The following is a 72089-nucleotide window of genomic DNA, read 5'->3' on the forward strand; positions in this document are numbered from 1 at the left end:
AGTCAATTATGGATTGTTAGAAAATGAGAATAGTATCTCACAAGGGAAAAGTTCCTCCTTATTAAGAAAACTAGTTATGTGAGGCCCGTCTTATGGCATTACCAAACTCAAGACATATAAAAGTAGATATTTTAACTAAAGAAATATAATTTGTGTTAGTACAAGTGTACAACAACAACAACAACCACCATATACCCATCAGCCCCAAGTGGGTAGTTATATGAAAGCAAAATTTTCATTCCACTCCTTTAATATTTTAACTTCCATTTTGATGAAATTATTTAATTCAAATCAAATTTGGAACTAGAATTTGACATTATAACTTATGTATCCTAATTTTTCAAGTTATTTAGTTCTAAATAAATAATCTATACATAGTTAATGAACTTTTAAGACAAATACATAATTTAACTTGTACAGAGATGGAGTCGCTCCTCTCTTAATCGTGATTAGGGGTTCGAACATGGATATGGAAAAAAATCTTTGGAGGAAGCGCTCCCCCGAATAGGCGCGATGCAAGTGCGAATTATCGAATTAATTGGGCTCAAATGCGGATATCGAGCATCAATCGAAAAATCAAAGAACGTGAAAAATGAGGTAGGAGGTTCGATAGCTTTTGAAAAGTAGACTTTAAAAACAAAAACAAAAAAATTGACTTAAATAAATAAGATTAGGACCTAAAAGTAATTAATTAAAAAGTTTTAAAAAAATTTGAAAATTATTGTGAGGACTACAAAAGTCCCGAAAGTTCGATAGCTTTTGAAAAGTAGGACTTTAAAAACAAAAAAAAAAAAAAATTGACTTAAATAAATAAGATTAGGACATAAAAGTAATTAATTAAAAAGTTTTTAAAAAATTGAGAAATTATTGTGAGGACTACAAAAGTCCTCACATTTGCTCTTATATAATATAGTAATATCCAAATTCATCTTCTTGCTATTATATATACCATGTTATAATATAAATGAACAAGTATTCCAAATTTCTAGCTGTTTCCATATTTATGAGAATTATTTAGTCGATAAAACATTTTGATTCACTTTACCCCCTTTCTAGCTTGGTGGATTTAATTCATTAGAAGTTATTCTTCGTTGTTGTTGTTTATACTCCTCGTTTATATTAGAAAACTAAATTTTGGAGGGTTCGCCTACGCTAATGAAGACTCTTAAGGACAATGTTCTGGACACGCTTTAAGCTATAAGATTTTTAACTCTTTTTTTTAACATTTTTTGTTATTAATGGAACAAAAAATTCGACACCTCGACCCCTACCTATTATCTATTCTCAAAAAAAGATTAATTTTATTAAATAAAAAGATAGAATCTTAAAATTTCTCTCAATTTTGGCTTCATATTAAAACTTAAAACTAACATCGCTTATGATTTACGATATTTCACTTACTTCTATTATTTTTACTTTTACTAACAATTATTTTAATATATTAATAAATATATAAATTTGACCAATTACTCTTTCTACCACTCTTTTGTTATACCCAATTTACCCTTCCTAATCTACACTTCTCTTGTAATTTGACTAGTTGTAAAATTCTGTGTTGTGCACGAGCCCAAACAGGGGTGAAAATATTAAAATTGATGGATAATTTTTTTTTTTTTTTTTGAATTGGTAATTCTTAATTTTTTTATAAATAATAAAGATATCATGGAAGATTCTTAATCTAATTCTCTAACTATGCAAATTAACTTAAACAAACTGTAATAGGAAAATTAAATAAATTGGCCAGTAAATTAAGTACAGGATGAGCATGAGAAAATTGGACCCCAAAATCACAAGCAAATTTTCACAGTTATATATAATCACGTGGCTAACACTGTAGCCAAATAAGTCACTCGGTGAATGAAAAACTTAAACGGGCCTATGATGAAGCACACATGTCGACGACCAGGTGTGTGCTTCTAGTCTCTTATGTACTAGACGTCCTAGGCCCGTGCTGCGGGCCTAACACTTTAAATTATAGTACATCTATGTGTATGTAATTGTCTTTGAATAAGTGATTATATATATATATATATATATATATATATATATATATATATATATTATGTTCAAAACACGATTAATATAACATTGTAATTTGTTCGTATCTAAAATTTTATTATATTAATGTTTGCTACGAATACAAAAAAGGCAAATTTATTAATATTTTTAAAAAGAAGACTTGTTTAAGGAAACTATTTTCCTCTCTTTGAAATAAAATAATAGCAATATTTAAAGATCGTTGATATTTTCAATTTTAATTCGATTAATTTAAAGGTGTAAAATACTTATTATTTTTTATCAAATTTTGATTTGGATAATTCTAATTCAAATTATTAAATTAATTTTACATGTTTAAAACGAAACAAAATAAAAATTGATTTTCTATTTAAATGATGAAATACTATTTTTTAATTTTTGGTAAATATTCTCGGTTTAGCTCATTTTACTTGTCATGTTGTCTTTTGCATGATTTTTTAAGAAAACGTCGATTAGAATTATAATTTGACTAATTTACTTTATTCATTATTTGATCTCTATTTGATTTTTTTTTTTTACAACATTAATCTCTTTTCACATTATTCTATCTTATTTTAAAATATAAATATTTTAAGTATATTTATTTTAGTGAACATAACGTATAAATGACATGGCGGAATAGCAAATACAACATTTAATATTTAGATTAGATCTCGGTGCTAATATAAAAAAATAAGAAAAGCGTATGGTTTGACTGCTTAACTTTTTGTTTCAAAATGGATTGATACGCACGTGGCAATGAATCCATTATTATTGACATTTGGAAATTAGTGTTTACTACTAATACAAAGTCCTTTTTGTTTTTTGGACATTATTTTTTTAGGGAAAAGTGTTACGCACGAAATTGCTATAACACACTCCAGAAAACTATGATACAATCCATTTTTTTGTTATTATTGAGGGTATTATTGGTGACGTAGGCCTCAATAATACCCAATATTGAAATTAGTGTTTACAATAATACTAATAATACACAAAAAAATAGTCCTTTTGTGTTTTTTGGACATTATTTTTTTTTAATATGGGGTTCACTTTTTTTTTTTTTGATATTCTTGATTTTGTTAATATGAGTCCATTTTTTTATATTGCTTGGTGTTGTTTAGTATAGGGCCCACCTTTTTGGACATTATTAGTTTGCACTATTTTTATGCATATATATATATATATATATATATATATATATATATATATATATACTATGTTCAAAACACGATTAATATAACATTGTAATTTATGCTCCGTATCTAAAACTTTATTATATTAGTGTTTGCTACGAATACAAAGTCCGTACGTTTTTTTACATTGTTTGTTATTTTAATATGGGATTCACTTTTTTTTTTTTTTTTATATTGCTTGATTTTATTAATAGGATCCACTTTTTTTCCCCGTGAGTTTGGAGATGGTGGGTTTCACTTTTTTTACTTTATTTTTTTTAATGTTCAAAACACAATTAATATAACATTGTAGTTTGTGCTCCGTATATAAAACTTTATTATATTAGTGTTTGTTACGAATACAAAATTTGCACCTTTTTTTCTTGACATTGTTTGTTTTTTAATATGGGATTCACTTTTTTTTTATATTGCTTGATTTTGTTAATATGGGGTCCACTTTTTTTTTGCCCGTGAGTTTGGAGATGGTGGGTTGCACTTTTTTTACCTATTTTTTTTTTTTTTTAATATTGGTTGGTTTGTGTTTAATATGTGGGCTCACAACTAACATTGTAGTTTATGTTCCGTATCTAAAACTTTATTATATTAGTGTTTGCTACGAATATAAAATACGCACATTTTTTTTTGACATTGTTTATTTTTTAATATTGGTTGATTTGTGTTTAATATGGGACCCAATTTTATTTTTTTTAATATTAGTTGATTTGTGTTTAATAATATGTGGGCCCAAAATTTTTTTGGAGGCCCACAGACGGACGACGAAGGTGCTCTTAAACTCGCTCTTCTAAAGGATAGAAAAATATGTATATATATAGATAGGTATGTATGTGTAACGACTTGTTCCGTGAGGCCCGTGCTAATTCCGGGCTCAAACTCAAGATATAAAAATATTTTTTTTATTAAAGAAATATAATCTTTGTTAGTAATAATTACATTTCAAATAAGTATAATTTTAATATATAAAAGAAAAACTTTCATTTCACTCCCTTAATAATTACATTTCAAATAAGTATAATTTTAATATATAAAAGAAAAACTTTCATTTCACTCCCTTAATATCTTAACTTTCATTTTGATGATATGTAGAATCAGAATTTGAATTTTATGAGTTCTGGATCCTAATTTTTTTAAGTTATTTAGTTTTAAATTAATAATCTATACATATTTAATGAACTTTTAAGACAAATACAGAATTTGAACCAAAGCGCTACCGAATCTGATCAACCCCGTAGCTGATACTCTAACTCCGTCCTGCTTCAAACTCATTTTGTGTTTGAAAGACTAATTTTGGTTAACCAAATAAGAGATGTTAAAGATAACTCAATCTTGACAAATAACATTATCTTTATTTTCACCACTATATGGCATCATTTAATAATTTTTAAACTATCCGAAAATCATTTTAGTACAAATCTTTGTAAATGCATTCTCCATTATGAGCATTAAAGTATAAATATAAATAAAGTAAAAGAAATGTCTATATGTAAGTAAAAGAATTTCAAAAATTCTCAAATTTCATAATACAAATATAAAGTTAAAGAAATGCTTACATGTAAAAGTTTATAATAAAAAACAAACAAAAGAGGAGAAAATGAGAGAGCAACAAGAAGCAAAAATATCTAGCGAAGAAATGACAATTTTTAAGGTTAATAAATAAGATCAATATAAGAAAGTAACATCAGAAATTAAAGTAGGGTGGATGGGCTTCTCCTCCCTTAACCAGGGGTCTCGGGTTCAAGCCTGGGTATGAAAAAATACTTGATAAGGAGGGCTTCCTCCGCTGGGCCCTACGCGACACAAATTCAGATTAGTCGAGCTCTAATTCTGGTACTGGACACCTGATAGAAAACAAGTAAAAAGGATAAATAAGGCAGGAGGTTCGACAACTTTTGAAAAGTAGACCATAAGAATAAAAAGTATTGTGACCTTAAAAATAAGATAAGGATCTAGGAGTTTGATATTTTATTGAAAACTTTGTGAGGACTATAAATACCCTTTGATTGTCCCGTATGTGTGTGTGCGCGCGTGTGTTTGTGTATATATATATATATAAATAAAATAAGGTAAGTAAAGTTCACTCATTCTAATCACGGGAAGAAAATTTCAAAAGTCGTCTCTATTTAGGGTATGTTCGGTATGGAGGAAAACATTTTTCGGAAAATGCTTTCCAATTTTTTCATGTTCGTTTGGTCAAAAATTTTGGAAAACATTTTGTTATACTCCACATTTCCAGAGCCTGAGCGTGACACATGCTTCCTCAAACATTGACAATCACGTTGTTACTACATAATTTAAACTCATGCGTTGACGATATTATATTTCGTATTTTTGTGCGCCGATTATTCGCAAGCTGAGGTGGGGCCCACACATTGAGATTTTTTTGGGACATGTGACAATTTATACGAATCACATATACGAAGTTAAACATAACTCAAGAAGGACCCTTGAGCCAATCAAAGTGGAAGTCCTCCAAACAAATATTTTTAAGTAACGTTTTTCGGGTGATCCGACTTCGAGGGGCAGAAACGGTATTATAAGTTTAGAATTTGGAAACATACCAAATACAGAAGTTGTAGATAATTGAATTAGCTTTCCAACCATAGGTCGTGGGTCCACAGGTGATGTCGGGACAATGAGATATGGATGTTTTAAGAGGAAAGGTCGGTGGGCTAGGCTCCAAACCGGCCAAACCGGGTTAGGCCCATGACCCATGTTTATTTAAGTGATAAATCAGCCTTTTCTCCTCATTTTTCAGAACAAAACACCCAGAAAATTCTGGAGAAAAGAGAGAAGAAAGAGAGAAGAGAGCTTAGAGAGAAAAGATCAATTTTGACCAAAATACGAGCCCCGAATCCCGAAGCCCGTGAAGAGAAAAGTGTTCTACGTTGCGTTACCTCCAATTTGAGCTAAAAATCGACCAAAAAGAAGGGGGTGGACGTGGTGGCTGCACACTTGAGGTAATATTAAGGTTCCTTTTCATTGCTAATAAGTTTATTTAGAGTTCTACCGAACTAGAACGGAGAAAATAGTGTGATAAATTCATTTGTTCGTTGTGAATCATGGAACGAGATTTGAAGAGAATTTTGAATGAAAATGAATGTATTCAACTTGTAGAATGTGGAGGATGTTTCTATTGATGTTGTTAGTATTAATTTCGACTTCGTTACGGAAATAAAAAAAAAATTATGAAATAGTTATATCGCGAATTGGTTGGTTGGAAAATTTGGAAAATAATGTGTGGCTATTCTATGGAATATTTTGGAGCTGGAAATATTATGTTTGTTGGTATTGTTGATAATGATTTGGCCGAGTTAAATTCTCGGGATGTCCAATTTATAGGGGAGAAGTCTTGTCGAAATTTCTCGTAGAAAAAGTAATGGCTTGGAATTGGGTTCTTCGATGTTTATGGCTAATGTTCGATGCCTACCGATGTTATTGTAGATCGTGAGAAGTCGAGGCTTGAGTTGGATTAGCTTAGGAAGCGATCGAGGTATGTAAGGCTTACTTTTTCCTCTTGGCATGTCTTAGACGTACTAAGGTATGACATGACTTGTTTGGGGTAATTCCGCTCTTACGTTCCGAGTATGTGTATGATCCTTAATTGCTCATAACGTGACACACTTCATATAGTCCTTAAGTCTTATGTATGTTTGGGTTTCAAAAAGTGAATAAAGGATTTTGTTCCTAAAAGATTTTAAGTCTAAAAACGTCCCTAACTTTTGCAAACAAAATCGGATTACCTCGATATGATTGAAATGATCCTCTAACGTACAATGACTTAAGTTTACAGGCGGACTCTAATGATTTGATATACGACTATGGCCTCTATTTACTTTGATATACTTATGATATAAGACGTGTTTCCGAGCACCGTCCGAAAGCTATTTGATATGACTATTGTCCTGATTTTTAAATGATGATTCATGTTGACTACTTCATGAGTCTTTGAAAATATTTTATGTGCATATAGTTTCTCACTACTCGCTCGTGCTGCCCTCAATATGTCCTTCACCGCGCCCGGCCGGGTATGTATTCGGAAAGCACCTCATCGCATTGTTCACCGCGTCCCTCACCAAAGGGCGGGGCACGTTATATTTACCGCGTCCCTTGCTAGTGGCCGGGCATGTTATATGATATCGATGATATGGGAGAGGTGGCGCGTGATGGCATACGATGATTCCTTTTACCGCGTCCCTCACTCGAGGGTCGGGCACGTTACACGCACATGCATATGTTATGATTTTGATTTACCGCGTCCCTCATTGTGAGGGCCGGGCACGTTATACGAACGCTTTATATACGTGTGTTATGATTTTACTCACCGCGTCCCTCCTCGTAGGTCGGGGCACGTTATATGTTCATATGATGATTTTATGACATTGATATGCGTAATACATGTTTGCAAAGGCAAGTTTTATGATTTTCTCGTACTCCTTACTTCAAGATGATCCCACTACTACGTGTCATGCTTTACATACTCGACATATTCCGCATCGACCCCTTTCTTCGTGGGTTGCGTTTACGCCGCGTGGTGTACACCGTACGAGCCAAGACTTTAGTAGGAGATATTCAATGGATCGGCGAGCTCCAAGCTTCCTCCGAGCGCTACCGAGTCGAGCATTATGTTATGACGGATTGTATATGTTAGGAGACTTTGGCGCACGTTGTTGTGGGTATAAGACGTCGGTTATGTAGCGGCGGCCATGTCGTACCGACGATTTGTTACGCATTGTATTATAAGTCCTATATTGTTTTATATGTTCCCATTTTGATTGATTCGAGAAAGGAAAATGTACACTATTCTCCGCAAAATTTTCATTATGTATTTGTGTCATAATACGAGGGCCGGTGTGATTATAAGTTAACTATGTGAGTCACGGTTCGCTCGGCCCTAAATAAGTGGTCGGTGCCCATCACGCCCTAACGGAAATTAGGGTGTGACACATTTTCCTTAGGAAAACAAGTTCCTATAAAATGGGGAAAATGACTTCTCTAATCAAACTAGGGAAAACAAGTCCACAAGTGCCATTTCACCAACCACCCAACCCGCAACTACTAAACCCCAACCAATCTTGCAACCTATGTACCACCCACTCCCCACCCAACCCATGGCTCAACCACTCCCGCAACCCATGCACCACCCACCCCCTATCCCCACCCTACCTCCTCGCATCCCCCCCTTTTTTAAAATTTTTTTCTTTTGGGTTTTCTACACCACCACATCCCCCACCTCCCCCCCCCCCCCACCACCATTTTTTTTCTTCTACCAGTCCCGCAACCCATGCACCACCCACCACCCCAAATATTTTTTTTCTTTTTTCTTAAAAAAGATTTAAAAGTTTCTTTTTTTATTTTTTTTTGCCCCACCACCCCAACGATCGCCCCCCTCCCAACACGGCACCCCCCCTCCAATTTTTTTTTTTTTTTTTTTTTAAAATGTTTTGAAAAGTTTTCTTTTTTTGATTCTCTACACCCACCCCTTAATGAATTTTCTACTTTATAAAAAATTATAAAAATTGAAGTTTGTGTGGTTAAAAATTAAATTTTTTGGAGGGGGTGGTGGGGTCAGCCGGGGTAGGTGGTGTAAAAATCCAAAAAAAGTAACTTTTAAAACTTTTTTTTGGGGGGGGGGGGGGGGGGTTGGTTTGGGTTTTGGGTGGGGGGGATATGGTAGTGTAGAAAACCTAGAAAAGAAAATTTAAAACTTTAATTTTTTTTTGGGGGGGGGTGGGGGTGGGATGTGGTGGTGTAGAAAATCTAGAAAAAAATTTAAAACTTCCAAAAAAAAAAAAAAACAAAATTGCCGGGTGTGGGTGTGGGGGTTGGTGTGGTATGAGTTGGTGGGGTTGGGGTAGAGTTAGTGGGTATTTTTCGAAAAATATTTTCTACAACCAAATAAAATGAGAAAATATGTAAGAAATTCACTTATTTTGCACTACCTAAATGAACATGTGAAAATAAGTAGAAATTTCACTTATTTTTCAAGAACACATTTTCCTTGAAAAACATTTTCTTCAATGCCGAGCACACCCTCAATTTGACAAAGTCCCTATTTTCGTTTCCTCCAAAGTATAGTGATAAATAATGATGACAAGCAGCCTGGATTTAATAATGGGCCTAGGCGAGTGGATTCATAACAAAGCCCAAAGATTAATGGACCGCAACGCCATTCCACAAAGACACAAAAATCTCAGCAGTCCTAATATATAAAACCCACACTCAGAACCCTAACCATTTTCTCTTCTCATTGTTCCTCCCAAATCGCCGCAGCAGCTTCTCAGGTCAGTTCTCCAATTCTCTCTTCTCAAATATATTCTTCGATGTATGATACTTATGTGCGCTTCATGGAAATGCAGGTAGGTGTTTTTTGTTTTCTGTAATCAAAGATGAGTAAAGGAAGCAGTGGAGCCACCAAGGGTGGAAAGAAGAAGGGAGCAACCTTCGTTATTGATTGTGCAAAGCCTGTTGAAGATAAGATCATGGAAATCGCTTCATTGGAGAAGTTTCTTCAGGAGCGCATCAAAGTTGGTGGGAAGGCTGGAGCACTTGGTGATGCCGTTACTGTCACTCGTGACAAAACCAAAATTACCGTCACCTCCGAGAGCACCTTCTCTAAGAGGTAAATTTTCACTTCTTTTTACTGACCTATGACAGTTGTTTAACTGTTACTGTTTGAATGTTGTAGAGAGGATTGGTTGTATTTGTTGCGATTCGAAACTGATGTCAGATAAATGAATATTATTTATAACCTCTTGTACAATTAATGTTTGAATGCTGTAGAGAGAGGGTAGGTTGTATTTGTTATATTTTCTGGCGTTGCGATTCAAAAGTGAAGTCAGATAATCGATAGTATTGATAACCTTGTTTACTGAACAAATTAAGTAGTGAACAATCAATGTTTAATGAGGTAGGACATAATAATAGACATGGCAATGTGAATAGAAATCATATGGAAATGATTGAATTTCATTCACAAAGAGTGAAAGGACAGAACATAATGAAGGCATCGACCAAATGGGGGTAATAACATATGAAATTACCTCAATAGAAGCATGTTGGATGGATCTTCCGAAACAAAATAAAGGACTTGGACGAAAGAGCTCAGAAAGGCTGACTGAAGGGAAGTAGTGTTGTATCATATGACTAGATAGCATATTGTTGGCTGATAAAATAGGGGTGACTTGATGCTTAAAAGGGTGTTTGGATTGGCTTATTTTAAGTGGTTATTGGCTTTTAAGTTCTTTTCTAGTTTTTGTGATGTTTGGAAAAGATAAAAAGTGCTTTGAAGCACTTACTTTTAGGCTAAAAAAGTACAAAAATAAGCCATAAGACAAAAGTTGGGTATTTCCAACTTATGGCTTTTAGCTTATAAGCAACTTTTTAAAAGCCAATCCAAACACCCTCTAAATTTGAAATTCTGGTCTTTGAACTTGAGAAATTACCCAAGTTTATAGTGTAGGGTTGAATAGATAACCTGAAGTTGTTCTTAATATCCCCAAAATTGGGGGTAATGTTATTTCACAACAGTGACGTGCAAAGGAACATCTTTGTTTGATTCATTTGTTTAGAAACTTGCTTTGAATTCAATTTGCCTTCCTATTTTCTTGCATTGCTTTTTAGTTAACGTCCTCTTTGCATATTAGCTTCATTTTAATGAATTGAATTTTATTGGACTGAAACAAAGTTCTCTTTATTTCTGTTTCAGTTTAATCGTAAACACACTTGGTTAATCCAAATTCTACCTAATTATTCAGCTAATACTTATTTTGCTGTACAAGGGGTCTCCACAATGACTAATAACTTTCTTTATCTGAGTACTTCCTATGAACTTATTTTCACTGTAATTTGGATATCTGAACTGCTGTGACTTGCCGTATTTTGCTGGATGCTGCATGTATTTACAACCATTGTGTTCTTTGTAGTGATGTTTGCTTGTTTGATGACTAGGTATTTGAAATACCTGACTAAGAAGTATCTAAAGAAGAACAATGTCCGTGATTGGCTCAGAGTCATTTCCTCAAACAAGGAAAGGAATGTTTATGAGTTGAGGTACTTCAACATTGCTGAGAATGAGGCTGAGGAGGAAGATTGAGAAGCTGGAATTGGTCAATCTTATTAATAGAACATTTCTTTGTTGAAGTTTTAGTTTGTACCTTCTTCCATTATCTGAAATTGTTGGCCTTGTGAGACTTTATTTACAATTTTGTCAGTGAAATCAAATCTTGCACTTTTGCCCTGCTAAATTGAGAAAATGCGATTAGCCATCTTGTAGTTGGTTTATTTCTTCTATATTGTGATGTTTTAGGGGTAAGCTATGATCAATCTACACTCATTGTTTTCTAAGCTTTTGCTGTGACATCAGCTTGTTTGAAGGTACCAGATAATTGTTAGGTAAGGGCTTTTTTGGGATGCTTTAAAAGCTTTTTGTAGCCCACTCTAGATGCAATGCTGGTATGATTTCTTTCGGCTAACAAAAAGGTATAACATAATAGTAGTTAAAACAGAAAAGGTATAAGTATTTTTGGCCAAACAATAATTAATAGGAAGTTTAGAACACGTTGATTTCCTGTCATTTTTTTCATTACAACTTTTCCTTGTGACAGGTGTTTACGGTGAATGGGTTGAATACCTTCTAACTTCAACTTCAAATGTTTCTTTTTTAGAATTTTAATCTAATCATGCGAAACGCCTACTTTGTTTATTCTCAACTCTGTTGGACCGTTGATAATGTTAGCCACTTAGGAGTAGATCTTCCTAAAGCTCTTATGTAAATATCTATGCTTATTAATTTTTAATTGGAGAAAACATGTATTCAGTTGTGTATTGAAAAGGAAACACACGTATTATCAGATAAGAGTGTCACCAATTATTGAACTTCTGATATTTGTCTGAGGTGGTGACTCTCCAATCTCCATTACTTGTAACATTGGCATTTTCGAAAGCATCTCGCCCTATTTTCCGGGCATGGGTCGCATTCCATCTGCTATGCCGCACCTGGTTTGCAGCAATTTCGTGTTTCTCGCTCTCACAAGGTATACAATGGAAAGTGAAATCTTCACACATGCAATATATACGTTCCAAAAGAATTTCAAACTTCAATTTGTGTAAGGTAAAGTCATATTTGCAATAATTTTTTTTTTTTTTGCGTGGAAGTTCTTATTTGAGTGACAAAATATTCATCAGAGATACTACGCTTGTATAAATCTGGTCCTAGAAATAAAATAATACCCTTTGTCCCAATTTATATGACACACTTTTCTTTTTAGTCAGTCCAAAAAAGAATAACACATTTTCATATTTGATAACAATTTAACTTTAAACTTTAACTTTTACGCTTAACGAGATAATTTATAACCATACAAATATCTTTAACTTATTTTAGACCATAAGATTTAAAAACTTTCTTTTATTTTTTAAATTCGTGCTCTAGCTAAACTACATCACATAAATTGAGACGGCGGCTAGTCAGCTTCAACCTTTCTGGCATGGGTTACACTGCTAGTAATCTCTCAGTTGCACCAATTTTGAGCTAGTCAGGCCTCCTCAGAGTTGACAGAGATTCCTTCGTTTTTATTCTCAGCGTGGAAATTGGAACCCGCTGTTAAGCTTGTCAAGGTAAAGCTAAATCCATGCTTCACATCTGCTGCTTGTTTTTGAATGGGAAAAATAGGAATTTCACTATTAAACAGGAGTGCATGAAGGTAAAAGAAAGTGTAACTACTATAGATGCGTTTTATGATGTCATCTCCGTGAAAATAAAGAATTCCAACAAATTTCAGTCACTGCATTTTAGTTGTGTGTAAATTAAATGAAAATTTTATGTAGGTAAAACTCATGTTAGTACTACGAAATTTCTACATAGCAGGAATCTGTAATGCTCTGTAATTTGTGTATTAAATGAGATATCTGCAACTGCAAGGATTTCATTACATTATCAATATCATTTATAGGGCAATGGTGCCCATTAGAGTTAAAATTCATCATTCAACATATAAGCAGCGGATGTATGTAGCTCAAACTATAAATATATCTATATATTTAAAAAAAGTATCTTTATGTTACGAGATGTTATCACTATTTTCATATTCACCTCTCCCGTGATACGATTGGTGTTGGTATGCTTGTAAGCTATATTGTCACATTAATGTGGGCACATGGAACCAATTCTGAGAAAGTTTAGGCTATACTACACATCTAGTCTTTCAACTTTAATGTAACAAAATTATTTTGTAACCTAAAATGGACAATTTGCTCCTAGTGAGTTAATTTTATGCCTTTTCTATTTCCTGCAACACAATTAACTTAAAATATTTGAAGTTTTTATCATAGCTACAATATCTTTTAATGTTCTTATTGACGGATTCATATATAATTTAGGGGCTTTATGTTCTTGAAAGAGTGGCTTTCGAAATGTATAAGTAGGCGTTTGGACATGCGATTTCATCTCATGAGATGAAATCCCAAATCATTCAAAAAGACATGATTTGGGATTTCAAATCATGATTTCAAAATTTTTAAATGTAAAACTTGACCCATAAGTTTATATTTTGTAAAAAAAAAAAAAAAATCGATAAGTTGATAGATATTTTTAACAATTACTCCCACCAATCATTTACCAACCTCATTAACTTCCACCAACCGTTATTTATGTTCGTACCATGTGGGAGAATTATATTATTAAAGAGTAGTTACATTACTATTCATGTTAAATTTTCCTTTTTATTGAACTGAAGTTTGATCAATTGATGTTGTATTTTTTAGAAAGGCCTTCTAGTGGTGTACTAATTTTGTTACGAACTATGACTTGCTCATCTGGTAAGATTGTATAATAATTGGAAAAGTTTTGATAGTTTTCACAACATATGGGGTTTTATGTCTATAAGAAAAGTCACAACTTAAGAAATCTAAATTGTATGTCCAAATATGATTTCATCTCATGATTTCAAATCATGTTTAAACGGCTCCTAACTTTGTCTACACATCGTTTCATCACGCAATAATTACTAAATTGTCCAATTTATCAAAGACTGGACTAATCCACGCTTGTCTGTAATAAATTGAATGGATCACAGAGACACGGACGACTAAAGAAAGAAACAATTTCAGCACAACAAGTCGGTTTCAATTCCAATTTTAGACGGTAACTCCAAAAGGTAAATTTCCATGTGGGATTACAGGCTCCAGGTGAGGGTAAAAAGAGGAAAATCACACAGTAAATTCATTAGAAAGCGACTTAACTTGGAGTGGAAAAACAATAAAGGAAGAAACAAAAGCCTTGCTGGACTCGTCTGCTCTGCTGTACTATTATCCCCATTTAATCTAATGTAAGCAGCATTTAAGAGTTTGCTTGTTTCCCCTTATAATCTGGATTTTCCTTCTGTACGTCACAGTCACAGCTCACTGACTTGCCAACTTGGTTCAATTTTGCTTTCTGCTCCAATTTACTATTATATATAAGAGGGAATGTGAGCAAAGGATCTACTCAGTGGCGATCGTATATATATACATAATGTATAGTTCAATTGAATGACAAACATTGCTTTCTTTCCAATTATGTTTTTTTTTTATATATGTGAGTATTCAATTATTGTTCTATTCTAATCTCTTTGACTTATAATAATTTTTTGACTTAGTTTCAAGTTAATTTAGATATGTAAAGTTTATTTTAAAAATTTAAAGATTCCATATATACCCGAATTTACAGTCAAAATTAAATTATTTGACTCTCAAAATTCAAATGTTGTCTTGCTTTGTTTCCACATAAATTATGACAAAAGGGAGCATTTATTTGAAGTGACATTAGTTTCCTTTTATCAAAATTATAACATATATTAATTTTTCATACTCTATTTTTTTTTTCATAACTGCGCAAAGCGCGGATATATTTACTAGTATATAGATATCATAAGATCAAACTCATTTTGAACCCATTGATGTAGATTTCAAATTTGCATGTGTCTCAATACTGCTATTTTCTTCAGTTTTTAGATACCCACGGTCCACAATTTCGAGGTCTATGTCTAGTTATAAGCCTTTTTTTTCTTTTAGTATATAAACAAGTTAAGCCTCCCTTACACCCAAAACCTCTCAAGAAAACAAAAACTCAAGATTCTTAGTTTTTAATGTTGTTGTCACTTTTACAAAGATAAATAAAGGGGCGACAAATGAATGGTTGAACGAGTTAAAATGAGCTGAATTAATAAGTGGATTATAACTCTATTTAAAAGTTAGTTGAGTTGAGATGAGCTCGTTGAGTTGAGATGAGCTCGACCAATATGGGTTAATATATATATATATATATATATATATATATATATATATATATATATATATATATATATAATCCAACATTTTTGAACCCATTGATGTAGATTTCAAATTTAGTGTCTCTTACAATTTTTAGTTTTTTTTTTATTTATTTTCCTATAATTTATTTAATTATCAAACAAAGACGATAAGGTTTTTCTTCTTCTTTGTTATATATAGTATATCAATTTTTTTTTTAATACATAGCCCAATCACTGCAACTTTAGATGAGCTAAATTTAGGCGGAAGTGAACTGAATTGACAAATGAATTAGTGCGATTGATGCGCCCAATTTGAACGAGTTAGACAAATCATATTCTTATGGGCTAATTTTATCAATCGCTGCTCAATGGTGTCTCTATTACGACGTCTAAATGAGTACCAAACACCAAAGTAAGTGGTGGAATAGTTAAAAACTACTAGTACTATAATAAAAAAAAAAAAGGGGAGTATAAGAATTTTCTTTTAACTAATTACCCAAAGACTTATATTTTTATTTTTTATTTATTTAGCGTGAGAGAGAAGTATTGAGCGTGACTGATAGACATGAAAGATTTAAGGTGGGGAACAGAAAAGACATAAATTACCCCTCACAATCCATGGGGGAAAAATGCTTAGATATGGAGGTGGTCTACTGGAAGAAGCAAAACCTTTCCCTTGCTAAACTTAGAGAATCATATCTATCTTGGGACTCCCTCTGCGTTCCTCAAAAACATGCACTATGGTCGAAAAAGGAATCCCTATTCAAAGATCATATTTACCTTGTACCGAAATTATAAATAAAAACGAAATATTGGTGATTACCATTTTGTTTTTATAACTATAATATACAAAATTAAGGGTTGTGGGATAATGGATAGGGTCCCTCCATCCTTAATTAGAGATTTCGGGTTCGAGCTTTGGGTATGGAAAAAATTCTATTAGAGAGCACTTTCCTTTAAATGGGCCTTACGCGGCGCGAATCCGGATTAGTCAGGACTCCAATGCGGAGACCAGATACCAAATGGAAAACCAGAAAAAGTAAAGAAATTAAGGACATATATAACAAAAAATACGCTTCAATATTCCTAAGAAAAAAATAGTGCTGTATTTAATTTTTCTGTCACAATAATATGTGGTTTGATTTGATTTTATAAATTTAATCAATTAACACAATTGGTATAATCTTGTCTATGTGAAAATCTAATGAATTTGACCAAATTATTTGTCACCCCTAACTAATTATAAACCTTGCTTGAGAATGCCACTCCACCGTTGTTAAAAATTACAGTAGCTTACACATATATTACGTAATAATAATGGAGTGAATAACGCGCGCAGAACACGCAACCCCTCTACATGCATTTTCTTACACTGCTCAGGTAAGACTTGTATTCTGCTACTCACCTCCCCCTTTTCTTTTCTTTTGCTATTTTCCTCTTTCTTGCAAAAAATCAACAAGTCTCTGTCTCTTACCAACTATTCTTGTCAATCGGAAGATAAATTAGTCTACGAAAATATGATTCGTTTAAATTTGGATGACTTTATCATTTCGACTAAAATTTGAATAAAGATATAGTCCAAATTGACTCATGATAAATCTTGTCAATTTTTTTTTTTTTTTTAATTTTTTTTAGTATGTTATACTCCATTAACTATGAAAAGTAAAATTTGGTAAGAGGTGGATATATTGAACTATGATTCATTGTTTAGCCCACTTTAATTTAAGTAACTTTTGGACGAGTTAATAACTCGTTCATTTATTAGCTTAACTACGAAAAGTAAAATTTGGTAAGAGGTGGATATATTGAACTATGGTTCATTGTTTAACCCACTTTAATTTAAGTAACTTTTGGACGAGTTAATAACTCGTTCATTTATTAGCTTTAACTCATTTTGATATGTTTAAATTTAGTTCAACTCAGTTATTTGACATACCTAACTTGTGGTTCATTGCTGGAGTGCTGTCTGCCGTCATCATTCATCACTTACTTTCCCAATTGGTCAAAATTAATAATAATTAAAAGTCATAAATAATTGTTTTGAAGAGACGGGTGTATAGTTCGGAATTTGGTCAGTCGTGGCAACAAAAAATTTATTATAGTTTGGCAGACTGCAGGCTTAGCTGCAGCAGGAACATTCAGTGTTGTAGCCTTCAATATCCCTTGCTTATAGATGTTTCCCCTCTTATTTCCTTCTTTTTTCAAATCTTGGTTTCTGTTTGCTATTTTTAGTACCATTTGGTTCCAAATATCCTATGCTGAAACTCATTAGAGAACAAAGTTATTTAATATTTGTGCTGGTTAAAGTAAATACTAGCAGATATGAGATGCGTGCTTCTACTTATATTGAAGTAGTAGTAAAACTCATATATATTGGTATGAGGCATAAATAGATATATAAACTACTAAAGATTACTACTAATTCGTTTTTCTTAGAAAGACAATGCGTTATGGTGATCAGCAATGTGTATGAGTATTAGTAAAGTCCGTAAGTTACACCAGATAATTCAAATAACTATTTACGATTAGAATATTAAGTCAAATTATTCACAAAGAAATTCAAAAACAGCGATAAAGATATGGAAGTTAAAAATTAAAAATTGAAAATGGAACCATTCTTGAAATTGGCAGTTTTAAGGTCAGAACACATAAATTTGCGTGAGTCTAGTTTTCTTTCCGTGGTAAAGTTTATGTTCTTTATAAATGATACTAGTAGTACCACGAAATGTGTTTTTAAGCTAGGACCTTAATTGGTCTCAAAAAGGAAATTTGAGTGTAGATAGTAATCCTAATTGACGATTGAATTATCTCATTGATTGAAGAAAAGAAAATATGAATGAATAACATGAAGTTCGACAATCTTTCGAGGGAGAAGAGTCAATTGACCTAAAAAACTAATGTTGTTATAATTAATCGTGAGTGACCAATGCTCAACTATGACGGTTGTAATTGAAATGATATGGACAATAAAAACTCATTTATTGAAGGGTGGAATTGAGGCATATCTATTATAATTGTGTTCCGAGTGACAAAGAAACCAAATCTTGTTTTTTAGCTGGGCCTAATATAATTAACTTTTCATCTAAGAATTCTGTCAAGTATGTTTATTTAAATAGTATATAAGTTATATGAACAATAACTTGTCGTCCCCTCAAAGAAAAGCAAAGAAAGTGGTCATATCCAATTTCAAATGTCAATTGGATAAGAAGGAAATTAAAAGAACTTCAATTGCGTTGAATTGGGGAGTAGTGGGGGAAAAAAAGGTGGTGTCAAATAGAGGTCAAATCTAATAATATTTCGTGTTTTGATAGGTTTTGAAATGCAAGCCATACACTTTGGACTTGTAAACGTATGCAACACGTCCACCCAAACAAGGGTGCACTCAAAAGAGATTGATGTTTGGGCATAGCATTGCAAGGAAAAAAAAAAAAAAACAAGAAATCATCTATAGTACTTCACTTGCTTGTGAATTTTTCCCTCTGTTTTGAAATCTCCCTCATGCCATCAATCTTTCTTTTCTTTTCTTGTAAATTGTAAATAGTAGTATAGTGGTAAAAGTTATAAATAGGTGGGAGGGTCTTTTAAATTTTTGCAAAGTCATGAATAGACTTTTTACTCCACAGCATCAATTGGTACTGAAAAATGAATGAGCCAAAAGACAATTTGTGATAGCCCCTTTTCACTTGTTTACTTGATTGCTTCACCCATGGGTCTTTAAAGATTTGGCCACTCCAAGACTCCAAGCTTTAACTCTTCTTGTCCCTCCTTACTTTAATTCTGTCTCTCTTTATTCACCCACCCCCCCACCCCCACCCCCAATTCTTAACACCCCCCTTCCATCTTTTTCCAGCTATAAATACTTGAGCTACCCCAAGCTTCTTTGTCACTACCAAGTTCAAAATGAATAATTCCCTCTCCTCAAGAAAATATTTCATCTTTTTGTTTGTTTGTTTGTTGAAGTTGTAGAGTTAACTTTCGTTATGAAAATGTTGGATTAATTGGGTGGGTAGCTCTTGTTGGAGAAGCAGGGCACGTGCAAGTTCTTGAATTCAAAGATATATGCATTTGTCTTGCATGAATTTTGCACGTGTTCTACCTCTCCAACATGAGTTTCCTCCCTCCTGCTCTCAAGCTTCTTCAGAATTTAGAGGAGTTGTTTCTTTAACTATTCATATAGTCAATCACAACTTATAATTTTAACTTATTGTAAATTGAGACGTAATTATCGTTGTTGTTACTTTTAAGTATATGCACCTCAGGAAAATTAACGGCTAATGGCATGCATGACTATGCCCTTAAATATGACAGAATATAATACAAATATATAGTATATTTTTTTAAATAGCTTAATTTCTGGTTAAGATATGATAATATCAACAATTCTTTTTTGCAGGCTTTCTGGAGAATTGACAGTGGGAGTTTCTTTGTAGAATGAAGGAAACCTATAGACCTATAATAAGTTTTTCTTGTCATGCTCTTTTTAGGTGACAATGAAGGGAGATGGACCAAACGTGGATCTGGCTAGTGGTCCTACGCAGTATGGTTTAAAGCAGTTTGTCTATCTTTGCTACCCATTATGTTCTGCCTCTCCTTAATATGGCATTTGGCAATTAGTTTGAGTACATTTACCCTGAAGAAGTCTTGCATTTTTGCATCTTCTATTTGTAACATGATAATGTAAATTTTTCTTAATATCTCAATAATACGTTCCTTATATGTAAGGACATTCCAATTTATATATCAATGGATTTTTGGTTGCAATTTGGATATTCAGCAAGTTAAAGTTATCTTTCTTTTCCTTGTGACAATGTAGTATTGGCTAGTTCTTAATAATCAATATGAGCTCCAAGCCTCCAACAGAGAAAAAAACAGTTTAAGGCCAAAACTTGCTAATTCCAATGAAGCAAAACCAAATAATTTAAAAGGTGACGGAGGTAAGAACATTTTTTATTTAATTTAGTGTTAGGAGAAATATTGAAGATAAACTGCTGGTGGTCCATGTTGACCTAAAGTGTATCTTTTGTTAGATTTTGCTGGAGGGGATCATTTAAAAGCAAATCCAAAACAGAGAATTCAGGAAACAGTACAACAGGCTTGTTACACTCAAAGGGGAAGTAGTCCACGAAGATCTAAAGCAGCCTCGTACATTAGTCTAGAAAAAACAATGTTTCCTGCTTAGCTGACGTCCTATGCCAGTGTTTACATATAGTAACACATACGGCAATGTCATTAGAGATGATGATTTAATTCCTGCAGACAAAAGAATAAGGAAAATAGTAATTAAAAAAAAACAGTGCAATCTAGGTACAATTGCTAGGTATACTCAACAGATGGGCCTCACTGTTCTCTTGTGAATCTTTCTTCTAGTATTTATCTTTTGGTCGTTTGCAATTATCATTTATCTGTAAAAGCAAAAAGTAATAATTTGCAATATTCTTAAAATAATTAATTACTATATTATTAAGAATTCTCTAGTTTCTTTTAAACCTCCTTCAATTTGAAAACTGAATTAACCCATCTTGAGGCATCATTATTAAGGTTACTAAACATTTTGATCACTACTATTAGTTTTACAGTAACAAACATTTGTGATGAAATTGAAACTGAGTAGGTGGAATTTATGAAGTTAAAAGTATTCAGTCAAGTGTCATAGTGTTACCAACAAGGTTGTGGTAGAGTGACAACTAACAAGTACTCTTTCATCTTTAATTAGAGATTTCGGGTTTGAGTTTTCTGGGTACGGAGTCGTCTTTATTATGGAGCGCTTTGATCCCAATGTAGAACTTTCCGGCGCAAATCAAAATTTAGTTGGCCCCAATACGAATACCAAACATTAGACACCGGGAAACCAAAAAAAAAGTATCATACTGTTACGAATCTTCTCCCGACGTGTTAGTTCAAAAACTATTGCATGTAATCACAAGTTTGATTAAAATAATTAGAAGAACTATTAGGCCGAAGCTTGTTAAGGCCTCTGCAACTTTAGGCCCTTATAATTTATATACATATCTATTTTATTTTTTGATAGGGACTTTTAATATATATATCTTGTAGCACATAAAACCGTTAATTAATTCTCTTACCTGATATAGTATATCGAGGGAAACAAAATTAGCCGATGTAATTACAGTTTCTGTAAAGATCAAAAGTACATATATTAGCTAGAGTTGGTAATAATTTATGTTGTTCGTGGCATAGGGGGACTCTTAACAACAAGCTTATATTGAAAATCTGGGAGCTTATTAGTCTTTCGTTATCAGATTACCAAGACAAGGGGAGGGAATAAAAAATGGAGGGATTTTTTTAGTACCTTGCACCTCTAAGAAGTAAGAACAATATAATAGTTCTAAGAATCGAGCCTTCACCGATTACTTAGACAATATCGTACGTGATGAGTATGTTAAATACGTGACTTTTATAATAGTGTTCTTAGTCTTTGGCTATAATTTTTTCAAATATTATATGTACTAAATAGTTTCATTACAACAAATTGTGATTTATAATATACTACTTTTTATGTAATTTTACTTTAATAATTGAAAAATGGATTCTGAGAAGTTCAATATTTTGATCCGTGATCTCAAATTACATCAATTACTCTGAAAATGATGAGTACTATAATTGACATAAACATGACCAGTTTATATAAATAAATACTTTGTGAGTAATATGACAGAAATACGATACATACTGCTATAACCCTATTTCACAAATTTACCCTTGTTTCCAGCTGCCAGATAATTTGATATGTTTAACTACTTAATGCTAATTAATTTGAAATAATTGTATATTTCATTAAACTATTGCTATCAATTTGGTGCGGAGAACCTTTAGATCCAACTAGATCTTGCGTAATTTGTAACTTAACAAACCTTGTAAGGGATACTCCCCAAATTTATTTTGTCATTATTGTATGGATATGGCATCATGACATTTTTAAATAGAAGTTTGAAATTTAAGACCTTCTAGTCAATCAATTGCTACTTACATGGAGTAAGAACCAAAATTTATTTGTACATGGTATTTATATCAAACCAATTAATGCATGCTATGTGTTTGTACATAAATTTTCACCACAAAATCATTGTTAAATTAAAATATATTTGCCCTCATTAAATCACTTAATTAGAATTAATTAAATTAATCTTTATTGATCTAGAGAAAAAAAGTTAAGTTCTCAGGGGTCGTCTGGTTGCTTCTCAAGAGGGAACTATTCATGTATTAAAACTAACATAGTTTATACCATGTTTGATAGCTTTTCAGTTGCATTGTAAAAAATTCAACACACCAATTATGATGTTTGGTTATCGTTTTACAATTCATCCCGGTACATAACTAAAACATGAAAGTTATGCTTCAATTTATGCATTCCCTCTGTCTCAATTTTACTGAAACACTTTCCTTTTTAGTATGTCCAATAAAAAATGTTATCTTTCTATAATTAGAAAGCAACTTAATAAAATTCTCCTTTTACGCTTAAGAAATGATTTATAGGTACACAAATATCTAAGATTTGTTTTAGACCACAAATTTTAAAAGTCATCCTTTCTTTTTTAAACTTTATTTTTAGTCAGACAGTGCCACATAAATTGAGATTGAGGGAGCATTATTTTATGTAGCATAGTAGATGGAATAACTAATTACTCCCTTTGTCCCAATTTATGTGATCCAGTTCGGATTTCGAGATTCAAACTTCTTTATTTCGACCGTAAGTACGGACATACAATCTTTAAGTTTTTTGAAAAATAATTACATATTTAGAAACTATATAAAAAGTACTATAAGTCACAATAATCAACAATTTAAAATATTTAAATTGCATACGAATAAATCGCGGTCAAAGTTTTCCTTGTTTGACTCTCGAAATCCGAACTGTATTACATAAATTGAGACAGAGGGAGTACATGAATTAGTAATACATGAATAGCTTAACTCTGCATAGTTAATTTCTACATGAATATGAGCCCGTTTGGATTGGCTTATAAGTTGCTCAAATATAAGTCGTTTTGAACTTTTTTAAGCGTTTTAAGCTTTTTAAAGTCATTTTGTGCTTAAAATTAGCTCAAAAAAATAATTAGGCCCATTTGACTTCTTATCTAAAGCATTAGTTCGAAACAACTTATAATTTCTTTTTTTAAAGCTATCCAAACAGGAATCTCTATATTACTAATACGTGCATAACTTTAACCAGCTACAAAATAACCCCTTAAATTTCAGATAGTTGAAACTGAGTTTTAACCAAAGCATAAGAGACAGAAAAGAAAGAGCATAATATCCGACAGAGGAATTGGCAATAGGTATTTTGTGGAAGGGCAGAAGTAGCAGAACCCGCGGTGAGTACGGACTCTCTATGAGCAAAGACACGTTTGGATCTGTCCTATTTGCAGGGATAATGATGCACATTGGCGTAAGCAGCTATATTCACATCTCACACTACAAGTCTTTTATGACTTGATTTGGCAGTCAAAATGAAAGTAAAGCTGTAGTCGTGAGGGTTATTTTACCTAAGAAAGTGGGGGATTTTCTTGCAGTAGAGATGGTTTCTTTGCTATAGGGCCATTACTTGTTGGAAATTGAAATGAAGATGTGAAGTTAATTACTAAATTGTTACAGAAGAGTGAGAAGAAAGAATGACCCCTTAGTTAAACAAAACTGCAACAGCAATAGCGTAAAAAAGTGAAACAACAGGGAAAAGTAAAGAGTAGTTCCAGACGGACAAGAAATGGGAATCAATGTAGTTACTACTCACTACTAGTTGATGTTTGAACACGCAATGCACACACGTCGAGGCTTTGACAATAAAATAATTTTTGGCTTCTTAATTACGAAGTCGACAGCACTTCAGCAGTTCAGCTGATGAAACCTAAAGTTTTTTTCCTAGCCTTGTTCATGAATCATGATTATCAACAATTATACATATGTATACACGCACATGCCTGCCCTTCAGTCCTTCACTTAATCATGTTCTTGCCAGTCTCTCATTTACTTCTCTTTTGAAAATGGGACTCTTATTAGTTGCCTCCTATTCTCATTTTTGGGTCATATCTGGATATATAATAATAATGTAAATTTTCTGCACAACATTAGTACTCCTATATTTTAATGAATTAGAGTAAGTTATTTACACCTAGCTATCATTTTATCAGCTTTTCGTCGATGCCTATTAAAGAAATTTACATAAACAGTTTGATTATAAATATTTTCTCACATTATCAATAATGAAACTTAATGTTATTTCATTCTTGAAACAATGTATATTTCTTGATGAATAAATTTACAGATACAATGATATATATAGTGTACATGTAGATGAAAAGATAAGATTAAAACTCTAAGTATAGTTATCCTCTTAAGTACAATAATAATCCAAAATAATTTGAATAACAAAGTTATCAGTTATCACTCCCCCTCAAGCGATGCACGATCTGGAAGAATGCAGAGCTTGTTGCGCAAGAACAACAGTCGTGGTGAAGGAAGTGCCTTGGTCAATAAATCAGCAAGTTGATCTTGACTAGGGACATATTGAACTCGGAGAACGCCTGCGGCAACTTTTTCACGAACAAAATGAATATCGATCTCAACATGCTTGGTACGAGCGTGCTGAACAGGATTTTGTGCCAGATAAATACTGCTAATATTGTCACAAAAAATTGTAGAAGGTGAAGAAGGAGAAACATGAAGTTCCTGTAGAAGGGAGTGTAACCAAGTTATTTCAAAGGGATAGCCGCACGAGCAATTCATATTCGACTTCGCACTTGATCGAGAAACAACATTTTGTTTCTTAGAAGACCATGAAATAAGATTTGGGCCAAGAAAAATACAGTAGGCTGAAGTAGATCGACGAGTGGCAGGGCAACCAGCCCAATCCGCATCACTGTAACATTGTAAATTGTCAATAGAACCACCAGGAATAAATAAGCCATGATCCAGAGAACCTTGCAAATATCGCAAAATTCTTTTGACGGCAGTATAATGAATGTCCAAGGGTGAATGCATAAATTGAGACACTTGATTAACAGCAAAGGCAATGTCCGGACGGGTGAAGGTTAAGTACTGGAGACCACCAACAAGGCTTCTATAAAGAGTCGGATCATAAAAGGGAGGAGAATCTTCCAAATGAAGTAGGGACTTAGGAGAAAGAGGAGTAGAAACTGGTTTGGAAGACAGCAAATTTGCACGAGTGAGAAGGTCTTTTACGTACTTGGACTGACAAAGAAAATAACCCCCATTGCGAGCAACTATAGAAAAACCAAGAAAATAATTAACAGTTCCTAAGTCATTCATTGAAAATTCAGATTTAAGAGTCTGAATTAGAGACTTGAGTAAAGAATTAGAAGAGGCAGTGAGGAGAATATCATCAACATAGAGAAGAAGAATAGCAATGTCTGAATTATGTTTGTAAATGAAAAGAGAAGGATCAGACATACTATTTTGAAATCCATTACTTAGAATAAAGGAAGTGAACCGATGAAACCATGCTCTAGGATACTTTAAAAGAGCTTTGTTCGACGACATGATGAGGAATTGTGGATGAACAAATAGGTTGCTTCATATATACTAGTTCATTAAGATTGCCATGTAAAAAGGCGTTCTTAACATCTAATTGATGAACAATCCATTTCTTAGATGCAGCAAGGGCGAGAATAGTGCGAATAGTGACTGGTTTCACCACAGGACTAAATGTTTGATCATAGTCCAGTCCTTGTTGTTGTTTGTAGCCTTGGGCTACAAGACGAGCTTTAAAACGCTCCAGAGAACCATCAGATTTTTGTTTAATGCGGTATACCCAACGACAGCCAATAATATTGGCGTGAGAGGGAGGTGGTACTAAGTCCCATGTGCGATTAGCCATGAGAGCATTGTATTCATCGGCCATAGCACGCCTCCAATGAGGACACTTAGAAGCTTGAGTAAAAGATAAAGGTTCAGATGGAATTGTAGAGGAATGAGAAAGCAGAGAAGGAAGGACTCGAGGCTTAAGAGACTACAAGTGATGTGTTTTAGAATCATCAGAAGATAAGTTTGAATTTTAGTTTGGCAGGTGTGAGAAATGAGTAAGAGGTAAAGAATTGTTTTGGCTAACATTTGGAGAGGAGTCACGTTGCAACATGAATTGATGAGATTATGGTTTACGGATTGTCCGGTAAGAATGTATTTTGATTGCAAGGGGGATGATTATTTTGAAATTGTCAGAGGTTGAGATAAGGCTTGAGGTGGAGAGAATTAGGAGGTAAATTAGGAGCCAACTGTTGCATAAATTGTGGTGTGTGATCAGATATAGGAGAATTTTCAGCATTAATGGGAGATAATAATTGTGTTTGAAAATTCCTATCCCGAGAATTAGAGAAAGATGATAGATAAAGGAGGATAAATATCAATTGAAGTGGGAAGTTTGTTAGCAGATTCTGATGAAGTTGATGGAAGAAGATAAGGAAGAAAGAAATGTTGAACCTAACATGTCTAGAGATATACACTTTGTTAGTTGTAGGATCAAGACATCTATATCCTTTGTAGTTATCGGGATAACCAAGAAAGATACAATGTTTGGAACGAGGACTCAACTTGTGAGAGGAATATTCACGTAAATTGGGATAACATGAAAACAAAAACACGTAAGTGATAGTAGGTAGGAACCTTAGCAAAAAGACCTTAGATGACGGGAGAATATTTAAAAGATGGGCAGCAGTGTGTAGGGCTTCAACCCAAAATTGAGAAGGAAGAGAGGCTTGAAATAATAATGAACGGACCATATTTAAAATAGTGCGATGCATTCGTTCAGCTTTCCCATTTTGTTGGTGAGTGTGAGGACAAGAAATGCGAAGCAAAATGCCATTGTCATTAAGAAATGATCGAAAAGCCTGAAGCTTAACAAACTCGGCAGCCCCGTCACATTGAAAAGATTTTAATTTTGTAGAAAATTGGGTCAATATATATTCATAAAATTGCTTGAACGTAGAAAAAGTATCAGATTTACGCTTTAGAGGAAATACCCAAGAAAACTTTGTGAAATCATCATGGAATAGAATATAATACCGAAAACCAGTAAAAGAAGGAATAGGAGAAGTCCAAATATCACTATGAATTAATTCAAATGGAGATGAAGAAACAGAGCGAGAAGCCATAAATGACAATTTCTGGTGCTTGCCAAGTTGACAAGCATTACATAAATTGTCCAAACTTTTGAATGAAGAACAAGGTAACTTATTGACCCTAACTAAACTAGCTAAAACAGCAGAGCTTGGATGTCCTAGACGACGATGCCAAAGGTTTGGTGAGACACGAGCAGCAGCAAGAGCGGAGTAAGTTGAAGCAGAATCACCAAGACGAGAAGAAATTGCATAAAGCGGTCCAAGACTATTGCACCGAAGTAGAAGTCTCTTCGTCATGAGGTCCTTAATAGAAAAACCAAAAGGATCAAAATCCATTGAACAATTGTTATCCGTAACAAATTTACGGACACTTAATAAATTAGTGGAAAGACGTGGAACAATTAAAATATCTCTAAGAGAAAAATGAGAATTAGAAGTAGAAAGAGTATATGTAGGAGATAGGGAGTTGAGTACCATTACCCAAAACTACACGATCTGAGCCATTATATGGAGCAACAGAGGATAAATTGGATGTATTTGGAGTCATACAGAAGAGGCTAAAGATTTACCAAGAGGCATCACTGGATATAAAGTGTAATTTGAACTAATATCCGAGACAAAGGCCTTAGAATGTATCTTCACGGCAAAGAGTCTGATAGCAAAGTTGGCAATATTAGACGTAAGTTGAGGGAAAGCAAGAAGCGGGATAGGAAATGGGGGAGGACCTAGGATGGAAGGAAGACGAGGACGAGGGGTGAACTGTTGAGGCACGACATTAAAGGATTTGGTATTGCCTTGAGTCTGGCGACCACGACCACGCCCACCATTTGAATGGCGACCACCATTGTTTTGTCGACCACGTCCACGACCATAAGAGGAAGAAGATTGTTGCTTCAAGGGTGGTAACATTATCCGTAGAAGAACTCATGAGATTCATGGAGAAATAGAAGGGAGCGTGCCTCAACAAAGGAAGTCACGCGTACATATATTCGGAGGTAAACGTAGAGTATTTGGAGGACAAGGTCGGGTTCGTAGATAGGATATGGAAGTTAAGGCAATGGGCTATCGACTTTAGGCGATGGACATATTCATTAATGGAAAAACTACCTTTCTTAAGATTATGAAATTGGACTTTGAGTTGAAGTGTTCGAGAACTGACTTGATCACGGAATAAGCGCTCAATTTGAAGCCATGCATCTTTAGAAGTGAGAGAGCGATTTGGCTTGATTATCGCTTGAAGAATTTCTTGAGAAATAGTTGAATCCATGAAAGGACAATGGAGTCCGAGCTTGAATCCACCGCTTTGGAAGGAAGGGTTAGGACGGAGGTACCATCATCTCGCAAAATAGTAGACTCGGGACAAGGGAAACTCCCATCAATAAAGCCATAAACACCATGACCTTTGAAAACAGAAAAAGTTCTCTCCACAACATATAGTTTGTATAATCAAGAATAGTAGGAACAAGATTTTTAATGTTAGAGACGGAAATAGCAGATGGAGAGGATGGAAGAAGGGAGGACACATCAGTCGTGGAGGCTGGTGAAGAACGATTGGGTAGAGGAAGTGGAAGCCGTGAGGGCGGGTGAAGAATGAACTAATTGAGTAGAGGAAGTGGAAGACATGATTCAACTATAGAGAGTAAACCTAGACTTCGATACCATGAAACAATGTATATTTCTTGATGAATAAATTTACAATACAATGATATATATAGTGTACATGTAGATGAAAAGATAAGATTAAAACTCTAAGTATAGTTATCCTCTTAAGTACAATAATAATCCAAAATAATTTGAATTAACAAAGTTATCAGTTATCAATTCTTTCTCCAAAAGATTACCAATTAACACTTACCAACAGATTTACCCGTAATTACATAGCTATTAAGTGATTTGAATGTGTAAAAATACAAGAGTTGTGCATAAAACGTAAACTCATTTAAGAACGAAACATTGCAATTTCTAAAAGATTAGTACTTTTCGCCCATCCATGAACCAATCACTCCTAATGATGTTGAAGTTCTAGGAACGAAAACCTCTTGCTAGAGAGTGTTTTATTTCCTTATAAGTGGACTTACTCGACATAAATTGGAATTAGTAAATGTCTAAAGCGAAAAAGAAAAATCCGGGTTAATTCAATTCCACCAAATTCTGTTCCCGATTATCTCATCTTTTGTTCAATTATTTCTATGTTAGCATAGTCCATGAACCAACCAATCCTCACGAGATATTGTTGATGTTCGCATTTAGGTCCATGAACCAAGGCCTTTTAAAAACTTTTTTTTCTTTGCTCATTTGCACTTTGTTCCTATTTTGTGCTGGTCTTTAATTTTTTTCCCCTCATAACAAATAATTTTTAGCGGGGTATAAATTTATGTTTTCGTTGAGATATTGTTGATGTTCGTCTTTCGTAAAACACAAAGCGTAGAAGCAAGGTAAATGACACAAAAGTTTTATCCGGTTCGATTCAATGTGAATTAGCTCCTTGGGTTAAGCAGGTTTTACAAAGAATGAAGCTCTACCTCGCTCTTAATCTTTTTGATACAAAGGCCTATAAATAACTCCTTTCTTTTTTCTTACACTATAAATTGTACATACAATGTTTATGAAAGCAAAGTAGAGTATTAGGAGAATGCACATGGAATATGTTCTCTATAAAGAGAGATTTGTTTTGATCCTTGGAAACAGAAAGTGGTCTATTTAATTTTTTCCCCTCATAACAAATGGAGATTTTCGTTGGAACACTTGTGTACCGCCGGGAGAATTTAATATTTGTGAGCCGTTGTTCCATAATATCCACTTTACACCGTTGGAGCCGTTTGGTGGGCTTTCATCTCCTTGTATTATTCCTTGTACAATTCACTTATTGTACCTAGTAAAATTGTCATCATAAAAACTTGATGACCCGACATTCGTATCATAATATTTTACAAGGTTATCTCCGCTCCCTAAAAATTTATGCCCCGCTAGGCATGAGTCCGATTTTGGAGAGCCAAAATTAAAGATCATCCCGTTTGAAGGGGAAAAAAATCAAAGACCAGCCCATTTGAAGGCCGAACCGTGCAATTAAATGTTTTTTCTTTCATTGGAAACAATTTCGTAAGAATGACACCGTTTATACTAACCAATTTTGAAAAATCATTTAACATTTAGCCAGTGTTGATAACTTTCAAATATGCGCACCTTAACGCAGAAACTTTATGGATTACATATATAGATTTTTTGATGTGGTTTTGCATCATCTGTTCATTGACTATGATAATGTAAAAGGAGTTTTGATTTCAGTTATCGTCTTCATCATAAAATAGGTCAACCTTACTTCAAATTGAGGATAAATTGAACTTCATACTTTTGGGTCTGAAGATAGGCTCTATCAAAACCTGAGCCTCTGTTATAATGCCAATTGCAAAATCCTATCCTGAATCTGCTTGTAAATCCGTTGTGTTTTCTGAGATGTCGTTTAGCTGGATAAGCGCCCATTTCCTGTGTCACGGGCCCTAGTAGATTTTTCTTTCTTTATTATTTTCATAGGAAAAAAATTCTTATATCTTATGATGCTACTCTATTAAACTTTTTAAGGGCATGGGAGAAAAGATTTTCTACAAGCATTTTGGGTTGCAAGTCAAAACTAGTATAGTTAACAACTAATAGACAAAGTTTATTTTAAGCATAAAAAATACAGTATCTATATTTTATTAAAGTATTCGTCTCAATTCCTTAGTTAAAGAAGATTATTATATGGACTATATATGGAGTTCACATCTGCTTCATATCAACACACAAATTGTCAGATTTTGGTCCAGACGAAGAAGGCCTATCATAAAATTGTACAAGGGCCCTGCATCAGTGTTTCCTTCTAGTTACTGATGACTAATTTTGATATCCAAATTACCCTCTCGTCAACACTTTGCTACTTTAGTCTTTAACCCTCGATAACTTTGACTCAAATTTTATATATAGAGATTTCTACGTTATGGAACATGTTAATAGAGTTTTGCAACATAAGTGACATAAGTTACGCATCCTTTCATTAATAGCATAATTTATATCAATTTTAGCATCTATATAAAATCTATTAATATGCTAGTAACAATTAAAGGAGGTCCCATAAAATCAGGATTCATCTATCCCATAATTCTCTTTGTATTTTTATTTACTAATAATTGATTTTCATTAAAAATTAATTAATTGAAATTATGTATATTATTAATATATTTGTTTACTAAAAAAATAAATATAATATAAATTAAACTATTATATATACTTAATATATATTACTACTATGCCATTTACATTTGTTGTATTAGTAGAAATACACAATTTACATACATACAATATTTAATAGATATTGCTATAATAACATTATATTTGCAGTATTGTTTCAAATATATAATTTACGTACATACAATATTTGATATATGCTGCTAAAAAGAAAATAAAAAAGGACACTAGAAAACGAAATGGACGGATTTGCCAACATAAGAAGGAAATAAAAAAGAAGGCACTAGAAAATAAAAGGAAATAAAATTTTCCAGCTATTTCTGTGCATTTTTCAAGGATGGTTGAGATAAAAGGGAATTTATTTTGAGCGTTACTTTTCTAGTTGATAAGTTATACGAGCTAACAATCTATTGGCTACTTTCTGATATATAAATTTATGTGCTAAAAATATGTTATGTCTTTTTTAATATTGTGTAATTATGTTAAGTACTCTTTTATATATTGTGTTAACAAGTGCATTAACTAAGTAAGAATTATTAATAAGTTTGAACGCCGTAACAAATTGTGAGGAGTTGATCTAAGCATCTATGTGTATCTTTACAAATTAAAATGCTTTCTTGTTTAATGATTATATATACAAACTTAAGTGGTCTTTGTTCGCAAGCAATATTCCAAAATTTATTTGTGCAAAGACATGTTCCAAACAACTACAAAAGTGAAATTAAAAATGCTGTGAAACTGGGGGAAATACAATTAGCTTCTTAAGGTTCCACAAATATCTTCCAATCTTGTTATACGTGTGCATATTGTTGTTTCTTTTTTTCTTTCTTTATGGGTATGGTGTCAAATTGATAGAGAAAAAACAATATGGTGGTGGGGGTGGGGAAGAATTGTCTTCTTCAGGTTGCACTCGAATTGATCAGACATAATTATGCTTAGTATCGTTAGTGTTTCCTTATTGATCTTATCTTAATTATTTCATCTTATCCGTCTTTGATCCAACATGTGCTTGTTTATTGGTAGGTTGTCAATCGTTCAGCCTTGTGTAGGACAGATTTTCTTCCTACCTCCCATCTCCCATCACCTTCAAAATATAATTACAAGGATAAATATAAAATCAGGGCTAGCTGTTTATTGTTGACAAACTTTAGGGAGAGCCAATGGCGAGTGGCTGATAATATGGTTAAAAAAAAAGCCAACTCATAGAACATTCTATGCTCTATTTGCAAATGATTGATTTACCTATTCAAAGCAATTTGCGCGAAGGACTCTCTTTAACAGAATACATCACTGCTCAACATTTACGAACACACGCCGGATATCTCACTTATTTTTGACCATCAACACATTATGTTTCAACTTTTAAGGTCGGAATTGAGAGAAACATTTTTAAAATTAATTGGTGGTTTGAAGATATATCAAATGTATTGCCACCCGAAATCAAGACATTGGCATTGGACTTGTAAATATTAACTAGTTCAAGAATGAACTTCAACATTTACAAATACTTATTTGACCATCAGTTATGTTTCAACTTTCAAGGTATTAGAGAAACATTAAAATACTGGTTTGAAGCATATTCAAAGTGTGTGAACTGATCTAACTTTCAAATACTCTTCTATTTTTCCTTTCAACTTATTGAACTAATGTCCAAATAATACAACAACAACAACAATGGATTCCCGCATACCCCACCATGCTGGTCCGGAAAATGTCCAAATAATATCTACTTAAATTAATGCCTAATATACGAATCTGGATTTGCGATTGTAGCCAAATTTTCATTGTTCCTTTTGGTACAATTATTTGATAACTTATCCTTTTTTATTTCTCTTGCAATTTATGAACCTTTTAGACTAAGGTCTAAACATTCCTTGTGAACAAACTTAGAGCTTATGAAAAAAGTAAGACCGTGATCTAAAATTTTGTAAACCTTAGGCGACAGTCTAATATTTTGTCATTTTCAAAGACTATATTTATACAATTTTTAAAAATAGCAACAAAATCTAAATAGTGACCTAAAAAGGGAATATTTGCATAAATCAGCCAAGAAAAAGGAAATAAGCACACATAGCCTAAAGAGCTTGGTAGACGTACTTTATGCACAATCTTGAAGTGGAATCTAAAGATCCATGAGCATGACAAAGGACCTGATAATGGCCTCCACTTATAGAGTTATATGGAAGATGAACTTATCAGTGGCTTCAAAGGCCAAGCGTCAATATTAAGAGTTGTCCAAATCACAGTTAGGTAGTTGAGCGGTGGTCACGGATCTGTGTGGTTGAGGGGTCTTGTAAATGTCATAGTAGTATGGGGTAGTTGAGAAATTATTGTTCCATTTATTGCTATAATCTTCGTGGTTCATGACTCATGATTTATGCCTCTTGGATCCACGATGAAAATTTCATTAAGATATGCGACGAAAAATTAGATTGCTTAGAGCAGTTGATTATTGTGAAAAAAAGTTAGCCCAAAAATGGAGTGAACATTGAGTGGTAACAAGGGTAGACGCTATAAATAAAGTGGGACTAATAGGGAGATTAATTAGGTTGATAAGAATAGATAAACACGAAAGATCCTATTGCATCAAACATAATGATTCTTCTTCCGCGAATGATTAAGAAAGTCAGGTAAAAAAATACGTTTAAAGATCAAAAGCGATCGTGGTCTTCAAATGGTCAATGAAGTGACTAAAGATTATTTCTAAGGTATCAGGATTCTATTTATGTAAATTTGGACGGGCAAAATTATTTGATACATATGTTTATGAGAATAGTGGATAGACAATGGATTAATTGAGATGCGCATGTCTTACATAAGCTTACATAAGTATCAGTTTTGCAAAAAAGAAAAACTAAGGTACAGTAAAATATGTGAATCAGGGGGACATTATTTGCCTAGTGATAACCAAAGATATTCAGATAAGCTAACACAGAGTTCAACTCCTGTAGATGTGAGGCCCAATAGAACCTTGGTGGAGCTCACATACTTGATCAGTGCGCACCAAGGCCCCAGCAAGATAGAATTTGGACCATAACTTGAAAGGGCGTTTGCTTATAACTAAAGGTATATAACCACTTGCCTAATTAATCAAAGCACATGTAACTTACATAAAACAAAAGATCATTAGGTAAGGAATTGTATTAGAATAAAGGAGTGCGTCTTGACCTTTCTAAGGTTTTGAAATGGCTTGGCTCCAAAAGGGACCTACTCAGTATGGCATGATTGACATTATTGAGAATTATGTTTAGATAGTTAAGTAGGTATACTGGTATAATATTAATCTGGTTAACATCAAGACATAGCTTAAGGAAAAGACGGCGTGCATAATGCTTTTAAAACTAATGATTGTAACAAGCATAATGCTCATTTTTTATGATGATACCAAATACAGTGCCCAAATTATAATTTGCTTCTTGGGCTTGCCTAGATATTTTCTTCAGTCTCCCCTAGCAAAGTCGTGGTTATGGCATTTCAAGGTAGGGGTGGAAAGGGATGAAGAAAAGATTTTGAAGAACATAAATGGACTGCTTATTTCAATTATTTCATTTTCTGGATTGGAGTGCTTATTTCATATAGAATAGAATATCAAACAGGGAAAGTTCTAATAGCTGTATGGATTTTCCTCAGAAAACTACAAATTCAAACTCAATTAAATAAATTAATACCCATGAATTACTCCATTCATCTCAATTGGAGTATTTGACTGGACAAAAATTATGGAGTAGCAAGGAAAGAAGACCCTCAAGACATACACCAAAATATGTACTTAGAAGATTATAAAAAGCACACATCTGTTACCATGTAAATTCTCTATCAGAATAAGTGTGTGAATACAAAATTAGAGTTCAAGATTAAGTCAAATACGTAGTTTCTAAACAAAAAGAGTGTTCACCTTTTTTAAACGGATAAAAAGAGAGTGTGAAACGTAATTGAGAGAAGGAATGCTACTTATGAGCTTATGACATAGGAGCATGAGACAATTCAATGACAAAAACGTAAAAAAATCTAAATTGCAATTTCAGTTGGGCAATTTGCATGACTGGTCTTTAATTTTTGGCCTTCGTTTAAAAAGTAATTAAAAATATTTTGAAATTTTGTGTTCAAAATCCAGCAAAGTAAAAATAATAATAATTTCGGAGACGGATGAAATTACATAAAACTTATGATAGAGATGATAGACTTTTTTTTAACGCATAACTAAAAGTCAGCCGAAGACAGGTTAATATCATAATTATGCAGTACCCGAAACCCAATCGACCACTATGTGGATAAAGTTAAGGACATATCCGACATTTCAATGATGATACAACCGATCACGTGACATCTTGATCAACTCAATGTTCACAAGCCAGGTGGCTAAAAGCCAAAGGTAGAAAGACGCCGGCTTTGTCACGTCGATCTTATCCCTATATACGTGCTCTTAAATCCAACCCTCCTTTTCATCTCAGATCTACCAGATTAAAATCTACGGCCAATAATCAATCTTATCCCACAAATCTGCTCAATAAATAACACTCCTCATGGCTTCACTTAACTCATCAATAGAACACAACAATACGAGAAGGTTCTATCTGAACGGACGTAATTGTTTTTTGTTTTTTCTGTTCCTTCTTCTCTTAACGTGAGCCGATTTCGCTAACTTGCGCCATGAGCTTACTTGACAAGCTATGGGATGACACTGTTGCCGGTCCCAGGCCAGATAGTGGCCTGGGAAAACTCCGGAAGTATTCTACTTTTAGCCCCCGTTCATCAAATTCCGGCAAGGGTACGCTTTTGTTGCTATCTTGCGCCGGTGTTTGTTGATCCATTAATAGACGGATCAGTATTTATTGTAATTCGTTTACCAAATCTGTTTTTCTTGCGCAAAGCAAATCTGAATTAATCACTTATAACGTACTATTATATTTATACACTTATATTGATTTGTACGATATAATAAAGTCTAGATCGATGGTTGATGTTATATAATTTTACGTATCTGTTGTTTTCGTAAGGATCTGATCATTAAAGGTTAACCCTGTTCCGACTAGATTTGATGAAATTAACTCAGAAAGATCAATGAAATTTAATAAGTACTAGATGATAAATAATCAAAAAAAGAAGGAAAAAAGGCCATTCTGATAGAAAATTCTGAGAATTTTTTTCGCTACCATAAATATATTCGATTCTGATGAAGCATTTTTTTTCCTTTTTCTTTTTGCTTCAGAATCAGAAGTTTCTACACCGAGATCCTTCACTGATGAAGCAAGTGAGGACGCGGTGAAAGTGACAAGAAGTATAATGATAGTAAAGCCATCTGGCAGTCAGAATAGAGACTCACCTCCCGTTTCTCCTGCCGGTACTACACCTCCGGTATCTCCTTTTGCCGGTAAGGTGTCATTTTTTGGGTAAATCATTTCATTAATGGATAAAAGAGAAATTTTAAAGTTAAATTATTTTTAAATATAGAAAGATAACATTCTTTTTAGACATCTGTATCACATATGAGTATTTGACTGTAACAATTTCAATGAACAGTCACTCTTTTTGTAAGGTTATACGATTTCAAAAGATGATCTAGAATTGAGTCAATCACGTTTATTAAAAGTCGATAGTAGAGTAAATTGATAATAGAGTGGTTTTCCAGCAAAAAGTGATATACGTTTTATTGTAACTTTAGCTGATGTACCTCATAATTGAATTGTACCTGGTGTCAAAATGTCATGTTTAAATCGACCTTTTTTTGGGTACAGTGAGAAAGGAGTTTATTGTTGTGAGTGCAGTGAGATTTGTGGAACTATGACATGTTTCCGATCTTACTTGTTCCTATAACCTGTTTTCCCGCCGTCACCTCTGGCGGCATGCTTCGCCGGATCGTACCATCAGAATAACTGCTTGATTCTTAACCCAAAGTACCCTCCAGGAAAGGAGGAGAAGTAGAGATCTAGAAGAATCTTGTAAGGTTATTATTGTAAATTTAGTTTTAGAAGAATAATTGGGGTTTATAAGGTCAAGGGGCAAATGTGTAATTTTTGCGGATATTGACACATTTTAGCGGATAATGCGAGGCAATAATGCAGACCATTAGGTGGATGTGATTATTTTAATTTAGTGGTGGTCCCTTTAGAAAGTGATAGCCTTCCTAGAGTCCACTGATGTGTTTAAAAGACAAAATTGGTGTTTTGCCACATGTACGTACTGAATACTGTGCATGGCTCTGCTTATTAGCTTACACATATAGCCTATAATTGAGTAACTAGCTCTCCCTATACCAGTTTGGATAGTGGTCCAGTTTACTTTGATCCTCCTTATCCTGTTACTCGGCCCACGTTGCCATTTTGGTCAAAACATCAAATTTAGAAATCAAGGACCTAACCCGACCTTCCAAAGAGATGTATCTATCTGTGCGGATAATATATGCTGGATCTCTCATCTTTTTTGTTTTGTATAAAAGTGTAGTAATTGATTACCTTTGGGGAATCGAGACACAATGCTAGAGGGAACGGAATAATAGTGGCGGACAATATACAGGGAGTTTCTACTAGCTGGTCTGTATGTTCTTTGATTTCTCAATTTCCCCCCCCCCCCCCCAAACCCCCCCCCCGGTCCTCTTTCTCTTTTTCCAGCCAGATAAATATTACTACCATTTGAGTTTTGATAGTTTAACATCTACCAGCATTGATTCCATAGTTCATGTCGGAGTTAGAGGTGTTCTGTTTAGAAATTTTTACTTTATTGGTTAGCTAAGTGAGATCAAGGCACAATTTCAATGGGAAAAGGTGTAAATTCATTGTTATGTCATAATAGTATTTAAAGGTTCTCTACTAGTTCATGTATTCTTGGATTCTGCCCCCCTGCCCTTCTGTCACACAGTAAGATAAACATTACAACCAATGACGTCTGTATTTCTTACATGGAACAATGCCGCCGAATCCCATAGTCTATATGCAGGAGTTGAGTTCATATCATATGGTCTTAGTAAAGCTGTAGTTGATTCTCACCTATCACGAAAGTAATTGATTAACGTAGGAATGTGAATGACCTGGCCACACAAGGGCTGTGGTTTTGCTGTCTGCTCAATTTTAGTGTTGCAACAACTAGCATAGCAAAGTGTTCAATGCATGATTGCAGATAAATTTTGAGGTCTGGAATAGTTCTGTTTACCCTAAAAAGAGTACAGTTAAATTTGTTTGTGGTTTAAAGAATATGTGAATTGATTTGTCATAAATAATGAATAAATAGCTGACGACAAGTAAGAAAATCAGGCCAGTAAGTCAATATAGAGCATAGATGAAATAATTGAGCCTGGGCTCGTATGATCCTCGGAGAGAATTTTTTGATAAGTTTCCCTCCAGTAGGGCACTTGCATGCCTTAGCTTTTGATAAATAGGTGTTGATACGGGGTAAAAGAATAGTAATAATATGCAAATTATAAAGGTTGAATTGCATAAATTAGTGTAAGAATGTGTATTTCGATGATCTTTACAGTGAGCTATTAGGCTCCTTTTATAGTTGATAATCATCGGATTTGAGCTGTAAATCTAGCCTAATAACGGGAAATAATGGACAATAAATGCTCTACTTTAATTCTGAAGTGTAACTTTTGCTACGAATCTGGACCGGTAATGTAACGTTCATCTTCCATAAATGACTCGAACCAACTAGTATGGAAGAGTTGCTCCGGGTTTATTTGGGATTTCTTGTTCCGACCAAACAAAATGACTAAGTAACGTTTTAACTCCAAACTGCCTCGTGTTCGATTCTCATCATGTCAACTGTCGAGCTTTATGTTGTCATGTATACCAGTTCCCTTTAAACTCATTAGAAACTCAGCTAATTATCTTAAGAGATGCAGAGATCCCAATATTAGCTTTTGATTCACTTGGATTCAAAAATTGACCTTTTGCATTAGAATTAAAACTGTCATCGTTTGATGGCAGAGTGCTCTTGTAGAGTGGGCGACTAATTATTTGATGTGTGGTGATGATGATCAGGTTCGGCAGGGAGAGACGCATATCGGTTCCGCAGGCGATCAGCATCATTCGCATACGAGAATGCCAATGGGGTTGGACCCAGAAGCCCTCGTCCTCCTTACGACCTGTGAGATATAGTCGGGTTTTTGTTTTTTGTTACCCCTCTTGAGGCAGCTGAATGTAATCGACATCCTTGACATGTTCCTAGTTGAGAATGTTGTTTGTGTGGTCTTGTAACAGGTGGTGTGGAGTGTGCTTAATTTTGTATATAGTGTTAGTGGTGTTTATGTTGTGACGAAGGTTTAGCATAAGCTGTAAGCAGTGAAGTTCGTCATGTAGTCTGCTTTGTATCCGAGGTTTCCTTTTTAATGCTATTATTATGTTTTTCTTGTCCTGGAGATGTTGATCATAGACCTTTCACTGTGATTGTTTATATTAGTTAATCAACGTACAATTGGTCTTTTGTGATGGCGAGACAAGAACAAAAATCTCAATTTTAGTCTAATAAGGACCCAATGGGTGAAGAGAGAAGGAGGGTCACGCAAACGAGTTGGAGATATTATTGAGGATTTTTGTCAAAACACTTATCTAAGTTGATGTCATTGTTGGCATTAATGAGCCCAGTTTCTTCGTTAGAATTGGAAAAGTTACCCGTCTCTTACGATAAATAAATTAGATCTTTAATTGCCAAATCGACAAGTAATAATAGAGTCCGGCGCAGCCTAAAGGGAACCCTTTTTAACCAAAAATTTCAAAAAAGGTACTGGGTTACATGATAAATCAAAACGGGTTAAATGGGTTTATCAGATATCGATCCAAACCTAGCCTTTTTTTTTTTTTTAATTTATGCTTGGGGTTCGAACTTACTGAAATATTAATGGCAAAATTTTCGGTCTGTTCCGTCTGTCTCTTACGATAAATAAATTAAAATAAATAGTAATTAGAGTGGTCCGGCGCAAAATTAAAGAACCCTTTTTAACCAAAAATTAGTTACATGATAAATCAAAACGGGTTAAATGGGGCAGATAGTCCTACACGACATCAAATATTAATGGCCGTCTTCTTCACTGAATTAACAAAAAAAAAATTATTTAAGCCAAAATTATTTTTGCAAATCGTGTACCCCTACACGATTTGCGACATGGTTCAACCAGTTCTTAATATGATGCTTCCTTCACTACATGTAATGGATTTTTTTTTAATTTTTTTTAATTTTTGGAAAACTGGTAATGTATGTAATGGATCACTTTAGTGCTCCTTTCTACTCTTCTTCTTGTATAAACATCACATGCTTATCTAAATGTGCATTTATTTTATTATTTTCCAACTGAACTTCAAGGAGCAACTTTTCACCTCTAGCTTCCCAATTTCTCTCTCAGGTCATTTTCTTTAGTAATGATTAAGATGATGATATTCCTACTACTTGGAATAGAATAAGTGGAAAAGGAACTAAGACATAGATCAAGACGAATTAGAGTCTTTACTTATATAACAACTTTGTTGCTTCTGAATAGATTTTCAGCTTAAAGCTAGTGATCTCGGGGAGAAGTAGGTAAAGAGAAACAATATGTTATCTGCTGATAGTGGATTTCTTAAACAAATCCAGAATACTTAATATAAGGTAACTTTCACCGGAACTATGTGCTATAAAAGAACCAAATGGTTTTCTGGGGAACCACTTAAGGATTGGATTTTGCACGAAAGTAGTTGAATGAGGCATTCAGATCTGTCTTCTTGTATTTCCTTCTTTGTCCTAGTTCAGAAGTCTTAATAGTTTGTGAGCTTTTTCATATTACTTCTTCTCACTTTCCAGACGTAGCATGAGTTTAATGTCCTATTAGCTTCAACTTAAGGCAAATCGTGTACGGGTACAAAATAATTAATTTTGGCAAATCGTGTACCCCTACACGATTTGCCTTATATATATATATATATATTTTTTTTTTTTTTTTAATTCGGGGAAGACGGAATAGACTTAAAACCGTTAATATTTGGGTAAATCGTGTGGTTTACGTGTAGGACTACACGATAAACCCGTTTTGATTTATCATGTAGCCCAGGACCCCTTTTGGAATTTTTGGTTGAAAAAGGCGCCCTTTAGGCGCCGAACTCAGTAATACATGTTCAATATCTGAATTTGGAGTAATGAAACAAAAAACAAAAGAAGGAAAAAAGAAAAGTTGATTTGAAGCGTTAGAACAACGATACTTATAACTTCCAACTGCTTGAACTGAAATAACATCAAATCGGTAGAATACATATAATATTAATAATATTAAGACCAAAAATAGAACTTGCTTGGCTTAGAGACACGTCAAGACGCTTCTTGAAGATAGTTGGAGTCTCTCTCACTAGCAAACGGAAGAATAAATGACAACTCTATCTTCGGGATTCAACTGCTCAGTATATGGTAAGAACTTTAAGGCTTCTCTATTCATGAATGCGATTTCGCGCTTACGATCAATGTCTCTCTCCAATATTTTCAAGGAAAAGTGTTTTTGGATTGCTTTATCTTACAAGAAAAGAAGAACTATTTATAGGATAAACGTGCTTGTAAGAAGAGTTTTCTTTTAGTAGTAGTTATTAATAGGTTCATGAATTTAACAAATAAATAAGTAACTTTCAAGAACCTAAAACGTAAAAGACTAAATGAAGTGAAACTTATGAATTCACATTCATCCACTTTGAAAACCAAATCTCTTGTCAAATGAATTGTTTAAAAATTAATTGAAACATTTGTTCCAACATGAAGAACAGTAATAAGAAAGGGCTATTTATTGAAATTATTGAATGATTTGCCATTTCCCACACGTCTGTTATTTGCACTAATTCTCCTGCTCGTTTTCTCATAAAACAAAATCGTCCAGATGGCTAAATTAGAAATGTAGTTACAAATGCGTTTGTTAGAAAATATTGTTCGTTCAATGCCCTATTACACCATGGAGAAGTGAGCGACTAGTGGTATTTGGTAATATTGCAATACGAAGACTTAAAATTCTTAAGTCCGCATTTTGGTCTACCATTTCAGTTGGGTACTTTCTCGGAAATATTAAGGAAGAATATGAGTGATTCATTCGCGTTATGTAACATTTTTTATTCAAGCAAAGCATGTCTTAATCAAGTAAGATGCCAGTTTCCTTTTTTTTTTGGTTAACACTTTTCATTCTTAACCATGTTCCATCACTTTGTGTTGCTGTGTGTATTTAACTTTGTGACTTAATCCTTCTAAAGTGCAGGTCAAACAAAAAGGGGTCTTCTTATTTTATAAAAGAAATAAACGATGATAGATATCTGGAAATTTTTCTGTGTATCCATTGAAAAGAAGAGCTTCTATTTATACAAGTGTATTCTCGTTATAAAATAAATATAAAATCTATACAAATTTGTCTAACTCCTATTATGCATGTAATACTATGTAACCAAATATTATTCCTCCATACAATTGCATACGTGTATCAACTGTAGAAGATTCTTTTTATTATGTATATCATCTTCGTATACAAATTGTCTCGATCCTGGAATGTGATGTGGTGTGTGTCTCACATCTATTTTGGGCAAATGACAAATTATCGAAAGGTCGTAATTGACTTGGGCTTTAGTCCCCGATTGTTTGATATCACCGAAGTGCAATTGACTTTTTGAATTCCTTTTATTTGTCTTGTCTCGCTGTTGAGAAGTTATAACCCTTTTTCCCTTTTCTTCTTCTTCCGCGGTTTTCTCTTAGAAATGATGCGGATCAATTTTATTTTTTTCCAAAACCCCTCCCAAATTAGGGGGACAAGAAAACCCAAATTGCTAAGGATTAAATGGGGACCAAAAAAATGATTTTTTAAAGGAGATCGGGGGGCTGGTCTTTTAAGGAACAAAAGGCCGAAAGGGGCCAAAAGGGATTGTTTTTGGGGCGAAAGGCAAACGGGTTTCCCCTGTTTCGTCCTCTCAAAACACGGGGTTTCGAGCTATAGTATAGCGCCGCCTTGGAGGAATTGGTTGGGGGGAAATTTAGGGGGAACCCAGAGATCGCCCAGTAGTCTAGTGCCAAGTCAATCCTCCTGGGCCCGGGGGCTCGAGCCGGATCCCCTTTACGGGGAAAAAAGGAGTCTTTTTTTTCTTGGATTTCCGGGGGAAAGGGGGGTCCGCCCGGGCGAGGGGAACCCCTCACCCATTTTTGAAAATTCGCGACACGAAGGGTGGAACCCCGGGGCTTTAAAAAGGGGAAATTAAGGGTGAGATTTTTTACGAAGATACCTTTGACACAGGTCATTTCGCAAGTAACAAGACTCTTAAATTTTGCATAAAAATGATCCGCACATGGTGTTGCATATATTGACTAAGGGTAAGAACCGCAAAGCGATAACCGGGGTCGAGTGAGTGAGGTAGTTAAGTTTTCCTACTATATGTCTATAAACGGTAGGATACGATAGTAAATTCCTCGATTTTTGCGAGATAATTTATGAAGGATCCGGGGGACGAAACGTAAGGCATGTGACACGTCAAACTCACTCGACGGATCCGAGGTATATTTCCTTTGACAACCATAACACCTTGTGTTTCTGCATTCCGTCCTAGAAAATAGTGTAAAGGGCCAAGGTCCTTGATTTGAAATTACGAATGTAGAAATCTTTTGAGTCGTCGATTTCGTTGAGTGATTTCTGTGATGAGAATGTCATCCATATTAAAGCGCTGCTATAGTAGTATATTCCCGATGACTTATAAAATAGGGAATAGTCATTAAGTGACGAAATGGAAACCTTTTAAAATTAAGAGCCCCTCGCTGCTTCAAGATACCGTTGCGCCGGGGCCCTGCGAAACCGTATAAGGACTTTTTCGGTTTGCAAACAAGATCGGTAGAAGTAGGAATTAAACGGTAGCAAACTTAATATACACTCTTCTTGCAAATCCCCGTACGAGAATGCATTGTTAACATCAAATTGTGAAATTTCCCATCCCTTTTTCTGCTTAATAGCAATAAGACGCACCGACGCGTGGTCGGTCTTGACTACCGGGGGAAAACGTCTCATTATAGTCAATACCCTCCTTTTCGAATATCCCTCTAATAACAAGTCTTGCCTTCAACCTTTCAATAGTACCATCGGAGTCGTTTTACCTTGTAAACCCGTTTTACAAGGTAGAAGCTTTCCCCTTAAACCTTGGGGTAGAGTGACAAATTCCCAAGTTTCGATTATCCCGTAATGCCTTAAGTTCAACTTCCATTGCCTTTTTCCAACCAGGATGTGTAGGCTTACCGTAATAACTATTAGGTTCTTTGATATTGGAGATAGAGTGAAGAAAATGTTGATTTGGGACCGATAAAGCAAGTAATAGATATGGTGGGAACGAGGGAATGGGTTGAGACATACAATTAGTAATGTCGCACATTGAAATGTTATTGCGGTAATAATCAAGTAGATAAGAAGGCAAAATTCCTTTATTTCTCTAGTGGAAGTTACGGTAGGGACAACGGAGGTGTAGAAATAGAAATGGAAGGTGAGATGGTTTGAGGTAGTAAAGGAGTGAATTAGTATGGTCTAATAGGATAGTAGGTGAAGTGGACGATGAAGTTGAAGGATGATTTGAGGGCCAGGGTGTAGATGGTGATGAAGTTGTAGGTGATAATGGTGTAGTGATAGTTTCATTTTGCATGGTTTTCTCATTGGAATCATTTGGTACAGTTGCTTGATTAGGGGTATTAGAGAAGGGGAAAGTATGAGAACCTGCAGGTGTAGGACTAGGGAAAGGAAAAGTATGAGAACCTGCAGGTGTAGGACTAGGAAAAATGGTGGTTTGAGTGAATGAAGGATCTGAAAATGGAAAAATATGTTCATAAAAATGCACGTTTCTCGACACAAAATCTTTTGTCATTTAAGTCCAAGTAATTTGTATCCCTTTTGATTGCTAGGATAGCCTAAGAAAACACGGCATTTAGCTCTTGGTTCGAATTTTCCTCTATTTTGAGATAGAGTAGATGCATAACACAAACACCCAAAACATCTAAGAAATTGATATGTAGCTTTTCCCCAAAAAAGAACACGATAAGTGAGTTTTTCCTTTTAATACCTTTGATGGCGTTACGGTAATCGAAATGTAAGCCATCGAAATACATTCTCCCCAATATTCAATAGGAACCTTTGATTGAAATAACAATGCTCTGCTATCTCAAGTAAATGCATGTGCTTTCTTTAAACCACCCACGTTTGTTGTGGGGTGGCGAACACGAAAGTTTGATGTCTGATACTGTGAGTTGAGAAAAGTAGAAGCGACATTGCTACTTCCGATTCAATGGCATTATCGAGACCCGATCACTTTAACTTTAGTATGAAATTGTCTTTCAACCATTTTAAGAAAACATTGTTAATGCTTGTGAAAGCATTACCATAAGTACTTAGCAAAAATGTCCATGTGGCTCTACTAAAAATCATCACAACTGTAAGAAAAAATACTTGTAATTGTTGTGAGTGGTAATTTATATAGCCCCAAAGTATCTATGTGAATTAAATGAAACATGATTTAGTGGAAATATCCTTCGTTATTGAAAAGGAAGCTTTGTTTGCCTAGTAACAAAGACGTACATCACAAAGTCGATCGAATTTGAAAAGTAGGGATAAAACTAATGTTAATTTGATGAAAATGGCGTATGCCCAGTACGATGTGCCAAAGCTTTACATTGGAAATAGCATTGGCACAATTAGGGAAGAAAATGAAACTCAATGTAAATGTGAGAAAAACGATCTTTGCTATGACTACCTAAAGAGGATAAAACCCCCTTAAAAAAACTATTTTGACAAAACCCCGGGGGAAAGGTAGGGATAATCCCTTTTAAAACCTTTAAAAAATTGGGCCCCCTTCATTAAAAAAGGCCCAAAATACACCCTGGTTTAAAAAGAGGGGGGAAATGAAATTGATAGCAAAACCGGGGGGCCCAAAAAAAATTTCACAAAAATTGGGAAAAATAAAACATTTTCAAAAGATTGGGGAAGGGAATTTGTTTACTTACCAACCAATTTACGGAATTTTTTAGAGTTACAGGTTAAAACCAAGGGTTTTTTAGGGGTGTCATAGTTAAAAAAAGCCTTAACATCAAAGCAATTGCTGAGTTTTAAAGAAACCATGAAACAAACTGGGGGAAAACAAAGGGACGAAAATTTAGTTATAGTACCGGCAACGAGTTTGCATTAATTTACAATTTCCTCGATGTTGATCAAAAGTTTTACACTGTTTGATCATCCGCATCACCGTGAATGTTGTTCCTTCTTTGACGTTGATTAAAGAGTTCATCTCCATGTTTTGGTTGTTCATGCCTCGACTTCTTCTCTGCATCGCCGCATTTCACTTTATGTTAGCAACCGAAAGTCATCGGGGAAAGCCTATTTGTCAGGCCCGTAGCAATCATCTGTGATGTATCTGTCTTCTTACAGTATGAGCAAGTGACATTAGTGGTTATATTTAGATTTCTTTCCCTTAGAATAAAAGTTCATGTTTCTTTGAAAATTGTTCCCAGTTCTTTGTGGTGCTCGATTCCTCACGATTTGCGGTAAACCTTGATGGTGGTCTTGGATTTTTGTGAAAGTTTTGTGCGGGGCTGTTTACCATGAATGATGCAGAATCAGATGGAATAGAAGGGTTTACGTACACCTCTCTCTGATTCTCATCTTGCAAAAGTAGAGAATATGCAACATTGATGTTAGGAAGAGGATTCATCATTAGAATAGTTCCTCTTGCTTGAGAGTACACATCATTTAATCCCGTGAGAAATTGGATAAGCTTCTCGTCTTCTAGTGATTTTGCGGAAACTTTTGCCTTTCCTTCACAAACACACACACATTCACATTTGACAACGATATTTAATGATTAAGTTCATCCCACAACCTCTTGAGTTTGGTAAAGTAACTTGCAATATTGAGGTTCATCGAGATAAACCACTCATTGTTTTTGCGGTGGAAAAGTTTAGCCCGTTGGATTGTCCAAATCATGTTCTAGGCTTGTCCACGGTTCTTTACGGAATCCGGAGTAGATTACTGCTCTATGCTATGTCTTTGGATAAAGAATTAAGGAGCCGGAAGTCACCGTGTCATTACACTAACTCCATGGTTGGTAGTCTGCTTCTTTTGAATGCGGAACAACATGAGCACACGAGATAAACCCCCGATTTGTTCTTTCTTGATAATGCGATGAGTATGGTTCTTTTCCATCCACGATATCCCCTTCCGTAAAAGGAGTGTGAGAGCCATTCCGGGAGCATCGAGAAGAATGGAGAAAATAAGGATGATTTGAGTCGATTGTGGTTTGATTTGCGGTGACCCACTTGCTGGCCGGGTGTATTATCGACTAGAATGCATTTTTACGCCATTGTAAATGATTGAGTGAAGTGAGGTTTTAGGATAGATTGATGTATTTAGTGAAGAGCGATGTATTTTAGAGAAGAATTTAACCTTGCTGCGATACCATAAAAGAAATAACGATGATAGATATCCGGAAATTTTTCGTTGTGTATCCGTGAAAAAGAAGAGCTCTATTTATACAAGTGTATTTGCTATAAAATAAATATAAAATCTATACAAATTTGTCTAACTCTATTGCCTATGCATGAATACTATGTAACCAAATATTATTCCTCCATACAATGTTCGCATCACGACCCGATCCAAATGGCCGTGGCGGTGTCTGGACACCCATACGTACCTACCTAACAAATCCGACATACCAAATGGCTAATCCGCTCGGACATACATAAGTCCATACAGATATAACATACGTCGCACGAACCTGCGTAAGCATATGTATATATATATACATAATCTGTACATAAGCCGTCGAGGCTATCATAATAGACAAAGTCACAAACTCAAACATACGTACCTGACCAGTGACATCCCGCAACCCCACTAACCTACGTACATACGCCGGACCTCTAACGCGCGGATCGAATCGAGAAGACGAGAATCAAGACGGGACGGGGGCCCCGCCGTACCCAAATAGTCATATATACGAACGTATATACAAAGATATATACCAAAAATATCATTTCCGGATCAAGGAGCTCTCCAAACAAAGGACCGATATCCTAAGGCGGCGGCGTACCGTGCGCGCGTGCGCCACGTGGGCATGTAACACGGCCCCCCGCGCGGGGTCGATACGAAGATGTCACCCAGAGTATGTAAAGCGGAAACATAATATACATAAATACAATAACCGAATCGGACACGTAAAAATCATAACGGACGGATAATACGAAGTAGAGCGGACGGGGAATCGGATTCGTACGGTCGGACTTACGGAGCGTACGGACGGTCATAAAGCGGAGAATCGAGACTTACGGAGCGTGTGGGCGGGTTCTCCCGGACGGAGACCCGGATCTCGTGTCGCCATGGCGAGACGAGAATCGAAATCGATCGGACGTGCGAGAAATGTGTCGAGGGACGGAGATCGGGTCGAATCGATTTTCGAGAAATGTGGACGGACGGAGTCATAATCCGTATCGGACGTACGGGCGCGCGGACGGGAACTATGCATGCGAGTCATAATTACATACGGACGGACATATCGAAATCGGATCTTAATCGCGTACGAACGGATCCGGGACACTTTCGCCAGGGACGCGGTAACGAAACCGTGCTCGTAGTACGGGACGCGGTGGACGAACGGAGATCAAATCATATGCCATCACGGCCGCCATCCGTAACATCGCATAATCGGATCATGGCGGTCATGTCGGACCATATCCAAATACGGACGGATCCGGCCGCACGCTGTCAGGGGACGCCGGTGAACAATGCGATGAGGTGCGCGAATCACGGAGACACAGCCGGAAGCGCGGTGAAGGAACCATTGAGGCATCCGCGACAGACAAATGCGAAACTATATACATGCCGACCGACGGACGTATGAATAAAAGCGAAATAGTCCGAAACGGAAGCGGATCGGAATAATCGGATTATATCGGAAGCGAGTGTCGTAAACGTTCCGGATGTCGGACTAATGTCAAGGTACGGATAGATAGTCATAATGCTCATTAGTTTACTTGAATGAGACATAATTAAAGCTACTTATGAAGAACGGACGAAATAGACCAATCCCGAATCATACGAAAGTATCGGGGTATTGTGGGCCCATCGGACCCAACCTTAATAAAGTACATAAATTATAGATAATACATACGTAACCGTCCATAATCATTTTAGAGCGTTTCGACTCCATTTATGGAGGTTACATACTTATAGGTCCATTTTAGAAGAAAAGGGTTCGCCTATGACGGATTTTGCGCTAAATTCAATCTCGGATTACGAAGCGAGAAATGTCATCGAGGGCTCATTTGTCAACTGTCGGACTCGAACATGCCAAAGAAAGATAGGGAAGGCTTTACATACCGAATTGCGCCTTATGCTCGTCAAATCTCACTTCCGTTTAGGTCAAAAGCGCAAATGGTCATTCTTACCAATTACTATTCATGCAAACTAACATTTCAATCTTAGGGTTATACTTGTCACTCTAAATTTCATGAACTTCCCCTATAATTATGACATCCTGAGACTCATTTTCTTTCCTTTAATACCAACAACAAACCCGGACAACACCAACAAACACAACAGAACACAATATGGCCTATTTGGTCATCTTTTCAACATAATGTCATAACTTCCGTTTCCAACTTCATATTTCCAATTCAATCTCAACATATTAATCAGATCATTACAATTCCATTTAGGAACATATCATATCACTTCTACAATACATATATACAAGATATTCACAAAATATACAAAACACGCAAACTTCCCACCAAACCACAATTTATCAATTCTTCCAATTTTCAACATACAAGTTCATAACTCATTTCCTTCATCCAAATTCATCAACCTTGATCATATTTCACACCTTAAATATTTCATCCCCATTATTCCATAAATTCATACTAAATCAACATAAACTTCCACATTCCATTTTCATGCAATCTTACTTTATTTTTCCTACACCTACAGTACAAGAATCATAACTACACAACTAACACATTAAACAAAATAAATTCATCACTATTCCATTGCCTAACCTACACGACCCACATGCAAGATTTCACTTCGCGAGTTTTCTTTCCGTCTTTTTCCTTTCAATGCAATTTCGCGATATCCATAATCATAATACAACACAAATTTCAACATAACCACGCCACACACTAAAGCATCCACACTACCACACAAGCACATACGCATACCAACTTTACAATCTTCCATATTTCCAAGTATTCTACTTGTCCACATATACTACGACACAAACCAACCTTCATAACATACAAAGAAAGGATGAATTCTTACCTTGTTCTTCAAACTTCTTCACCTTCTCAAGTTGTCCAAACGCCAAAACCAAAAGCTTATTCTTCCAAACCAATTGCACTAGGTTGTTAAGGGACCTTGAATTGATATGGAAATCACAAGAAAACAATTTTGGAATCGAAGCTTGAAAGATTTGGAATTTCTTTTCTCTCTTTTTCTTAGTTCGATTCGGTAAGGGAAATTCATGTTTGGTGATGCCTTGATTTTTTTTTGATCTCTAGAATTTTCTTGAAGCCTCCCTTGATTTAAATGATTTAAGTGATCACATGGGAGGTCACCGACAAAGTTTCCATGGGTTTGGGCCTCCCCCCATGGCCGCCACCCTCAAAACTTGGGCTTTAGTTTTCTTATTATTATTTTTTTGGCCCAAGTCTTCATAAGTCATATCTTAAAATTTAGAAACAAATTTCCAAAATTCCAATTTTGCCCTTAGGCCTTCTCAGGTATTTTCGCATTCAAGTCTCCATAATTGCCACACACTTGCTAAGAAAAATTCAAATATGACCTCCTTTCTCATAAATCACAATTACTTCAAATTTTTCAATTATGCGAAAAGGCGGGATATAACAGTTGCATACGTGTAGAATAACTAGAAGATTCTTTTTATTCCATGTATATCCTTTGTATCAGCTGTCTACGATGGAATGTGATCGAAGCAATGTGTCTCACATCTATTTTGGGCCAAATGACAAATTATTGAGAAGCCGATTGACTTGGGCACGGTCAATTCGTTTGATATCGACGAGTCACAATTGACTTAATTTGAATTCCTTTTATTTGTACTTGTCTCCTTTGTTGAAGTTATAACCCTTTTTCCCTTTTCTTCTTCTTCACAGTTTCTCTGCAAATGATCTGGATCAATTTTATTTTTATTCTTAACATTTTATGCTTAAAATAAACTTGAAATATTATGGTATGAGAGGATAAACGAGAGGTGCATGAAACTTGACTTGGACCCAACAAAACGATGACTTCTAAAGTCTACGGATGCCACTTTCCAGTGACCAAATTAGACAGCGATGGCTTGACTTTGTACCCGATACGGCCGATAGACTTTTAAAACCTTTGGTTACTCCTATTATGAACGTAGTTTATATATCAAATTAGGCATAATTTCATATTTCTTTTTGATGTATTTTTATTTTGGATGTTAGTTATACAGAATCTAAATTTATTGAGATCTTGGAGTACTTTCATATAACTCTCTCGATGTGGTATAACCGGTCCAGGGATTAGTTATATTTGGATAAACAAATAAATGACAAATTGTCCTTATCTTTTCAATACTCTCAAGGTTAAAATTAAAAATAAAATCTATCTAATTTATTAAAATTAAACACATACTTTAAATTACAAATCGTATACCTTTCATTTTTAATGCATCGAGCCAAATAATTTTTATATTATTACTCCATAATTCACAACTCTTGCATTATGAGTTCAGCATAACTTCATCGGTGAAGCGGATAATTCCTAATTGTATTTTCATACAAAACTTGTATATTACAATTAAGCTCATGCGAATTCGTAGAATAAAACAAAGTTATATACACTAACATATGCTACTACTCTTTTTTTTAAAAAAAGGGATAAAGAAAACGGTGGTTTAAATAAACAGGGAAGAAGTGAGAAGGAGAAGACAAGTGGGGAATGAAGGATGGAAATAAACTTGCAATTCTCTTTGCTACTGTTGTTGACAACATCCCTTCACCTTCAATTACACTACGTATCAGGTACCATCCCTAATCTTTCTAGCTTTTGCGTAACCAAAAGTCAAGCCCTAGATGCAAACTATCCTTAATTGTTTACCTTTTAATCTTGTTCAGATTATTTTCTTGACTTAATAAATGAATGATTGTAGTAAGGAAATCCTATTCATTTTACCAATTTGGCAGTTAATTTGCTGATCGACCTATATTGGGTGGTGAATATTTTGATAACCTGGTAAATGTTTTGGATATATTTACTTCCAATTTATAGTGGTGGATTAGTCAGTAAAAGTTTAATGGTAACTGAGTAGAGTGTAGAGTCCGATTTTTTCTTGATGTGATTTACTTTTAACGAGTATTTCTTAGTAGGATAAATGGTTCTCTTTTTTGGTTTTTCTTGGGTGGTAAAAGTAAAATATTAAATTCTTCTATTTTGCTTTTCACACTGATCTCTTTCTTTTTTGTTTTGTTCAACTATTTAATATATTTAGTGTTTTCTGAGAATGCAAAAGTTGAGCTATTCATAGCACACCTCTTATACCAGGGTGCAGAACTTTGGGATATGGGGCTCAAATTTGATTAGTAGTATGTGAGTATGTTAGTCTAATAAAAAAGTATATATCTAGTCATTAATTTTCACCTTTGCACACAAATCAGAATATTAACATAGTTAATTCTTTTTCCATCTGATAGGCATTAGGCCGGTATACTGATACACAATCAAATTCACAAGATTCAAGCTTTAGCTGCAATTCATATCATTATTAGTGAATTAAAAAGAAGTGTGCCTGGCATTTGGCAGTGTTCTGTGGTCCTAGATCATGTGATATTCATTAACGGTGTCAAAGAAGTCGTGCAAAAACTGATTGAAGCATCAAATAGAGGTGTAATTTCCCTCCATGCTAGAGTCAGATGGGTAATGGTAGGTTTAACAATATCCAGAAATATCGTGCAGAGAGAGATAAGAGGAGATGCAGATGCATTCTAGGAGTTAGAAATTATATTTTCAGCTAACAGGATTGCTTTCATGTTGGAATTTACGTGAAATATGAACCGTAACATTCCTGTTTTTAAGTAAGATGCTTATTATAGAAGAATCAATACAGACAGGTCTTAACTTTGCAAAATAAATATTCAACACCTTTTATCGGAATGGAAGACAAAGTGTATGTGCAGTTGGTCACTGATCTTGTATTATAGATAATAAGGATTTTTTTTTTTTTGGGTAGGAATTTGAGGCTAGACGTATCAACATCACCTAACATATCTAATACAAGTGTTATACTTCTGCTGGCCAGCAAAAGAAAGAAGCACTATTGTGTTATGCAAGTCCGCAGAACTTCATTTGGTTTGGGGGGAGTGAGTGGGTGAGCGTGGGCATTAGTATGCTCTTTTCCTCAAAAGATTGTTTTTATCATCTATACATCTAGTTATTGTGCAGAGGTATAGAAAGATATAAACTGTTTCTCATCTTCCAAAGTGGATTTTTATTTTCACTGGAATGATGTTTGTAACACCTACTTGTGTTATTCTTTATTCGACCTTCTAATTTCCAGTTTGCCAAGAGATTCCTTTGATCAGCGCTGGACTAAGCTAAAGATATCATAGACACTCATAAATGCACCGTTGTTTTATATATCTAGCAGCTGTAGGAGCTCTATTGTTGATTGCACGTCTTTGGAAAGTGGGCTTTTGGGGCTCAATGCAGGTCCAAAATTTGGAATTAGAGGGTTCTTTTGTGATAAGTTAGAGATTGGTCGATAGTATCTGTGACAAATTGTCTGTTTGGTTCGTTTAGGAATTTTTCCATTTTCATTTATTGAGGAGTCTTTTCTTTATCAGTCTTAACGAGAAAAAAGAGGACTCTAAGACTCTTGAAGTTGCCCAGTTCCTCACCTGTATATGAGAACTTTCTTTGACGATAAAAGTCAATTGCCTTGGCACTTCCTTTTGGGACTATTAGCTATAACATAGGAGAAAAACATGCATTATTGGAATTGCAGAGAATTAATTTTGTAAAGTTGTGGTTTTTTTGTCTTATTCGGGCAACACCAGTTTTTTTGTTAAATTGGTAACTTAGGGATGTCATCAAAGTCCTTGGGGGCAATTTATCGGGTGAGGAAGAAGGATCTCCACATGATATTCAGTGACTTAGGTAAAACATATTGTAATGTCAAGCAAAGTCCTATGGTGGGTGTTGGAGGAAAAAAGAATGCATATTAATATGTAACGCCATAAAGTAAATGTATGAAGGAGCTGCCACTTATGTGAGAACAGTGGTAGGAGATAAAAAGGAGTTTTCCCTTACTGCAGGTGATCCAGGATTTGTTTTGTGCCGTATTTGTTTACCTTAGTTATGGAGGATCTAACTAAATTTGATGGTGTAAGCTATTTGCAGACAATATTGTGTTAATTGACAAAACTAGTGAGGATATCAACCACAAGTTTGAACTATGGAGAAGCACTCTAAAGATAAAGGTGTTGAGATAAGTAGATTAAAATTGAATATATGCCAGCATAATAAGAGTGGAATACAGTGAGATTAGATGGATTCGCAGTGCGTAATGCAAACAATTCAAATACCTAAGCTTGATCCAATATAAAGGAATGATAAATGAAGATATAATAAGGGAAAGTGTTAGTGTGCTACCAAAGTATTATGCAAAGGATGATATAGTAGTGAATGCTGAGCCTCTAAGGTCCAACATATCAACAAGATGATATGCCACAAATATGTGAATACTAACATGGATTTACGGTTATACAATATTAGACAAGATAAAATGATTCGATAGCATATGCAAGTTGCACACCTAGAGGATACAATTAGAGAGCTCGCTGGAGATGGTTGTGCTCATGTCCTACGTCTACTTCAAGATGTACTTGTCCCTGGGTGTGAAACATTGTGATTGAATGTGTTAAAATGAGACAAGGTAGACCTAAAATTACATGGAAGAAAGTTGTATCGAAAGACTTACAATCTCTTGAAACCCACATAGACTTAGCGAGAAATAGAGATAGTGGAAAAAATAGATCCATTTAGGCGATACTGGTTAGTTTGCATTAAATTCATGTTGGTATGCTTACTTTAGGTTTATTAGCAGTCTTTCATCTTGTTAGATATCAGTATGCCAACAGCAAGTGTAGAGACTCTTTATTGTTAGAGAGCATAAATTATTGAATATTGGATTGAGAAGGTTCTAGCAGAGCGACATCAATGATGATTCATATTTCCGACTCCAATTATGTTGAGATTGATGAGCAGATGTTGTTTAGGTATGTCGTCAAAAATTCAACTGATTTTAAGAACCTTGAAGGAAAAAAAAAAAAAAAACGTAATTTCTTTGATGATGTGGGGTCAGGTCAATATGATCTAATTATGAATACAAGTCAAGAGTATTAATTGATAGAAGGATCTTAAAAAGAATTTTGATGGTCTCAAAAAAATTTAAGATTTTTATTTCTAGCATCTACAATTCCAATAACGAGTCACTGAATCATTTAACTGCAGGTAAAGATGGTGGAGTTTGCATTTCTCCTGGTGGCCGCTTTCCTCGATTTTCAAATGAAGGAAGACCTCCAGGAAAAGTAAAAAAGGGCCCAAGAGATTTGAACCTCTGCAGGGTATTTCGCGGAAAAACTTGCTGCGATGTCACGCAGACACATCCTGCTTTTATATCCATTAGGAGGCTTGCTTCAACTGGAGAAGCGAGCCAGGAGTGTTTGCACTTATGGGAAATGTTGGAGTGTTCAATCTGTGATCCACGTGTTGGTGTGCAGCCTGGACCCCCTGTTTTATGCCCCTCTTTCTGTGACAAAGTATACCAAGCTTGCTCCAACGCGTACTTCTCCATTGATGCTAAGACACAGGTTTGTTTAGAGCTCCAGTTTGTTAACAGATTTTTTAGATGAGTTATTCATCAATGGAGTATCAGAGTCCACCAAATAACAAGCTTTGGATATTTTGTTTTGGTATGTTGGATCATATCGACTGTGTCTCAAAGAAGATGTTTTTTGCCCCTTTGGCTGAGCTCAAGGCCAATGGCATCAATTATTTTCTCATCATGTTTGTACTTGTTAGTTATTGACATATTTCACATCTGATTAGAAGTTACATGTCAGGTTCTAGCACCCTGTGCTGTAAACGACTTTGTTTGTGGTAGAGCATCCGAATGGATCTCTAATGGGACAGAGCTCTGCCGCGTTGCAGGTTTTTCTGTGAAGTCTTTGTCTGATGATCCAGAAGAAGTTTCTTGCTACGGCGGAAAATCTAGTGTGGATTATATTGCTGATTCGTGGAGGACTTCACGATCCAAGGTGCAAGAGAAAGCGGACAATTCGGGTTTGGTGGAAGATTTCAAGCAATGGGTGGAGGACATGACATTTAAAGAGAGAATATCTTGGGCTGTAGGAGGCATGGTTCTTACAGCAGGACTTCTATTTACCAGGTGAGGCAACTCTTTTTAGTAGTTATTGTTAACTTGTTGTAAAGAAAAAAACTCCCCAGACCCCACGTTGTGGGATTTCACTGGGTTGTTGTTGTTGTTGTCTTGCAAAGAAAAAAACCAAATAAAGGAAAAAGAAAGATAAATAAAGAGGATCTAATTTTAAGCTTCGTGGACTCTCTCTGGCATTACATGTAGTCTTAGAATGTTAGTTGTTACTAAGAGCTGTATAATCATGTGGCTGATCATCAACGTATTTGAAAGTTTGATTATGTCTGCACACTTACGATGCCATCCTTCATTGTGTAATTTACTTTTATCATGCAGTCAAAGGAAAAGCCGTAGGCAACGCCAGAAACTAGCAGCCCTCCAACGTACTGCCAAGAAATGGGAAGGAAGGGGGAGCCCGAGATCTCTTACAAGTTGAGGCAGCCGAGAGGGAAGTTAAAGATGATGACCAATTCCTTAGTTGAGAGGAATTTCATCTTGTTAGTTGTTACTGTGCTCCAAGACAACGTTAACGATGAATACAGGTTTAATTGTTATTGTACTTAAAAGTGTCCAACTCCTAACTGTCTCTGCCTCCCTTCACGGAAATCATATTTGAGAGGCTTTCCTTTGAGTGATCAAAAAGTTGATTGGTCCAACTCTAATGTCTCTGCCTCCCTTCACGGAAATCATATTTCTGAGAGGTTTCTCTTTGACTTGATCAAAAAAGAATCAAAGGCAAGTTTGATAACATGGAAGCAGCTGGAACATACAGCCATTTTAGTTCCCTTGTGATAGCATCAAGTAGGTTGGATTGAACGGTGCATGCCCACGAATCAGATTGCAGAAAAGTAGAAAAAGATCGGTTATGGTGCTTAATTTACACTTCCTTTGGAGTGATGCCAATGCTGTGTGGTGCTTTATTTAGGAAGACCGGGTTTCTGGAATTTGATATAAACACCTGATAAAATAACCAAATCATTTACGCGGATCTAAATAATTCTTCCCGCTCACAGCAGATTTTGGGAATTGTTACCCTGCATTATTGTCACAAAAAACTTTTAAAATGATTTTTCAATTATGAATGACTAGTGGTAAAAACTATGGCTACACTATTCTTTAAGACTCTATAACTATATGGTTGCAATTCCAATAACTTGAAAAGGAGTAGTAAGCGACCGTTTGTCCATAAACATGAGTATTGGCAAATAGTACATGTTTGGCTATCAGTATTTACGAATATACTGACGTAAGCTGTTTGAAATATTGGTTACATATTAAAGTTGTTTGAAGAGTATTTCAAGGGGGAATAATGGTTACCACGATGGCAACATGATTTCCAAGTGTTCAAAAAATAAAATAAGCACGCTAGTATTGGCAAAAAGCAGTCGGATCAGAAAAAAAAAAACGGGTCGGATCAAAGTTCAATATTCATCATCCATGTAGAATTTTCAAAAAGAAAATTTATTTTTTCCAACTCAAAGCATCATAAACTAAGTAAAACTAACAAAGTAAAGCAGCCCAACAAAATCAATTACTTTGAAAACCAAGCACAAGAGACATAAAAGTCCGATGATATGCGACGAGAAACAATAATTAATAGCTTCACAACTCACAATAAAATGCCTTAATAAAGGCTAACAAACTAAGCAAAAGCTAATAAAGTAAGAAGTTTCCATTAACAAAGGCAACTTGAAGTGCCATATTACAAAAGCAAAAGCTTGTGAGCTCGAAGCAAAAACAAGGAAACTAAGTTAGACTACATACGAACCACGGAGTTTTACAATTGTACTCTATGAGGTTTCATATCTTGAAATGTCTTAATAACAAAAAGATCATTAGAAACATTATCAAATATATCTTTTCTAGATAAGGCACCAAACAACCACTAAAAAAATTATCACTCATTTGACTCGTAAGTCATTCTTGATAAACTTCATTGCCGAAAAGGCTCTTTCAATGGATGCCGTGGCAACCGGCGTAAGCAAAGCAAGTTTCACTAAGCGGAATACAAGAGGATAATTTGAATGCTTCTTTGTTTGTACTAATTTTTTTGAATGATCACAAAGCCCTTTAGATTGGAGAACCTTTTCATCAACATCACGAACATCAATAATGTAACTTGCAAGTTGAATCTCAAGAGAACCTATATTGAATTCATTAAAGTCATCGGGATATAATTTAGCCATTTTCATTATTTTCCCGAACATACATACATTCATTCATGTACAAAATGATCAAAGATGGAAAAATGGATAATCATACTCATGACCGTAGCTCTAGCTTCTATTAGTACTATTTCCCATATATACATTCGTAAACAAAAAAGCAACAACTAAAAGCGATATATATTTTTCAAAGGAATATTAAGCTCCAATCATTGATTGGGAGGGTAGGCAAATATATAGAATTTTAGAAAAGAAAAAAAAATAGAAAAAAGAAGGGAACTAAGAACTTACCGAGGAAGCCATTCTGAGACCGTGAGAGATGAAAGACGGCCGGCAATGGCGAAATTAATGGACAGAATCAACAGAAAAAAAAAAAAGAGAATTAAGAGGATTGAGGAAATGGAGGAAGCGTAGTGGAAGAGAGAAAGAAAACGTAGTGGAAGAGAGAAAGAAAACGTAGTGGGTTTTTTATTTAGTATTTGACTTTGAGCTTAGGGATTTGAGTCCAATTGATTCCCCTTACTACTAAACTACATCGTTTTGTTTAGTGGACGCTTAAAAAAAATTCGAAACAAATGTTGAAAAGTTCGAACCCGCACGTCTTGTGCGAATCGAACCCCCGCGCCACCGAAAGCCGCGCCTTTCGTTTGTGTGAGAGGGTTCGGTATTAAATATATACACATAAAATAAAAATTTGACTCTATATAAACGGCCGTAATTTTCGGCGGGGGTTCGGATGAACACCTCGACTATCTTAGATCCGATATACATTCGTAAACAAAAAGCAACAACTAAAAGCGCTAACTGGCTTCTTCAAGGGACGCATTAAGCTCCAATCATCGATTGGGGAGGGTAGGCAAATATATAGAATTTTAGAAAAGAAAAAAAATAGAAAAAAGAAGGAACTAAGAACTTACCGAGGAAGCCATTAACGAGAAGAGAGATGACCGACGGCCAGCAATGGCCAAATTAATGGACAGAACTGAACAGAAAAAAAAAAGAGAATGGCGAGGACAGGAGGACTGAGGACAGTGGAGGAAGCGTAGTGGAAGAGAGAAAGAAAACGTAGTGGGTTTTTTATTTAGTATTTGACTTTGAGCTTAGGGATTTGAGTCCAATTGGATCTGCCCCCTTACTACTAAACTACATCGTTTTGTTTAGTGGACGCGAAAAAAATCAAAACAAATGTTGACAGCCGGTTGTTCGAATGCGACCGAACCCCCGCGCCACCGAGAAATGCGCCTTTCGTTTGTGTTGAGAAAATTAAATATATACACATAAAATAAAAATTTGACTCTATATAAACAGCGTAATTTTTCGACTGAGGGGGTTCGGATGAACACCCTGGACTATACCTAGATCCGCCCCTGGTTACGACACAACATTTTTCAAGTGAAATTCACGTTTAAACACAACTTCAATGTTTATACACTCTCTTTCAATTTCAAATATTATCTTTTTTAACTTCAACCAAATAAATTAAATAATTCAGACCTCCACAGAAAATGTCAGTAGTTTGAAAAGAGCTTAGTAGTACGCATGCTTGCCACCTACAACATTTAAGACACCAGTCCCATTCAGTCCCTTCACTTGCTGCCCAAATAGAGAGGCATGGGCCACAGATGAGGGTAATGGGTTTGTAACATTTTCACTGGCTGTTAAGTTTAGAATAGACACCATCCTCATCATCAAGTAAGTCAAAATTGCAGTTACAAAATGGTTGTGTTATCATTAAAACAAAAGATTCATGAACCGTAACCTTGCAGAATTTGTAAACTACTGGACAGTAATGCAACTCATTCTCAATCAATAATTGTCAAATTTGAGTGCTAGTAAATACAGGAAGTAAAACAAAAGGTGTCTAAATTAAACAACTGAAACATCTTAGGTCTTCTGAAGATACGTTATGTTGCCGATTTACAGATTTCTTTTTTCCTTTGGCCTATCCACAGTTCCAAAGCCAAAAAGGTATTTGGAAAGGATGGCTTGTGTCAATAACAGAATATAAAATGTAGTGCTTGTCATTCTTCGCTATATACTGGATATATCTCCATGTACATTTTCTACTGTATCAGTTCCCTCCAACCTTAGGTGGCTGTTCAAAAGAAGGAAAAAAAAACAATCGTAAGATATCTCGTAGAATCTCCACTGCAAAAACTTCCCAGGACTTATTAAGAACTCTTCATGTCAAAATCACGATAGTAACTTGAAATAACATGATCAAGATTATCATACCTTCTTAAGGGGCAACTTTGAACTGCTAGTTAATACCGGTTTCAATATTTCAAAGGAGCATACAAGTTGCTCATCAACGCTTAATAGGGCACCTGCATTATCGAATTCTCCACCGTAATTGGGAGCAGAAAATAGAGTCACAAGTCTTCGCTTAGCAAAGAATTCATATCCATCCTCCACCACCTAAAACAAAACTTTAGGATTAGAATATATTCGGAACAAATAAAACTTGAACAAACTGAAATACTGATGGCTTAGAAGCAAAGCCAACAACTACTACAGAAGTAAAATTATTGAAGTGCTTCAACAACAACTGTTGTTCAGAATTGCCCCAAATATTCAAAAAGAAAAACAAAACTATACCAGAACTATTCATGTTATAAATTTGACAATACTTTGCTAGATGTTGAGAGTTTGTAGAGCCATAAAGCTTGAAATGAAAAGAAATTTTCCATGAGAAACGTATGAAATTCCGTAGCATGGGCTTTTTTAATAAGTGGACAAAATAAATGCCTGAAAAGCATTCACCTGCTGATAATGAAGGCTAAAGTAGGTGTAGAGTTTTCAACATTTAACAGCGATAATGAAGTTTTAATTTTTTTGAACAGCCAGAATATGGTTATACCTGATGACCCCGGCAGATGAGGTCTAACTCATTCTTAGCCAAAAATTCAGCAACTACATCAGGTCCAAAAGTACAAGAAACACCTCGATCACTATCTGACCAACCCTTAATTCTAGGGTCAGGATCAGCCCACAGCAGATCACACAGCAAGCCGCCATCTGGAATCTCAGCTGGCCGCTGGATTTCGTTTATTTGTTCCAGATTTTTTAGTTCTGGAGAAATTCCGCCATGCATGCAAAGGATCTTTTCATCAATAAGTGCAGCAACAGGCAAACAATTAAAGCAGTCTGTGAATATCTTCCATAGCCTAACATTGAATCTCCTTTTACATTCATCATAAAATCCATAGACCCTGTTAATTTTTGCATCTTCGTGGTTCCCCCTTAGAAGGAAGATCTTGTCAGGGTACCTTATTTTGTAAGCCAGTAGCAAACATATTGTTTCTAAACTCTGCTTGCCACGATCAACATAATCCCCAAGAAAAAGATAGTTTGCTGAAGGAGGATAGCCACCATATTCGAAAAGTCTTAATAAGTCTTGGAATTGCCCATGTATGTCACCTGCAAGGATGGCAAAGGAAAAAGATAAACTTACGAGAATATTAAGCAGCAGACGAGGAGAGACATTATGACATCCCAATGGAAACAAAGTGTTCTATGCCAGCAAAACTTTTCAAGAATTTGATAACTATAGCATCAGAAAGAGCCTCCAAAAATTACATTTGAGATAATCAAACATTTCACAGACACCAGAATTTGGCAGTGCAAGTCTATTAGCTAAAACATCAAATTTACCCAATTTTGAGTTACATCCGTTTTCCTACATAACAACAAGGATACAGAGGTACGAGCCTATAGAACAGATCATGTTCAAGTAAGACCCTAAACAGTAAACCACAAATTATCTAGACAATAGTATATAAACCAACTCTAGCATTGCATAGCTATCTATGAATACTTATCCTGTTATTAACCAACACGTACCTTCAGTCTCTCACATGCTCATTGTATAGGCAAACCTTTTAATCTAATAAATATCTTATTTTTGTACAAGCACATCAATCTTTTCAATCCAATATATCATACCACCCCAGCTTTCTAGGTCACAACAGTGAATTAGAGACATCCATTTAAGGGCAGAGGGTGGAATAAACCAGATCTTTTCTTAATCATCAAAGAATAAATCTCCCAAAGCATAAAGATCCAATTTTTACCAATCATATGACAACAAAAGATAGACACACAATCACATATACAAAGATCCTTCCACTTATCCTGCATGCTGAAAAAATGCTCAACATTCTCTATTACCTATGTTAACAGAAGCTACCAGGTTCGCTCGAACACCACGGTTACAAAAAAAGAAGAAGTTATGTTCAACATTCAAGATATGCAATTCATCATCAATACAACCATATATCAAGATACAGAAAAAACATAAAAACAAAAAAGAAACAAATTTACCCAAGAAAAGAAAAAAAATAAAAAAAATAAACAAACCACAGATCCTAATGGGGGCACGAATCCTGAGGAGATTAGGCTGAGAAAGGAAAATCTGGCGAGCATTAACACAAAGCTGTCGGATCTCAGCCTCAGATAGCTGAACTTGTTTACCTCCCTTCTCTTCCAATAATCTCCTTATTATATCATCCAAAACACCCTTTTCCATCAACCCTTCCATTCTTTTTTTCTCTCACAAAAACAAGAATTCCCTCTAATCTATCAAGACTCTCTTTCTTCCTAATCTAATACAATTAAAAAAAAAAAAAAACAAGAAACAAAGACTCAACCACCCAACTTTCCCCTCTTGACAAAACAAGAAAAGGGTATTGCGTATAAGTAGGAAAACAAAATGGATATGATTAGAAGAAAAGGGTGGAAAAGGCTTAAGAATGAAGGTAGAAAAAAATGGGTAATTGTATTAAGGGTATGTTGTTGTCAATGTTGGATGCGTGCTATGCTCGTCTCTTCTCCTATTATCTCTCTTTATTTTTCCTCCATTCTTTGTTTTTTCTAAAAGTTTTTTTTTTTCTTTTGTATGATCATTATTAAATTTAGTATGAAAATGTGGCAACTGCCAAGAAGATTCAAAACGGTTGAAATCTTCAAATTAAAGAAAATGGGATTTTTGGGACTGTTGTCTGTTTTCTATAAGGCGCGGCGGGCACGATAGTTTTGACCGAAACACAACATGACTTACATACACGCGCTCACTTCGTCGGGGTCCGGAGCAAAAATAACCCAAAAAAAAAGGGTATGAACGAAAATAAAAAAAAAGCAGTGCAATTAAATGATAACGCGTGATTTTTCGTTTCATTTTAAGTCCTTTAACGCACTATTTTTGCGATAACGCACTATTTTCATGCGTTATTGGATTGTGTTTTTTTTTTTCTTTCTTTCTTTCTTTCTTTCCTTTTTCCTTTCTTTCACACTTTTTTACATACTTTAGCTATAGATTAATCATGCTTGAGACTAAACGTCAACATTTATATATAGACGATATTTTTTTTGCGTACTATAATGTAGGCTCGATACATCAAGGATACATAAACGTTCGGATCGTCGTTTTAGGGGTTGAAAAGGTGCCAAGTAAGTTTTGTTTGAAAAAACTTAGTGTTTTTTCATACTTTAGCCATAGATTAATCATGCTTCGAGACTCAAATGCCGCATTTTATATAAAATATATATTTTTTTCTGCGTACTATAATGTAGGCTCGATACATCAAGGATGCGTAAACGTTCGGATCGTCGTTTTAGGGGTTGAAAATGTGCCCGAAGTAAGTTTTGTTTGAAAAAACTTAGTGTTTTTTACGTACTTTAGCCATAGATTAATCATGCTTCGAGAATCAAACGTCGCCGCATTTTATATAGAACCCGATATTTTTTTTTCTCGCGTACTATAATGTAGGCTCGATACATCAAGGATACGTAAACGTTCGGATCGTCGTTTTAGGGGTTGAAAAGGTGCCGAAGTAAGTTTTGTTTGAAAAAACTTAATGTTTTTTACATACTTTACTCATAGATTAATCATGCTTGAGACTCGAAACGTCGGCATTTTATATAGAACCCGATATTTTTTTTTCGCGTACTATAATGTAGGCTCGATACATCAAGGATACGTAAACGTTCGGATCGTCGTTTTAGGGGTTGAAAAGGTGTCCGAAGTAAGTTTTGTTTGAAAAAACTTAGTGTTTTTTACCTACTTTAGCCATAGATTAATCATGCTTCGAGACTCCGAAACGTCAACATTTTATATAGAACACGATATTTTTTTTGCGTACTATAATGTAGGCTCGATACATCAAGGATACGTAAACGTTCGGATCGTCGTTTTAGGGGTTGAAAAGGTGCCGAAGTAAGTTTTGTTTGAAAAAAACTTAATGTTTTTTACATACTTTAACCATAGATTAATCATGCTTCGAGAGACTCGAAACGTCGGCCATTTTATATAGAACCGATATTTTTGCGTACTATAATGTAGGCTCGATACATCAAGGATACGTAAACGTTCGGATCGTCGTTTTAGGGGTTGAAAAGGTGCCAGTAAGTTTTGTTTGAAAAAACTTAGTGTTTTTTACCTACTTTAGCCATAGATTAATCATGCTTCGAGACTCGAAACGTCAACATTTTATATAGAACCGATATTTTTCTGCGTACTATAATGTAGGCTCGATACATCAAGGATACGTAAACGTTCGGATCGTCGTTTTAGGGGTTGAAAAGGTGCCGAAGTAAGTTTTGTTTGAAAAAACTTAATGTTTTTACATACTTTAACCATAGATTAATCATGCTTCGAGACTCAAACGTCGGCATTTTATATAGAACCTGATATTTTTTTTAACGTACTATAATGTAGGCTCGATACATCGAGGATACGTAAACGTTCGGATCGTCGTTTTAGGGGTTGAAAAGGTGCACGAAGTAAGTTTTGTTTGAAAAAACTTAGTGTTTTTACCAACTTTAGCCATAGATTAATCATGCTTCGAGACTCGAAACGTCAACATTTTATATAGAATCATATTTTTGCGTACTATAATGTAGGCTCGATACATCGAGGATACGTAAACGTTCGGATCGTCGTTTTAGGGGTTTGAAAAGGTGCCCGAAGTAAGTTTTGTTTGAAAAAACTTAATGTTTTTTACATACTTTACTCATAGATTAATCATGCTTCGAGACTCCGAAACGTCAGCATTTTATATAGAACCTGATATTTTTTTCTGCATACTATAATGTAGGCTCGATACATCAAGGATACATAAATGTAGAACCTGATATTTTTTTCTGCGTACTATAATGTAGGCTCGATACATCAAGGATACGTAAACGTTCGGATCGTCGTTTTAGGGGTTGAAAGGGTGCCCGAAGTAAGTTTTGTTTGAAAAAACTTAATGTTTTTTTTTACATACTTTAACCATAGATTAATCATGCTTCGAGACTCGAAACGTCGGCATTTTTATATCGAACCCACGTTTACGTATCCTTGATGCTTCGAACTCACGCGCGGATCTCGAAGCATGATTAATCTATAGTTAAAGTATGTAAAAAAAAAGTTTTTTCAAACAAAACCGCCGAACTTTTCAACCCCTAAATTTCGCTATCCTTGATGTATCGAACTTTTATAATGCCTTGAAAAAAATGTTACTATATAAAGTTATGTCGGACAAGGCATGATTAATCTATGCCTTGTGGTAAAACAAAGTTTTTTTTGGCATAAGTATGCCGGGTCCGGCATATCCTTGATGATAATTCCTTCACAAAGTTATCAAGGTTCTATATAAAATGTTGGCGTTTAGTCTCGAAAAAGATTAATCTATGGTTAAAGTATGTAAAACATTAAGTTTTTTCCGACAAAACTTACTTGAGGAACCTTTTCAAAGCAATGCGTTGTATCCTTGATATTGAGCCTACCAGAGAAAAAATATACTATAAAATGACGTTTCGGAGTCTCGAATCCTAATCTATGGCTAAAGGTAAAAAACATAAGTTTTTTCAAACAAAACTTACTTGGGCTGAAAACGATCCGGTTGATGTATCGAGCCTACATAATTTTTCTATATGAAAATCTTGACGTTTAGTCTCGAAGCATGATTAATCTATAGCTTGAGCAAAAAACACTAGATTTTTTAACTTACTTCGGAACTTTTCAACCCCTAGAAAACGACGATCCGAACGTTTACGTATCCTTGATGTATCGAATGCAATAAGTACGAAAAAATTGTTCTATATAAAATGCCTTTCGGAGTCTCGAAGCATGATTAATCTTGCTAAAGTATGGAAAAAACACAGTTTTTCAAACAAAACACTTCGGGCACCTTTTCAACTCTAAAGCCACAAGATCCGAACGTTTGTTTATTCTACTATCAAAAATAAGTTCTATATCTTAGATAAAACAATTAATCTATAGCTAAATATGTAAAAAGTGTGAAAGAAAGGAAAAAGGAAAGAAAGAAAGAAAAAAAAAAAAACAGAATCCAATAACGCATGAAAATAGTGCGTTAAAGGACTTAACGGGTCCGTCTCCGTTAAGTCCGCAGCATGAAAATCATCGTTAAAGGTACTGTTTTGTTTTTTAGGTTATTTTCGTTCATACCCTTTTTTTTGGGGTTATTTTTGTTCGGGATCCCTTCGTGGGAATGATGTATCAACCTCTGTCTTTAATGATGTCTCTATTGTTTCATTTTGTTTTAACATAAAGTTTTAAATATTCATTAGACTAATATTATAAAAATACGAATCTAAAGTTTTAAACAGTTGATTAGAGATAAAATTATCAGAAGAATGGTATTAGTTATTGCTCCCTCAGTTTCAATTTTTTTTTGTCATAATTATTATTTGGAGAATCAAAATATATTTTCTTTGCTCATAATTTTATCAAATATTTTGAATTATTAATTATTATGATTTATAGTGTTCTTTGTGTAGTTTCTGAATATGTAAATTTTATTTCAACAAAATTAAAAATTCTATGTTAGGTTACACCGAACATTAGTTAGTTTGACCTTCGTACTCCGAAATCTCAAGTAATCTAAATTGAAACGGAGGGAGGATAACATTTCTGAACCATCTAAAAATGAGGGTTTGTAATATAGATTCGAACAAAAGAGTTTTATTTGTTAGTTCCAGTTTCATTACAAGAATATACATAAGGCAGAGGATCTAGCAAGAATATAATATTGAACTTTTATTGAGAAATGAAAATTTCACTACTACAGTGCATTATTTATTTATTATATTTGTTCTATTACATATTCAAACGAGAAAAGAATGAATAACAAATTAGACAGAAGTTGTTCTCTAACTATTTAATTTAAATCCGAGATACTAAGTGTCCCCTTATAAAACTAGAATGTTAACACACTTTGTGAGTAACTGCAGTTCCAAAGAACACCACATTAAGAGCAATTTGATGTTAATTTGGAACTGCCAAAAATCAACTTATATCTATTAGAGGGAAAGTTGGAAATAATTCTACAATTCCTAAGGGAGAACTATATCAAATTGAATAGAGACTGGAACTGGACCAATTGGCCCATTTCCTTCTTTTTAACAAGTGGGCTAGTCCATAACAATGTCATTAGACTTTTCACAACATCAAACGAAGGAAGGAATTGCAACCAGTAGCCATTTTACCCGAGCAATTCAAGTTATATCTAAAGTATTTAGATTATAACAAGTGTGGACAAACTTCATTGCGTTGTTGCTCCTCCTCACCTTCCTTCTTCACACATCACATAAAAGTTCTGTGTTTTACGTATCGTGATAGGACTTATTGTTTCTGATTCAACAAAAATTGGGATCATCTTCAGTCTTGGAGGTATGAAATGTTGGAGTTATTTAAACTTCCAAGTCCGAGCTAATGTCAACTTTAAATATTCAAGTTTGAAGTTAGGCTTGATAGTTCAAACTTCAGACATACAGGTCTAAAGTTGGGGAATGCCAAATCTAACTCCATACCTAAATTATTTTAAGTCTGAAGTGCACAAGCAATACTAGAGATCACATTCCGCTTCGGCTCGATAAAAAAAGGCTCTAAGACAAGAAATGATGGATCAGTTAATGAGCTATCCATTTTGGGTTATGGGCTTTTTCCTTTCCTATGTGGATAAATAAATACCGAACTTGGTCCAGCCCACTTATATTTTTTTGGCCCATACATTAAAAGACCTATTAGGTCTGATTTGGGGGCAAGTAACAGAGTGAGAAAGACGCCTTTCAACAAAAATAGAGAGAGAGAGATATATTTTTTTTTCTTAAAAATCAGCCTGTGCAGCCAAATTGTTTGGTCGATTCCCGCTTCGTTTCTTGTCCGATTGAGCTGATTTTTGGACAGCGTGTTCCTTTCATCTTAATCTTTGATTGGGAACTGACAGAGGTGGATTTGGAGACCCGTAGCTCCAGATTTTCGTCGGTGAACAGTAGCTGCGTTTTTGGGTGACTTTCTTCCAATTTTCTCTTGTTTGATGGTTGTTCTTGTTGTTATTGTTGCTCCGCATTTGGCATTCATATTGTAGCCATTTTGGAGAACTTTGTAACTCTCTCATTTGATATAGTGGAGCTTTTGGACCCGTGGATGTTTCCTCTTCACCTTGAAGGGGTTTTACCACGTAAATTTGATGTCTCTTGCAATTGATTTATTTTGCTTGCTTTGCTATTTTGTTGTTGGTATAGTTGCTGTCCGGATTTCCATTTGTGCTAGTGTATATTGTCTTCTCTTGGTTCAAATAGTGTGGGAAGTTTTGACTTGGTATTTCTTCCGCTGTTACCTCGTCGTGCAATTTGGTTATTGTTTGTTTCTTCCCAACAAAGTGGTATCAGAGCTTGTGGTTGTATTTGGTTGTGTTGATCGTCTATTTGAATGATGGAGGCAAATATGAGCAAGATGGTTTGTTTAAATGGCAGTAATTATCATATTTGGAAAAGCAAGATGAAAGATCTTCTATTTGTCAAGAAATTGCATTTACCTGTGTTTGCTTCTAAGAAACCCGAGTCTATTGAAGATGAGGATTGGGCAGGTTTGTGGCTATATTAGGCAATGGATTGAAGATAATGTTCGAAATCATATTGTGGATGAGACAAGTGCTAAAAGCTTGTAGAAAAAGCACGAGACACTATATGCTTCGAAGATCGGCAATAATAAGTTGTTCCCTACCGAAACAATTGATGAATATTAGATACAAAGAGGGAAGTCCTATTTCTCGATCATATAAATAATTTTCGGGGTGTCCTTGATGTGTCCGGAATGGGTGTTAAGTTTGATGAAGAAATACAGAGACTCTGGCTTCTTAATACTTTACCAGACTCTTGGGAAACCCTTCGAGTTTCTTTGACCAATTCTGCTCCCAATGATGGTGTAACTATGGAATATGCTAAGAGTGGTGTTTTGAATGAAGAGATGAGAAGAAGATCTCAAGCTTCGTCTTCTTCAACTTCACACTCCGATGTTTTGGTTACTGAAGACAGGGGGAAAAGTAACTTCGAGGTCAAAATGATAGAGGCAAAAGTAGAAGCAAGTCAAGATCCTCCAGTACAAGAATCTTACATGTGAATTGTTAGTACAAGAATCTTACATGTGACTATTGTCACTTGAAAAGGCACATCAAGAAACATTGCTACAAGTTTAAGAGAGACCAAAAAAGCAAAAGAAAGAAGACGATAATGAAAATCGTGTTGCTATTGTTGCTGAAAATGATATTTTTGTTGCTTGTGGTAAAAATGATATCAATCTTGTTTGTGATGAGCCTACCTGGTTTGTGGATTCAGGTGCCACTTCTCATGTCACGCCAAAGAAGGAATTATTTTCTTCTTATACTCCTGTAATTTTGGAATGTTACGAATGGGCAATGATAGTGAGGTTGAGGTATTTGGTATTGGCACAGTTTGCTTGAAAAGTAAGAATGGTTCGAGGTTGGTTCTTAAAAATGTCAAGCATGCTCCAGATGTTCGTCTGAATTTAATTTCTGTAGAAAATCTTGACGATGAGGGTTATGATCAAGGCGTTGGTGGTGGCTAGTGGAAGCTTCTTCGAGGTTCGATGGTTGTGGCTCGAGGTTACAAGATGTCTAACTTGTACTTATTTCAGGGCTCTATTTGTGGTGACTTAGTAAATCTGGTGGAGAATGATACTTCATCAGAGTTATGGGATAGAAGGCTGAGTCATATGAGCGAGAAGGGAATTGATAACTTGGCTAAGAAGAATTTGCTTTCTGGAGTGAAACAAGCAAAGTTAAAGAGATGTGTTCATTGCTTAGCCGGAAAACAGAAAAGAGTTTCCTTTCAGAGTCATTCGCCTTCAAGAAAGCTTGATTTGCTGGAGTTGGTACATTCTGATTTGTGTGGTCCTTTTAAAGTAAGCTCTCGTGGTGGTGCACTTTACTTTGTGACTTTTATTGATGATCATTCTCGCAAACTTGGGGTTTCCTTTGAAGTCCAAGGATCAAGTACTTGATGTGTTCAAGACTTTTAAGGCCTTGGTTGAGATAGACAGGGAAGAAACTAAAATGCATCCGCTCAGACAATGGTGGTGAATATATTGGTCCTTTTGATAATTATTGTAGACAGAAGGGTATTCGGCATCAGAAAACTCCTCCAAAGACTCCTCAGTTAAATGGTTTAGCAGAGAGGATGAACAGAACTCTAGTTGAGAGGGTTAGATGTTTGCTTTCAAATGCTAAGTTGCCAGATTCATTTTGGGCAGAAGCACTTAATGCTGCTGCTCATGTTATCAATTTATCTCTTACTGTTGCTTTGGATGGTGATGTCCCTGATAGAGTTTGGTATGGTAAGGATGTCTCTTATGCTCATATGAGAGTCTTCGGGTGTAAGGCCTTTGTGCATGTTC

The 72089-nt window shown here is 35.0% G+C and overlaps 5 protein-coding genes and 2 long non-coding RNA genes across 7 annotated transcripts; 5 read left to right on the top strand and 2 right to left on the bottom strand.

Moving 5' to 3' along the window:
* The first annotated feature begins 9544 nt into the window (after positions 1 to 9544).
* Positions 9545 to 11498, top strand: LOC132064295 (large ribosomal subunit protein eL22y-like). The gene is made up of 2 exons (XM_059457235.1): positions 9545 to 9828; positions 11157 to 11498. The coding sequence occupies exons 1-2, from the start codon at positions 9596 to 9598 to the stop codon at positions 11299 to 11301; spliced, it is 378 nt and encodes a 125-aa protein (XP_059313218.1). The 5' UTR covers positions 9545 to 9595; the 3' UTR covers positions 11302 to 11498.
* Positions 11499 to 11871: 373 nt separating this feature from the next.
* On the top strand, positions 11872 to 13147 carry LOC132062697 (uncharacterized). Its single transcript, XR_009416233.1, has 2 exons — positions 11872 to 12318; positions 12640 to 13147. It is a non-coding gene; the product is annotated as an uncharacterized LOC132062697 (long non-coding RNA).
* A 5538-nt stretch (positions 13148 to 18685) lies between these two features.
* LOC132062698 (uncharacterized) lies at positions 18686 to 20232 on the top strand. Its single transcript, XR_009416234.1, has 2 exons — positions 18686 to 19498; positions 19890 to 20232. It is a non-coding gene; the product is annotated as an uncharacterized LOC132062698 (long non-coding RNA).
* A 4663-nt stretch (positions 20233 to 24895) lies between these two features.
* LOC132062117 (uncharacterized mitochondrial protein AtMg00810-like) lies at positions 24896 to 25921 on the bottom strand. Its single transcript, XM_059454756.1, has one exon. The coding sequence runs from the start codon at positions 25919 to 25921 to the stop codon at positions 24896 to 24898; it is 1026 nt and encodes a 341-aa protein (XP_059310739.1).
* A 10418-nt stretch (positions 25922 to 36339) lies between these two features.
* On the top strand, positions 36340 to 40159 carry LOC132064296 (dormancy-associated protein homolog 3). The gene is made up of 3 exons (XM_059457236.1): positions 36340 to 36574; positions 37016 to 37177; positions 39783 to 40159. The coding sequence occupies exons 1-3, from the start codon at positions 36457 to 36459 to the stop codon at positions 39890 to 39892; spliced, it is 390 nt and encodes a 129-aa protein (XP_059313219.1). The 5' UTR covers positions 36340 to 36456; the 3' UTR covers positions 39893 to 40159.
* A 12508-nt stretch (positions 40160 to 52667) lies between these two features.
* LOC132064297 (folate-binding protein 1) lies at positions 52668 to 57797 on the top strand. The gene is made up of 4 exons (XM_059457237.1): positions 52668 to 52815; positions 56303 to 56661; positions 56914 to 57239; positions 57564 to 57797. The coding sequence occupies exons 1-4, from the start codon at positions 52740 to 52742 to the stop codon at positions 57661 to 57663; spliced, it is 861 nt and encodes a 286-aa protein (XP_059313220.1). The 5' UTR covers positions 52668 to 52739; the 3' UTR covers positions 57664 to 57797.
* A 3382-nt stretch (positions 57798 to 61179) lies between these two features.
* On the bottom strand, positions 61180 to 64375 carry LOC132064298 (serine/threonine-protein phosphatase PP1 isozyme 9). The gene is made up of 4 exons (XM_059457238.1): positions 63752 to 64375; positions 62253 to 62812; positions 61628 to 61810; positions 61180 to 61487 (listed from the first exon to the last, which is right to left on the bottom strand). Exons 1-4 carry the CDS (start codon positions 63930 to 63932, stop codon positions 61464 to 61466), a joined length of 948 nt encoding a protein of 315 aa, XP_059313221.1. The 5' UTR covers positions 63933 to 64375; the 3' UTR covers positions 61180 to 61463.
* Positions 64376 to 72089: the final 7714 nt, after the last annotated feature.

The sequence above is a fragment of the Lycium ferocissimum genome, chromosome 7, assembly GCF_029784015.1.
Source record: "Lycium ferocissimum isolate CSIRO_LF1 chromosome 7, AGI_CSIRO_Lferr_CH_V1, whole genome shotgun sequence".
Classification (NCBI taxonomy): Eukaryota; Viridiplantae; Streptophyta; class Magnoliopsida; order Solanales; family Solanaceae; genus Lycium; species Lycium ferocissimum.

Excerpts from the sequence above, each read along its gene's own strand:
- LOC132064295 (XM_059457235.1), top strand. The coding sequence starts at position 9,596 with ATGAGTAAAGGAAGCAGTGGAGCCACCAAGGGTGGAAAGAAGAAGGGA. Across the intron at positions 9,829-11,156 it reads GAGAGCACCTTCTCTAAGAG|GTATTTGAAATACCTGACTA; the intron begins GTAAATTTTCAC and ends TTTGATGACTAG.
- LOC132062117 (XM_059454756.1), bottom strand. The coding sequence starts at position 25,921 with ATGTCTGATCCTTCTCTTTTCATTTACAAACATAATTCAGACATTGCT.
- LOC132064296 (XM_059457236.1), top strand. The coding sequence starts at position 36,457 with ATGAGCTTACTTGACAAGCTATGGGATGACACTGTTGCCGGTCCCAGG. Across the intron at positions 36,575-37,015 it reads TTCATCAAATTCCGGCAAGG|AATCAGAAGTTTCTACACCG; the intron begins GTACGCTTTTGT and ends TTTTTGCTTCAG. Across the intron at positions 37,178-39,782 it reads TCCGGTATCTCCTTTTGCCG|GTTCGGCAGGGAGAGACGCA; the intron begins GTAAGGTGTCAT and ends GATGATGATCAG.
- LOC132064297 (XM_059457237.1), top strand. The coding sequence starts at position 52,740 with ATGGAAATAAACTTGCAATTCTCTTTGCTACTGTTGTTGACAACATCC. Across the intron at positions 52,816-56,302 it reads TCAATTACACTACGTATCAG|GTAAAGATGGTGGAGTTTGC; the intron begins GTACCATCCCTA and ends ATTTAACTGCAG. Across the intron at positions 56,662-56,913 it reads CCATTGATGCTAAGACACAG|GTTCTAGCACCCTGTGCTGT; the intron begins GTTTGTTTAGAG and ends GTTACATGTCAG.
- LOC132064298 (XM_059457238.1), bottom strand. The coding sequence starts at position 63,932 with ATGGAAGGGTTGATGGAAAAGGGTGTTTTGGATGATATAATAAGGAGA. Across the intron at positions 62,813-63,751 it reads TGCCCCCATTAGGATCTGTG|GTGACATACATGGGCAATTC; the intron begins GTTTGTTTATTT and ends CCATCCTTGCAG. Across the intron at positions 61,811-62,252 it reads TCATCTGCCGGGGTCATCAG|GTGGTGGAGGATGGATATGA; the intron begins GTATAACCATAT and ends GTTTTGTTTTAG.